Source organism: Lemur catta, chromosome 10, assembly GCF_020740605.2.
Source record: "Lemur catta isolate mLemCat1 chromosome 10, mLemCat1.pri, whole genome shotgun sequence".
Taxonomy (NCBI): domain Eukaryota; kingdom Metazoa; phylum Chordata; class Mammalia; order Primates; family Lemuridae; genus Lemur; species Lemur catta.
This window is the reverse complement of record NC_059137.1, coordinates 62,987,315-63,059,403: the sequence shown is the minus strand read 5'-3', so window position 1 is coordinate 63,059,403 and position 72,089 is coordinate 62,987,315. Positions and strand designations below refer to the sequence as shown.

The following is a 72,089-nucleotide window of genomic DNA, read 5'->3' as shown; positions in this document are numbered from 1 at the left end:
CAGAAGCTCATCTATGCTCAGAAATGCATTTCATAAAACAGGAAGTGTTAACTGCTTACTAAAATTCTATCTAACTTTCTACTGCTCTGTTTCAGTTTAAAATGCCAGGACCAATCTTTCAAAAGTCAGGAAAGAAATTTGGCCCTCTTGAAAAGCTTTGGGTCATGGAAAGGAATGTTCACATAACTTGTTCTTTTTTCTGAGAATTGCTCAGGTAACGGACAGCATTTCAATTCAGGCATGTTCTCTAAGGTCTGCTGCCCTACAGTTCCCATGCCACAGAATCCATAAAAATGTTTGACAGCTTCTGATCATCATTTTTCTCAGTGCTAATTTTCAAAGCAAATTACTCTATCTTGATCCTGCCCACCCCTGTGGGGTGGGTCATAGATAATGTATTAACAACAACACATGCATATGTTATGATTTACCTTTTCAAATAAAGAAGTAATTTAGATTCAAGATCATCCCTATGTAATCCAGAATTATGCTCATTATATTGGAGGGGAGGGATGGCAAAGTGCATTAACAAGCAACCTTCCTGGGAATTTTATAAAAGTTCTTGTTTTCAACTTTGGGTCATATCTTCTCATGTATGAAGAGTCCATAACGCAGTGGGGGCTCTGTCCCTGCTCACCTACCCAATAAACATAGATGCTTCCCTCTGGATCTTGTGGGCTTCCCCATGTGGCTGTCCTTCTCATGATCACAGTAGGAAAAAGCACTTCCTTTTGGATAGCTCTCTCTTCTCTTCTTGCCAAATCCACACAAGGGACTCAGATTTTTGTATTCCTTCTCTCTCCCCTTCAACCAGCATGGATCATCAGACATGTCCTTGTACCTACTTCCATTAAAGGGGTATGTGTGTTTGTGTATGTGTGTGAGACAGAGATTGGGCGGGTGACAGATTGGACCTTTGTGTAGAGCAGACATGCCACATGCCCAATCTGGGCCTCGTCTGTGTTATGCTTAAAGAGTCTCTGAATCTTCCTCAGCTTTGAGTTGCATCACCAAATGCTTCCTTTTGTTGCTCCTAGCTATGGGAAGCCCTGTCCCCCAAGAAGGCAGGATTCTGCCTGTCACATGGAAATTAACATTACTCTTCCTGGAATTCTAACATGCTTTTTGGAAAAGTGAGAGGGAAGTGGCAGAGTCTCAGGAATTTTGTCTGGGAACATCCATCTACCATGTATATTACAGAAAGAAAAGTTTAAGAACTCATATTCTACTACCCTATATTGAGATGGAAATGGTTCTTCCTTCCACACAGAGAGGAGCGATGCTTTGAAGGGCTCCAGTACTGAGATGGGGCACCTCATTCTTCCTCTGCACCACGCAATTCTTTCATCTTCTCTTCATAACTGCTGCTTCTCTTCTCCGCTCCCAGATAGCTCCTGCACTATACTCTGTTCTCATCACTGAATGTAATTTCTGTGCAACAGCTACCCTGACTGTAGCCTTTCATGTTGCTGTTGATTTTGCTTGCAGAAGTTCTCTATTTGCCTTGTTACCATTTTCTGCAACCTCCGAGCTCGGCAGACACCCTCCTCCAATCAGAGTGCTCCTTTCTTCTGTAGACAACACCCTCCAATCAGAGTGCCCCTTTGTTCTGCTCCGCTAACTGACCCAACAACAGTGTAATTGGGTCTCTGTCTTTTCTGGCTTTGTTTTTGTTTTGTTTTGTTTTTTGGTTTTGTTTTGTTTTTTTTTCTGTTGAAAAAGGATTGATTTTATTGGCCACCCAAAACATTTTCCTTTAAGCTGCTTCTGCGTCTGGAACAATTCCAAAAGCTTTAGGGTTACATTTTCTTTTCTTTTTTTTTTTTTGAGACAGAGTCTCACTCTGTTGCCCAGGCTAGAGTGAGTGCCGTGGCATCAGCCTAGCTCACAGCAACCTCAAACTCCTGGGCTTAAGCGATCCTCCTGCCTCAGCCTCCCAAGTAGCTGGGACTACAGGCATGCGCCACCATGCCCGGCTAATTTTTTCTATATATATTTTTTTAGTTGGCCAGATAATTTCTTTCTATTTTTAGTAGAGACGGGTTCTCACTCTTGCTCAGGCTGGTCTCGAACTCCTGACCTCGAGCGATCCACCCGCCTCGGCCTCCCAGAGTGCTAGGATTACAGGCGTGAGCCACCACGCCCGGCTAGGGTTACATTTTCATCTCCCAATCCAGAAATGCCTTTCTGTCTGAAAATTCAAAAATGTTAACTTTTTGAGTTCAGGTACTGAATTAGGATAACAATGCTGCTGGAGTCTTTATTGGCCATTGACATTGTATCCTTGATGAGCATATCATACCAGCCTGAACAAAGAGCTGACCACAGAGGAAACGTAAGATTTTTAGGGGGAAAATGTTAGTTGCCAGCACTCAAAAATATTATTAATTATATGAATAAATAAACAGACTATGGGAAGCATTTTAGAGTGGTATGAAATTGATCAAGAATTATAATGTCTCTATCAGAATAGTTTGCAAGCTACAAAAGAGTCACAATTCTTTTGTTATATAGTGACTGCAAATACAACTCTAAAAATATATAACTGCAGGCTAACAAGATTGTGAAAACAGTCCAAGATAAAATTTTAGATAAAGTGTGTGTTTATTTAACCATCTGTCTTTGTATCTTCCAGTCTTCATTTTTCTTACCATCATGGACTTGAGAAATGACCCCTGACGTCCCTTCAGATTTTAAGAGGTGGTGATGCCAGTGAAACATTTTTATCAGAGCTGCTCACAAGTTCCAAAGATCAGTAGTTACTGAACAAATAGAAGAATGGTCTGATCTGAGTTTAACCTCTCCTCTCTGCGCCTGATCAGTGCTCAATAGATGTGCTGAAGAGTAGTGAATGGCCAAAAGGAAGCCATCAGGAAAGAAGGGAAAAGAACGAAACCAGACATCCTTCAGGAGTAAAACTAGATCTACTCATAACATTTGCAGGGCCTTGGGAAAGAATAGAAACTCCTCCACAGCCTGACCCCACTTTTCTTCCTTCTCCCTCCCACCCTGTTCTACCTTGCGCTGTGCGCCCTCCCCACCATGTTCTGTCCTACACTGTGAGTGGCCTTTTGCAAGTATGTGTAGACAACCCAACCTGAACTTCCAAACTCTGTCTGCTGTCACACCTTCTACCCACCCCTCTCCTTGGTTACCCCTCAGGCCTAGGCATGTGCATGCGAGCAGCATTGTCTACCCTAGGGGAAAAGGACCTAGTGAAGAAAACCTAGCAAGAGGACTTCAAATGTTGGAACCATCTAGGCAGGGAACTCCAAGGTCCCAGGTCCCAAGCATGTGGTCTAAAAGAAGAGTCTAGGGCTCCAGTAGGCATTTCCCGTTAGCTCCTGAACTCCTCACCCCGGAGTGAGCAATGCAGATAGTGAAAAGCCAGAGATCTCCAAAATACAGGGCCCAGGGTAGGGCCCCTTCTTACCCAGGTCTTAGGTTGAGTCAGCTATATTCCTACTTGTAATAGAAAAGTAGGAATGTAATTGTTCAAACATCATTTTGGTCACATCATGTATTAAAAAATACAACAAAGGTAACAAACATATCAGAAATCTGAAAAATCTTAACAGCAGATAATATAGATTTTTTTTCACCCCAAAGTTAAACAGTGGTACGATCTATTAGCCAATGTTAATGACTTCCTAAACCATTATAGATTGGCTTTGGAATATGTTTATACGACTAGATATTATTATATTTGATTGTAGCTCTGAGTGTAGAATCTCCTTATTTGGAATTAAATTGTACAGTCAAATAATAACAATCTCACTTTGGAGCAACAGGGCAATGGCCCAAGTCTCTGTATCTTGTCCCTCAGTTTAAATTTCTTGTGGCTTCCAGCTCTATTTCTGATAAGGGATAGGCTAGATTATTCTGAATTCCTTTCTAATGTTATGATTTTCAGATTTAAAGAACATTCAAGTAGTATTTGCTGTTTGTGTCATGCCAGGTCATTTAATATACTCTGTTAATTTAACCATTATCTGTGAAATATCACTAACTCTGCTTAAAGGTGAGGAAGTGAAGACTTAGAAAAGTAAAGTGACTTGGCATAGATCTCACAGCTACGAATACACAGAGATAATTCTTGAACACAGATTTTTATCTCCAGCTTCGGAGGCCTTCCAAATACAGCATGGTGGTCTCCTGAGGTCACCGGTATATGATAGTCTACAGCAGACAGAACAAGCTCTTTAAGAATAAGGTCTTTGTTCATAGATGTGCCTAGAATAGGGCCTGGAACATTGTCAAAGCCCAAAAAACATTACTAGTTAAATGAACAAACAAATACAGGACTGCTGATACCTACCCACCCACTTAATAGAGAGAAATAATGAGATATTTTGACTTAAACACTTTCTTTCTAAATTTATCCTTATTTTTTTACAACATTCTTGGCAACTGTCAACGCAAACCCTGGCTTTGTGGAATGGATTCCTCTCCTGCATGAGGATCCATCTTTTGAGTTAATTTTTCTAAAGGACATTTTCTCCCAACCTTCCCCTGTCAATATCCATGTGATGCTGCTTTTGCCAATCTTGTACTGACTTAACAGTATCAGGCATTAACACATCTATCTGGTAGGGAAAACACTGTTAATCTAAAAAAAAAAATCATAGCTGCTTCTCTGCTCTACCATAGGTACAAATTTTGTCACAACCATCAGCTGCTTTTCTGCTTCTTTAATACCTACTTTACTTTCTTCCATAGGTTCATAGGTTTGGAGGAATTAATCTAGGCCATTTTTTCCCCAAATTGGTACACGTGTTAAATGTGGGACTTGAGATGACTTTTAGGTGGTGTACAAGTAAAGAGTATTCTTTTCCTAATAATTATATTTTTCCTTCAATGAGTAATCAAAAAATATGTATATATAAAACTAGCACACAAACATGAAATGTTATAGATATTATTGTTTAGGACCAGATTATAGTGGGCAGTACTTATCTACATTTGAAAGGTTCATTAATTTAACAAAATAAATAAAAATAAATGTTAAGTTAATAATAATATAGATGGTTTTGGGATATGGTGAAAACCATGAAGAGAGTGACTGAAGTTTGGAAAGGTCTTCTGATCCAACCATATCATGGCTCTAAGTCACAGCAAGGTGACATCATTTGCCTAAGGTCCCAGGGTTAATTAGTGAAAAAATGAGGACTAGACTGTAAGTCTCCAGGTTCCAGGTCATCTGTTTATCTTGGAAAGGCCGCACATTTAGGTTTTGAGCATCATTAACCTGCTCTTATATGATTCATGTTATGAATAAATTTTTATCCACCTCTGACAAATACATAAGATTCTAACTTTCATAATTGAAGTCTCAAAGACAGAAAAGCCCTCTGGCTCCCTCAGAGTAAAAAGTGCTCTCAGGTATAATTACAATCTGTGTTTATAATGTGCTTTACATTAGGGGACCTGAAAGAACTTTAGAAAATTGATCTGATGAGTGGTAGTATTCTTGTTTTACACAAGGGAAACCATGACCCAGACAGGTTAAGTGAATTGTCCAGGGTCAGCCAGGATGTCAATCACTGAGAAAGAGACAGGAGGGGATGGGTGACGTCACACCTAATGGGTACAGTGTACACTATCTGGGTGATGGACACACATAATTTTGACTCAAGCTGTACAAAAGCAATCCATGTAACCAAAACATTTGTACCCCCGTAATATTCTGGAAAAAAAGAGACAGAATTAAATCTCTAATCCCAACCTCATCTCTGTGGGTTTTGCCTTTCCCATTCAGCCCCTAATCCCTTGCCAGATTTGGGATTACAGGGATCTCCATTAAATGGGATTCTCATCTCACAGCTCCACTTTGAATCTTTCCAAAGTGCATGTAGCAGGTGTCCCATCTGCAGGCTTCCTATTTTAATAGCCTTGCTTGGTTTTGTTAATTGAGCCTATAACTGGGCTTAAATCTATCACTTATTGTTCTCTTTGGTTGTTTTAAAATTATTTCTGTACTTCCAGAGTTCTTCGTCCTGCCTGTTCTTACACAAATGGAGAAACAGCTATCACTGTGGCCAAGCAAGACAGGCCACACACTGAAATGTTTACGCTCTACCTGCCCAGAAGCCCTAACTCGACCATCTGACTAGCTACTGGACAAAAGAAACCAATTACTAAATTCATTGTTTGAGTCATTTATTTCCTACTTTCGCACAGTGGGTCATACAGGACATGTGGCCTTTGGTTGACCACAGGAGGTCAGCTCCGGTTGATCTGATGTCCTTCAAATGCCCTCTAGTGGTTGAAGGCCCACATGGGCTCCACTCTCCCTCATGTGAGATACCAGGGGCTCAGTGGAAGAGACAGAAGAGCTACCCACTGACAACTTGCATCTAAAGGATCTATGTGCATACTAAGGAACTCAGCCCTCTCCTTTGCTCCCTTGACCCAATAAGCTATCTCCCTACTGCAGATACAGGACATATTATTCACTGTTCTGCAGTCTTCAAAATAACTACCTTTGGACACCCGCTCTATGCCACACACTTATGATTGCATCATATTCATGATCTTTGCATTAGTTTCCTAGTACCACAAACTGAGTAGGTTAACAATGACAGAAATTCATTCTCTCACAGCTCTGGAGACTAAAACTTCAAAATCAAGGTGTTGGGAGGTCCATGCTCGCTCTCTGATGGTTCTAGAGGAGGATCCTCCTTGCCTCTTCCAGCTTCTGGTGGCCCAGCCAGTCCTTGACTTGTAGCAGCATCACTCCAATGTCTGCCTTCATTTTCATGCAGTTGTCTTCCCTCTGTGTCAGATACTATTGTCTTCATCTCAGATGCAGACAGGTTAACCTTGTGCCCCAAAGTGAAACAGCTGAGAAATGGTAGTGCAGTGCTGTTGACACCAAAGGCCAGCTCACCTCCGTTGCCCATCAAAGCTAGGAAAAGACCTGCTCTAACAGCAAGCAGGGGCCTGGTGACTAAGGGTGCCACTCTGAATCTAGTGAGAGCCCTATGAAGGAAATCACGAGGACTGGAAAGAACATTCACACGCTGCAGAATTACAGACAAAATACCAAGGGCTACCATTCACCAAGTTCTGAGTCCTGTTTTACATCCTTTAACTTCCACAGTGACACTGACAGATATACTCTTATTATACCCATTTCACAAATGAGAAAACTGAGGCAGAGTGGTTGTATAAACTTCTCCAGATTGCACTGCTGATAAGTGGTTTAGCCAGGATTCAAATCCAGGCAGTCTGATACCAGAGACTGACCATCTATCATAATGCCTGGGTTGGAGTTTCCTGACATTCTCCTCGCCTGGTCCTCTAGAGTGTTTGTTTCATATGTATTAGCTTTGTGTCTTGTTCGAAAATGTAAGCTTGAAATACAACCTTGTAGAGAGCAGAATTGATGCCTTATTCTACTACATACCCTTCACAACTCTGGGTGCTGATCATACCTGTAGCTTTTGGAAGAAACAGCTCTGGGGTACAACCAGGGCCACCTCATCTGTACTGCTAAAATGGATTAGCCTAAGTGCTGGGTCCTCAGCTGAGTGTCCTGGCAAAAGGCCCTTCCCACTTCATAATCTAACAATGAACATTTCTATACACCCTAGAAATAAGTACAAACCCAAGAGTGGAAGAAAGTCACAGCAGCGCCCCTTTAAGGTGTGGTTAAACTTGACACCTCTGAACGAATCTGCCTCTGGAAAGCGCTTTCCTCCCCAGTGAAATCCTCTGAAGAAATGTTTAGCTGTTCTGCTCCCAGGTTTGTGTCCTGGGGGCAGGGGTCAACTGCCTTACTTAATACCATCTCTTACACAAAGATGCAAATCCTAGGTCTAGTTACCACTAGCTCCTACAAGGGCCTGAAACTCATTTGAAAAAAGTGAATAAAGGGGTGAGATGCCACAGATATAGGTTTTGCATCTTCTCTGTGAAAACTCTAACTAATCTAGGAAGAAATTCTGCCAGTCTCATTTTGGAGGTCTTAGAAATCACACTGTTCAAATCTTCCACTGGGCTGCCTTGGGCCTTGGAAAACAGCCAGCTTCTCTCGGCTAAAGTGTGTTTGCAACTTCAACCCTGGGTGCCCGTGGAAGAAGAGAATGGCCTGCTCAGTGCTATATGTGGATGTGTAAATTACAGCAGATGATGCACTTAGCAATTATGTTCTTTGCATACATAAGCAGGAACAACAGCTCCCAAACTGCCAATATCCTTCTCAATTCTCACAGAATGACTATGTGTCACACGGTCACGCAGCAGGGGGCCTGGAAATGAGATGAAGGAATGGCACAGTATGAAGTTTCAATTTTGGAGAAGCACCCCTCCTGCGGTCGCGAACAAGCAAACAAGAAAAGCCTTGGAAGGTGTGGTGGCCTGGCTGCGTGCCCCGGCCCTCCAGAGCGTGGACACTGCATGTAGAGGAAATGGAGGAAGGGGAACGGGGCAGTGGCTTGGGAACGGCCACCCCTGAAGCAGCTGCAAGGCTATCTGGACCAGCCAGGGTATGCTGCTAACTAGTTGAGAACTTAGTGGAAGGTTTCAATGAAACAGCCGAAGCTACATCACAAATCCAAAAACCTGGATGGGACAGGCAGACGGTGTAAACAAGGAAAGCGGGCCTGGTAGGGGTGCTGGGAACTCTAAAGAGTGTGTGCACCATGTCACCACATCTGAAAAGTGGCGCTCCTCCATCTCCGGCAAGTGTGGCTGTTCTACTTCAGGAAAAGCTGAAAATCCTTGTGTATGGGGGGGAGTACGTGTGGGGGTGTGTGAGAGACCTCTCCTAGTCTATAACTATTGGCAACAAATTATTTTAAAACATTGTCTTTTAAAACAAGATTTATTAGTTATCTGTGTAACAAAGGACCCCGAAACCAGTGGCTTAGAACAGCCATTTTATTCTGTTCATGACTTGTGGTTCAGAAATTTGAAAAGAGTTTGGCTGAGCGACTCACTTCTGCCCCACCTGCCGTCAGCTGGGTGGATCCACTTCCAAACTGGATTATTTTTACCGCATAGCTGGCATCTCTATACCTACGCTCCTTGGTGACCTCCCCCTACCCCCTTGTCTATGCATGCTGTCTCAGCCTCCACACTTTCTCCTTGCTCTAGGCCACTTTGTAGCATGGTGTTCTCAAGAAGTTGTACATTTTATATGGCAACTGGCTTCCAAGAGACAGAAAGTAGAAGCTTCCAGGTCAGTTAAGGACCATGCTCGGACTGGTCACGGCATCACTTTCATCCTATTCTACTGGTCAAACGGTCACAGTGCCCACCTCGTCTTATGGAGGCAGAGAAATCAACTCAATCCTTTGATTGGGAATGGCAGGGGCACACACACAGCACGTGGGGTAAGATGTGGTTGCATGCACCTCTGGAAAATACATTCTGCCCCAAGGTCAAAGAGAATAGATATGCACTGTGAATGTGACCTGAGTCCAGCAGTTTGTAATCTTTGCGTTAAAGGGCATTTACTGGGGTAGCATTGCAGTTAAGAGTGTGTGTTCTGAGCCAGACTGCCTAGTTTCCAATCCTGACTCTGCTACTTACTATCTGAGGCATCTCAGGCAATTTACTTAACTTCTCTGCGTCTCAGTCTCTTCTTCTGGGGTAATGATATTATTGTACCTATCTCAGAGAGATGTTATTAGATTAAAGGAGTTAATACTTGTAAAGTGATTAGAACAGAGCCTCGCACAGAGTAAGTGCTCTGTAAGTAAAAGACCATGTATTTCTTTGCTAAGGCTGCCATAAGAAAGTACCATGAACTGGGTGGCTTAAACAACAGAAATGCATTTTCTCACAGTTCTGAAAGCCAGAAGTCCAAAATTAAGGTGCTGGCAGAATTGGTTCTTTCTGAGGCCCACAGCAAGAGGAGGATGTGCTCTGGGCCTTCTCCCCGAGACTCTTCTCCACCATCCTCCCTTCTGTGTGTGTCTGTCTCTGTGTCCAAATTTCCCAGGACACCAGTCACACTGGATGAGAGCTCACCGTAATAACCTCATTTTAACTTGATGACCTCTGTAAAGAGCCTATCTACAAAGAAGATTACATTCTGAAGCACTGGGGGTTAGAATTCCAGGATACTTTTTTTTTGAGGGACAAAATCCAACCCATAATAGACAGGATGGCTGGGATTCATTCATGCAGTAGATATTTCTGGTGTTGACTATCAGATGTATACAGAATAACCATATGCACTACAGAGATGCATATATGTGTGTGTGTATCTTTTAGGTTCTCAAGGAGCTTAGAGAGACAGTACACACAACATTTACTAGCAGTACAAAAGTATAAATGATCAAATACCATGAGAATGATGATGACAGTAAATATGTACACTAGTGAAATCTGAAGGAGAGAGATCCTGTGTCCGATGCCCCCAAGGTGAGGCCTATAACTGGGGTACAGCTAGGCTTACCAGATTTCTCCTGATGCCCTGCTCTTGTTGACCCCGCTTGGCTGTTTGACCTTTTGGCTGTAACATGGGTATCACTTGAGGGACTTCGCCAGAATTCAAGCTCAGCTCCGGCAAGGACGACTCTCAAGGCCTTCTCACCAACTGCGGTTACTGAGCCCACAGTCTGACTCGGACACCATCCTCTAGACCAAAGATGAGCCTTCGTGCCTAATCACACATCCCCAGATGTGAACCTCAACCCTGTTCTGCTGAGGGTCCATCTGTGAACAGTCTTAGAAATAGGAGTGCTCAGGCAAGACAATACAGATGAGATGGAATTCTAAGTAGGTCCTAAAGATTGTGGGAGACTCCCGCAGAAACAGGATGGGAATGGGATCCCCAGTTGAGGGGGGCATGTAAGTGTTCAGAAGCAGGACAATGTGCACTCAGGGGTATGGGAAAGTGTGCTTGGCTGACCAAAAGGAAGGCTTTGTCTGGGAGCAGAGGAAAGGGGTAAGAATAGAAAGGTCTGCCCGGCTCCTGAAGGGCAAATTCTCCCCTAACTTTTTCTTAATATCTCTTATACTAATTCTCTGCCTCACTATTCTTCCTCCTCTACCTGCTCCCTACATACACCCCAGCACTGGCTACTATAAAGACATGCTTTGCGTATGGTCAGTCCTTAAGAAGAAGAACCAGAGCTAAAGGCTGAGCAGCTCAAGGTGAGTACTATGGTCTGAATGTTTGTGTCTCCCCCAAATTCATATGTTGAAGCCCTAATCCCTGATATTTGGAGGTGAGGCCTTTGGGAGGTAGTTACATCATGAAGGTGGAGCTCTCATGATAGGATTAGTGCCCTCACAAACAGCCGTGAGAGAGCTTGCTTCCTTTCTCTCTGCTTTCTGCCATGTGAGAATATATATTAATGGCAAGGTGACAGCCAACTGCAAACCAAGAAGTGGCCCTCACCAGAACCTGACCATGCTGACCTTGGACTTCCCAGCCCCCAGAATTGTAAGGAATAAATTTCTATTGTTTAAGCCACTCAGTCTATGGTAATTTTGACAGCGACCTCAACCATTTGAGCGTAACCACTCTATGCATGACTCACCTCTGGGTGACAGGGAAGGGGTTTCCAGAATCACAGGAAAAGTGCTTACTGTTTTTCTGTTAGATGTTGTGATGTCTGTGTAGTAGAATGCTAAGATTATTCTACCCCCGCCTTAGTTGCAACTGAGCCACCAGTACGGTACTGAGCAGATACACAGTGAGAGTGAGCTAAACACTGCATGCTGTCTTTTCTCCAATTCCATGGCTTCTCATTTATTATGCATTCAGATAGTGTCTATCTCTCCTATTTCCCCCTTTACCTCTGAAGGCAAAGTGAGAACACAATGGCAGAGTGGCTGAGTTCAGACCCCAAACCAGACTGCCTGAGTCTAAATTCTGAGTCCATGTCTTATCAGCTGTGGGACTTTCAGTAAGTTATTTAACCTTCTATGTCTCTGTTCCCACATCTATAAAGCAGAGACAATGCTTGTATGTACCTTATGAATTAACAGATGGAAATCCCAGAGAACAGTATATAAGCACAGAGAAAGCACCGTGTAAATATTATAATAGTTCTTGTTAATATTGGTTGTAGGAATATGTAAACTACATACAGTTTAAAGCAAGTTTGAAAACCCCAAGAGTCTGAGAATTCTTTAGGGAGAGTAGCCTCCAACCATGCAGAAAACCAGGACTAACAACACATAGTAATCAGCTTCTCATTTAATTTCCTCAAAGGAATACACTTTGGGGTATACAAAGATGAAATAATACCTGCCCTGCTCTCCAACAAAGAAAAGAATCAGGATTTAGTAGGGGAATAGATAGCCACGATAAGGATCCCAACTTTAAAATCCCAGGTATAAATCAGTGAGCAGCAGGCTCCTCTAGTCATCAAATCCCATTTCCCCCTCCCTCCACCTCTGAGTCCACCCCCACCCTTTCCAAAAAAAAGTAACATCATCAGGGATTATACAAATAGGCTCAAGGAATGCAGCTGTGAAGACTTCTAGCACCTGAGCATTACCTTCCTACTGTTGCCTCTCCACCTTGAATTAGCTGTAGCATATATCTATAGACATAAAATATTTATCTCTGTGTATTATATTTAAATATATAAAAGTATATACTGGCACACATGTACATGGGTATACTATGTTGGGTGTGTTTCTTAACACCTTCCTTATTTGTCCGGACTGTAAGTCTTGCCCTCTCAAATGATACTTTAAAAAAAAAAAACAAAACTGTAATTCAGCAGCAAACTTGGCATAGTCTAGAATTACAGATAACCTAGATCTTAAATCAAGTCATGGAAGGAAGATACCGAGATAATGTACATCACATTCAAGATAAAGCAAATAGAAACCACCAATAAAACTTTATTTTCCAAATCCCTAAAATGGAGGTGGGAGTATCTTAGAGACTGCTATCTAGGGAACAAAGGAAATCAGAGCTAGACAGGGCAGTGCAATGGCCTAGCCCTGCGGAGTTTGTGGAAAAGGGCACAGTTTTAACCTCCTATACCACTTCTTTGGCCCTTGGCATCCCATTTCTTTTCAACACCACTGCAGACCTGAGAAAAAGATCTTGGCTTAAGTTGCATGTGTAAATGAATTTGTAGGTCTCAACCCGGCTCTTGTGGCTGAGTGTAGCACTGCATAATTTGACACGATTCAGCCTGATTGACAGTGGGAAGCAGACTGCAAGATCTCACGGGTCAGGACAGAAAAGGGGCTTGGCAGAAGGGCCCAAGAGCATGCTGGGTAGCAGCCTGTACTCGATTGAGCCCCCGCTGCCCTCCCCCCCAGATGAAAGGGAGCAAGAGTCTAATAAGCTCATTCGAGAGGCGTTGGGCTGTCCACAGAGCAACCAAGGGAAAAGCTCACCCCAGCAGGTCAAGTGAGGTCTTCAGTGGCTGACCAAACCTGAGCAGGGGAGCATCCCCCAGAGAGGAAGAGCCCACAGAGAGATGGGCCTTCACTGACGTCTGCTCACAGACAGGAAACCATGAGAGTTCTGACAGCCCCAAAGATCCCATTTCACAAGCACCTTTCACCGCCAGCCCATTTTCATTCTGATTGGAGCCATCTGTGCAGCCCCAGCCATACTTTCTCCAACCCTGTCATTCGCCTCCAAAAGCCTAATGATTTTTAGGGTAGATTGAATTTATTGGCAGACATCCTTGCCACTGAGCTTTCCAAAGTCATTATCATTTGACAGATACTGCATGCTCAATTAGCAGATGTCATTGGGTACCTGTTCTCTGAATATGGTCACACATCACCTTTCTCCACCATGATCATGTACTCTGGAAGGTAACCTTATCTCTGGCTCGAGAATAAATATTTGCTAGTCTAAGGCACTCCTGTGATTTGCCATTCTCCTGGCAAGCTATTTATTTAGGGGAGGACCTGGCACCCAGGCCTGACCAGTGGGATATGAGAGGAAGTATTCTGGAGTGATTGGAAAGAGGTTTCCAGACATATAGGAAGAGTGTCTCTTGCTCTTCTGTTGGATGTGGCCATGTCTGTGTAACTGGATGTTGAGAGGAGACTACCCCTGTCTCATTCACGACTGAGATGCCAGGATGCTACAGAGTAGACACGTAGCAAAGGTGGCCTGATGTCCCCCTTATGCCATACTTCCCAAGGGCCTTGCAAAAAACCAGCTCCGCAACTCTTGGGATAAGATGTGAAGGGAAAGGAGTATTTTTGAGATAATATTAATATTTCTTTAGAGAGAGTTGTTACCACGCCGTGCTTCCCCCTCCCTCCAGAGGAAACAGGGAGGGGTAGAAACTGCTGCACCTTAAGCCTGGAGAGGCTGGACCCTGTGCACAGTCCCTGCATCTGGGAGAAGCTGCAGAGTTGGGTTTGCCTCTTGCCTCTAGGCAGTGGTCCCCAACCTTTTTGGCACCAGGGACCAGTTTCATGGAAGACAATTTTTCCATGGACCAGAGGTGGGAGGAGTGTGGAGGGGATGGTTTCGGGATGCTTCAAGGGCATTACATTTATTGTGCACTTTATTATTATTACATTGTAATATGTAATGAAATAATGATACCACTCACCATAATGCCATCGCTGATCTCACAGGAGGTGGAGCTCGGGTGGTGAGGGGAGCCATGGAGAGCGGCTGTAAATACAGATGAAGCTTTGCTTGCTTGCCCACTGCTGCTCACCTCCTGCTGTGCAGCCTGGTTCCTAACAGGCCACAGACCGCTACTGGCCTGCAGCCTGGGGGTTGAGGACCGCAGCTCTAGAGGATATGAAAGGGCTAACAGGCCCAGTGGAGCCAGGACAGAGCTGGCATTTTGAGGTTGTCCTGCACTCCCAGAGTGTCTCAGGGTAAATGAGATGTGATTCCCAAGTACTAGCCATGGGCCACACAGAGGAGAGACAACATGGGGTCATCACAGGCCACCTTGAGGGGCAGAGAGAGCCCAATAGCAACACCCCAGAGGTGAACTTTAGTCTCCTAGGGCTGAAGAAGAGGTCGTGACTGACCATCCAAACAAGGGCTGCATCTACCACATTAAGAAAACCGTGGGTGAGTGGCCCCATGGATGGAAATGCCCTGTCAGCCCACAAAAGTGCCCCAGGTGAGTCAGTTTTAGATAACACTAAGAAATAAATAAAAGTAATAGATACATAAGCAAATAGATACAAGACCTTTCCTAACCCCCTACCACTCCTCTAGGACCTACTCCCCTACCACCCCTCTAGCAAGTAGGGAGGTCGGCCACCACCGCCTCCCAGTGTGCCAAGAGGGGGCCGAGAGGACAGCCCACCACAGGGGCAAGCAAAGGAGGGCAACACCACCGGTCTTTGGAGAATTTAGAAAAATAGCAATGCTGACTAAAAGTCAGTCTGCTTTTCATTATTACCATACATCAATGCCAGTGATAAAATACCCTCCCCAGGGGGCAGGCCACACACCACAGCCACCTGCCCGCCCCACAACTTTCATCCTCACTGCAGGCTCCTGGCCCAAAGCTGGCATGGGTGGGGCAGTGGGGGGAGAAAATCTTATGCTACATCAAAGTCAGAGTTTGGGATGATATCCTCTACTCGCCATTCTCACTATCAAATCAAGATTGTGTTTGCAGGCCCAGGAGTTAGAGTCTGCTGGGAGCTAGGCTGATGCCACGGCACTCTAGCCCCGGGCAACAGAGTGAAACTCTGTCTCAAAAAAAAAAAGAAAGAAAGAAAGAAAAAGAAAAGATTGTGTTTGCAGCTTAGCATGATTGTAGGCTTATCTATTAACTAAGAGTGAGTAGAAGTTTATGAACCTGCTGGGGGTTTCATCTAGAGACTAGCAAAAATTACCCACTCTGAATAAGGTTTGAAGGGGCAGAGGGTGATAAAGACAAAACAGTTGCATTTTGATTGGCCATGAGTTGTGCTTGTTCAACATAGCACCTGTTCAACAAAGCACACACAAGCTTCCTGCAACTAACAGGGTGATCAGACTAAGGACAAGCCGACAAGCTGAGGATGGCCAAGGAGAGAGAAAGAAGGGCTTGAGTCCTTGGTAATGTTGTATCAACCCCAAAGCTTCCATATCACAGGCATCTTAAGTGAGAGTGAATTGTTTAAGCCATTTGAGGTTGTTTTTATTTCTGTTACTTGACATAAAAGACACTAACATAGACACGAGGCAAAGTAAGTTGTTTGCCATCAAGAAGTTTAAAATTTCATTAAGTCAGGTATGGGCAGACAGAAGTTTTCTAAGGTGAATTTCACGTTTAATTCAAGTACTGATACCAGTCAATCATTTACTATACAGACAGGGGGAAAAAAAAAAACGGAACTGAACAGAAGCTCTTTGGAGAAGGGCAAGAAAGCTTGCTTCCCATGTACAAGCTCATGGTAGTTGTTCTAACCAGCTATCTCAGTGTAGGAAATAAAAATCAAAATTTCCAACTCAAAGCCACCTTAAAATAAGTCAGAAAACAAGGCAAAGGCAGGAGTCACCACGTCCTTGGACACATAATTGCTTTTCACCTTTTCCTCGTCCCTCTCCCAACACCTCAGACCAATCCTGTTTATGCTCAAGTGAGTTGTCAATCATTCCACAAACTCCTGTGGAGAATCTTGGACTTTTGTCACTGTGCTAACCATGGGTCAGATATCTGGATACAACAGTTTCTCAGAAGCGCCTGCAGAGGAGGAAGTTGAGCTTTAAAATGACTAAGTGAAATTCCAAACAAGCTCAGTTCAACTTGAAAGTTTACAATCTTTCCACTTTGCTACTCAGCTTCTTAGAAGATAGAAACATAAGAAACATGGTCCCTCCTTAAATGAACTCATAGTCAACTTATATTTAATACAATATGGGGAAAAATGAGGGAAGATAGAGGAATTTATAAGTGATGAGTATTGCTAGATGTGCTGGGAGATAAAGAAACCAGACGCCCATACGGGAAAGGTAAGCATCAGTGATACTAGAAAAACTTGTTTAGTTCCCCGGGCAAATGCTTCTGGATTTCAGCTTCTATAAACTAATTCATTATCAGAACTAAATTTTAGCAAAATAGCAATATATATGTCTTTGACTTCCCAACGGGTCTGTTTTCAAGGGCCATTAATTTTTTTCCTTCCAGTGACATTTCTGGTTTGATAGGAGTAAGTTCTCATGGAAGAATTTGTAGGCAGTAGATGAGATGAACCACTTTCAAGCAGGGGCCTTTCCTGGTATCTCCCAATATGGATATAGACTTAGCTTATTTATTCCCAAGCTTCTTTATTAGGGAAAGAAAATGTGTTAAAGAACATAGTGAACCATTTTGATGTTTTTCTGGAGACAGTAGAGTAAAATGGAAATGGTGTAACTGCTTACATTTACTTTCGATCCATTTTTAGGCTAATTATCAGAATGTGGATTACCCAGGATTTTATTTTATTTTATTGTATGTTATTTTACCTTTCTGGGTATATTTTCTACCAATGACCTTTTTGTGCATATGTATTTACGATAAGAATACTTTAGATCTACTGCTATAGTTTAGATATTTGACCCTCCAAACTTCATGTTGAAATGTGATCCCCAGTATTGGAAGTGGGGCCTAGTGGGAGGTGTTTTGGTCAAGGGAGTGGGCCCCTAGTGAATGGCTTGGTGCCCTCCTCCAGGTAATGAGTTCTCACTCTCTTAGTTCATGAGAGAGCAGGTTGTTTAAAAAACAAAAAACAAAAAAATGTGGCTTCTCTCTCTTGCTTCCTTCTCTCTCTCTCTCTCTCTCCCTCGCTTCTGCTCTCGCCATGTGATCTGCCATGCCTGCTCCCCTTCCCCCTCTGCCAGTGGAAGCAACATGAGGCCCTCTCCAAAGCAGATGCAGGCATCTTGCTTCTTTGTCTTGTGAGCCAAACAAACCTCATTTCTTTATAAATTAGCCAGCCTCAGGTATTCCTTTATAGGAATGCAAATGGACAAAGACATCTACCTTCTTAACAAATGTTAAAGTATCCAAATGGCATTGTTAATTATAGGCACTATGCTGTAGAGCAGATCTGCAAGACTTTTTCATCTTGTACAATACCTAGGATTCTTAGCTGTTCTTTCTCTTGCCTGAGAGCATTTGTACTAAGAGAAAAACATGGTAGGAATTTGACATTCTTATTATTTCATTGCCTAGCATATAAATATAAATAAAGATTTGGTAGAAAGACAGAAGAAGCCATTTTCTATTATCTAGGCTACCTTCTAGTTATTCTTTTTCCATGTTTTCATCATATATATGTTCAAGAGTTGTCTGTGCTTAGAACAATCTCAATCCATTCTACTCAAAAGACAGACATGTATTGACCTGTGTTTTCCTTCACAGAATCAAAGAATCTCAGAGTTTAGAAGGACCATAGGAAATTTTCCCAAACTGCAAATAAGTACCTAGGTACCTTCTACAAATACCCCTGATCTTTGCTTGAAAACTTCCAGTTACTAAGGCAGCCATATTTTTGTTGGTGGTAGAAAGGAGAATTACTCTAATAATGAGAAATAACAAAATGTTTCCTTTTCCATTTCTGTTTGTACTTTAGCAATTGGACCCATGCTACTTCCTTCTTTTCCATGACAAGCTTTCAGATACTTAAAAGATAAATATCGTGTCTTCTTCTAAATCTTCTATTTCCCAAGATAAACATATTCTATCAGGAAAACCATTTTATCCTTTTGCCATGTTTCTGCCCTGGCCCATAAAATAGGAATTTTCACCTTCTAGAAGTATTGGGAAGGAATGTTTCACTTGTGCCTGGTCTCCTCTCCTCATTCTTCCCAAGGGCCGAGGACCACCTTTTCTAACTGGGAGATTGATAAATTCGTTAGCGTGTGAGGCTGAGCCCCTGACCAGCTGTCTTTCCATCTGCAGAGAGAGAAATGTATTCTCCCCTGCTCCTGCTTTCAGGTGGTGAGAAGACGGGGCCAGGGCCCCATGCTGCCCTCTAGAGGCATGGCTGCGTGCCTTCTCTGTGCTTGCTCTTGGAGTTCCACAGATACAAGGCAGACCACAGATATTCCAGTAGATGGGCCAGGTCAATGACTCCTATAGGTTTCATCCTGGCAAGCATAGCTCCCAGAATCTAGATACTTCAGATCCAAGACATATACATAAATCCAGGTTTCTGACAATAAAGGTGATGGTTTTAGCTGTTTATATTTCTCAATTATTTCCAAACTTGAATGGGGAAGGATTGCAATTATTACCCATAGAGGAACACTCCCCCAAACATATTGCTATATATCACATATATCATGGTTCTTAATCTTTTGAGCATTTTCCAGTGGTCAAAGTCCCATCCAAATGTGTTTCCCAGAACCAAAGAGAACTAACAAAATGTAGACAAAACAAAGTTCTCTGTGTTCTGGATACTAAAGCTTAATAACTAAACTCCTGAGTCATAGATACCTTAACCATACAGAGCCCAGATATTTTATAAAGGTGTCATATTTCACTTGGCTAGAGTCTCCCACAGAAAACTGGGAAAATGGCTCCTTTGGAAACCCAATGGGCTACCACCAGCTTCCTCCCTGCCTAGCCCCTCTTTCACTTCTGAAAGCCAGAAACCAACAGGGCTTTTGGTCTCCACTGTAGGGACCTATGCACAGGAGAGCCATGAATAAGATCATACATGAATGAGACCCACACAAGGGAAGGAGCAGAACATGGCATTCTGTCATCTCCATTTCTTGGGAGCTGGCTCTAGGGTTCTTCCTGATTCCAGAGAGTTGGAGGAAGGCGTTTCATTTAGTTTCCAAAATACAGGGAACTGAAATTTGGATGTGATCTTGTGGGCTGTCAATCCCATTCTGTTTTCTGGGCTCACTGTTCCATGAAGCAAGGGCAGCCATCTATGCTCAAGAAACTGTCTTTTCTGTTACTCACTTGATTAAAATACGTTTTGTGGAATCCCTTCAGCCTCAGAATGGATTCCTTTAATAAGACAGAAAAAAATGCCTGGGGTCAAAGGAAAGGATGGTTCCCTTTAATAACAGAAAACACCATAATTTCTAAAATCTCCAAGGTGTAGGTGGAGAATCCTCAGGTGCAGAGGGGACTCTCACCTGATTTAGATTCTCCTCCCCTACCACCTGTTTTCCCTTCTCCTGGGGAGTCTTCCACATTGAGCCTCCCTGCTCCCTCCACAGTCAACACCACAGGTACATGTGCCCCCTTTTCAAAGTTATCCTAGTTTCATTTCTTTCAAGAAAAGAATCTGGGGCAAGAACTTGGGTGTAGTTAAGTTTATCTTGAAGGCAACCCCAGAAAACATATATGAGGGAATAGGAAGTGAGACACAGAAGAGAGAGAACCCAATAAAGGATGTGTTCATGATGAAAGTTACCTTGGGCTCACTCCCACTGGATATCCTCTAGAAAACTCTGAAACTTACCTCTGAATTCACCCATGAATCAGAAGAGACTAGAGCATTTACCCAGTAACTCCCATCCTCACTGGTTGTCCAGGGTGACCCCTGGAGGAATTAAATCCCCTGGTCATCCAGGTTTTACTTAGTTAGGTGTACCTTCGATATTATAAAACACCCCACCAGAGAAGAAGGGAGAAGCAGGTAGCTGTGATGGGAAGCTGTGATGGGACGCCAGACACCATCTGCTCTGGTAGCAGGTACACTCAGATGGGTCTAGCAGCTGTGGGGTTGAGTATCCATGGTGTCTGCTATGAAACCCCAGGAGTCCATGTATAGGGGGTGAAAAAAAACCTTTTTTTTTTTTTGCTTTCCATTAACCCAGATGAAAGAGGCTGCTATTTGAAAACCTACTTCTCCAAAATATTAAGATTAAATAAGAAAGAAAGGAAATAAAAATAGATAATACAAAGAAACATAGCAGACTAGGCCCTAAAATTCAGGTTGCTGATCCCTGGTAACTGCACACTACCTTCAAGAACAGTCCATTTTTATAGAACCTTGCCACACTGCCTACTTCTCTCTAAGCAGTGTTCATCTCCCCATGGTGAACACATCCTACCTCTTGCCACACAGGAATGGTCCACAGATTCTTGTCATCTTTATCATCAATATCAAATGGACCATATCAATTTCCTTTCCATCTTAGCTGGTTTTCCTGTCTGAGAATAACTTTCGCATATTTTTCCTGCAATAGTTTATAATAGTGAGTTACTTGCACAATGGTCTCCTGAGCTAGACTATCTCAGTTGGAATTCTAGCTCTTTACATGTCGTGTGACCTTTGGCAAGTTACTTAATTGCTTTGTGCCTCCATTTCTTCATCTGTAAAACAGAGAATAATAGAAGAATTCCATTATTAGGATTGTGAGGGTTTAATGAGTTAGTATAGAAACAATGCCTGGCACAGAAACACACAATATCAATACTGGATGTTCTTATTAGTCTTATTAGACTGGAGTTTATACACAGGTAATTATCTCCCTTTCAGCTTAGCAAAATGAAGTGGACTTCCATTTCAGAGCCACTGTATAATGCCACGACTACTCAACAGGCACAACCTGAGATAAGAATCAGTACATACCAGTAATATGAAGGTCTTTTAATGATAAGAACATTACCCAGGCTAGAGTGAGTTGCTAGAGTCCCATCTCTTTCTTTAATGTGTGTGAATTTAGCCAATTCCAGCACAATCTTCTCTTGCCTTTCCTAACACTCTTAAATTAGAAGATACATTTGCAAACCCAGGACTAAAGCTACTTGCCATAGGCAGAAATTCTCATCTTTGAACATGATTGTCTCCTCCACGGCTCCAGATAGGCCAAACTGAAGCTTTTCCTTGAAGCTTGTCAAAGAGAGTAGCTGACTATAGGCGTCCAACACTCACCTCCGCCATAAAGCAGGAACAAAAACAGCAAATAGATAACCGTATGTCAAATAAAGTATCTAATGGAGAACATGGAATTCAGCAAGGAAGTAACAAAGCCCCTCTGAGGCATGTCAAGTTGGGATAGTAGTAGCATTGAGAGGGAAATGAAGTACCCAGCTGGGATTGATTGACTTGGAGCTAAGAGGAAGTCACCATTGTGGGAAAAGGTAAGCAGGAGGTCCCCAGCAGTGCACATTCCCACCACAGATGCCTGCATTCATAGCTATAGGTGAGTCCTACAGCCCTCACCTGTCCTGAGCCCAGCATAGGGAACTGCCTGGATTCCATATGATTACATTATTCCAGAGAGAAAATTCATGCTGGGTGCCCCCAACTCCCTGGGGCCCAGGCTGCTGCAGCATGGCACAATTTTGAGAGAGGGGCCAGCACCAGAGTACATCCTGCCCAGCGGCCCAATTGCCCTTGCATCTTCACATTCCAGGGGGGCCACCAAAATCCCACTGCATCAATGCAGAGGGCTGAAGCATCATAACACCAGCTAGACCCAATGGTGCAGCTGTGACCCCAGCACCTGAGCCCACAAAGTGTTGTATACATAGGAGAACAGCCATTCCAGCACAATAGAGAGGCTGCACCCAAGACAGAGGGAACTGACATATGTGCTCCCCAGAGCCTACAAACTGCCCACGTGGGGCCCACTACTGGTATTGGCAGCCCCATCTCCTCCAGCAACAGAGCTACCACACACTCATGTATGCCACCCAGAGGTCCAAAGATAAGCCCTCTTGGGTCCTGCTGCTGGACACTCTCAATGACACACCTTTCCAGCAGCAGAGCCACTGCATGTATGTGCACCCCACCCTGAGGCCCGATTCAAAATAATGATCTTAAGGAAACTCACTGAGATGCAAGAGAAAACAGATAGATAATTCAACAAAATCAAGAAAATAATTCATGATCTAAATAAGAAATTCAACAGAGAGATGTATATTATAAAAAAGAACCAACTAAAAATCTTGGAACTGAAGAATTTAATAAATAAAAGCTAAAATTGAGAGGTTCAACAGTAGACTAGATAAAGCATAAGAAAGAATTTCTAAAGTTGAAGACCAGTTTTTTTTTTAATAAAAACCAGTCAAACAAAATAAAAGGAAGGAAGGGAGGGGAGAGAGGGAGGAAGGAAGACAGACTTTGTTCTTTAAAAAAAACAATGAAGCCTTCAGAACACATGGGGACAATATTAAGAGAAAAAATGTTCATATTATGGGAGTTTCAGAAAAAGAATAAATGGAAAAAGGCATAGAAAATCTATTCAATGAAATAATAGCTGAAAACATCTCAAGTCTTGGGAGAAACATGAACATCCAGATACAGGAAGCTCAAAAATCCCCAAATAGATTCAACCAAAAAAGGACCTCTCCAAAGCACATTATAATCAAACTGTCAAAAGTCAAAGATAAAGAGAGAACTCTAAAAACAACAAAATAAAAGCACCAAGTCACATATAAGGGAATCCACATCAGAATAACAGTAGATTTCTCAGCAGAAACATTATAGGCCAGGAAGAAAATATGATATATTAAAAAAGCTGAAAGAAAAACAATGTCAGACAGGAATACTGTAGCCAGCATAACTATCCTTCAGAAATAAAGGAGAAATTCCCAGGCAAGAAAAGACTGAGGGAATTCACCACGACTAGACTGGCCATATAAAAAATACTTCAAAGAGTCATACATTTGGAATTAAAAGAATAATATCTACTATCATGAAAACACACAAAAGTATCAAACTAACCAGGAGAGTAGATACACCGGAGAGAAAGAGAAAGAAATCAAATGTTATCACTACAAAAATCCACCAAACCCCAAAGATAAACAATAAAAGAGGAAGAAAGGAACAAAGGATATACAAGACAAACAGAAAACAATTAACAAAATGACAGGAGCAAATCCTCATCTATTAATAACAACCTTGAATGTAAACGGCTTAAATTTACAATGAAAAGATATAGACTAGCTGAATGGATTTTTTAAAAAAGACTCAACTATATGCTGACAACAAGAAACTCACTTCACCTGTAAAAACACACATAGACTAAAAGTTAAGGGATGGAAAAAGATATTCCATGCAAATGGAAACCAAAAGTAAGCAGAAGTATCTATACTTTTATCATAGAAAATAGATTTTTAGTCAAAAAACATTAAAAGAAACAAGGTCATTATATAATGAAAAAGGGATTAATTCAACAATAGGATATAATGATTGTAAATATTTATGCATCCAACACCAGAGCACCCAGATATATAAAGCAAATATTATTAGAGCTGGAGATAGACCACAGTACAATAGCACTTGGGAATGTCAATACCCCACTTCTAGCATTAGACAGATCATCTAGACAGAAAACCAACATAGAAACATCAGACTTAAACTGCACTATAAACCAAATGAACCCAACAAATATTTATAGCATATTTCATCTAACAGCTGCAGAGTACACATTTTTTCTCAACAGCACATGAGCTTTCTCCAGGATAAATTATATGTTAGGCCACAAAATAAGTCTCAACAAATTTTAAATAATCAAAATCATATCAAGTATCTTTTTAGACTACAGTGTAATAAAACTAGAAATCAATAACAAGAAGAACTTTGGAAGCTGTACAAATATGTAAAAATTAAGCAACAAGCTTCTGAATAGTCAATAAAATTCAACATTTCTATATGATAAAAACTCACAAGAAATTAGGTGGAGAAGGAACGTACCTCAACACCATAAAGGCCATGTATAACAAATCCACAGCTAACATCATACTGAATGGAGAAAAGCTGAAAGCTCTTCCTCTAAGAACTGGAAAAAGACAAGGATGCCCACTTTTACCATTCTTATTCAACATAGTACTGGAAGTCCTAGCCAGAGCAATTAGGCAAGAGAAAGATATAAAGGGCATCCAAATTGTCCCTCTTTGCAGATGACATGATCTTATACACAGAAAAACCTAAAGATTCTAGCAAAAAAAAAAAAAACTCTTAGAACTGAAAAATGAATTCAGTAAAATTGCAGGATACAAAATAAACATAGAAAAATCAGTAGCATTTCTATCCACCAATAACAAACTACCTGAAAAAGAAATCTAGACAGGAACCCCATTGGCAATAGCTACAAAATAAATAAGTAAATAAAATACCTAGAAATAAATTTAACCAAAGAGGTGAAAGACCTCTACAATAAAAACTCTAAAACAGAAATTGAATTTCAATTTCTAGAAATTGAAAATGACACCAAGAAATGGAAAGATTCCCATGTTCATGAATTGGAAAAATTAAAATCATTACCACCCAAAGCAATGTACAGATTTAATACAATCCCTACCAATGACATTCTTCACAGAAATAGAAAAAACAATTCTGAAATTCATATGGAACCACAAAATACCCTGAATAGCCAAAGAAATCCTGAGCAAAAAGAAAAAGCTGGAAGCATCATACTACCAGTTTTCAAAATACACTACAAAGCTGTAGTAATCAAAACAGCATGATTCTGGCACAAAAGCAGACATATAGGCCAATGGAACAGTACAGAGTAGCCAGAAATAAATCCCTGTATTTACAGCCAACTGATTGTTGACAAAGTCACCAAGAACACAGGTTGGGGAAAGGATAACCTCTTCAATAAATGATACTAGGGAAACTGGATGTATACATGCAGAAGAATAAAACTATATCTCTTATCATATATAAACATCAACTCAAAATGGATTAAAGACTTAAATGTAATACCCAAAAACTATAAAACTACCAAAAGAGAACAAAAGGCAAATGCTTCAGGACACTGATCTAGGAAATATTTTATGGACAAGATTTTAAAGGTACAGGCAACAAAAGCAAAAATAGACAAATGGAATTATATCAAACTAAAAAGCCTCTCTCTGCACAGAAAAGGAAACAACTAACAGAGTGAAGAGACAACCTGTAGAATGGGAGAAAATATTTTCAAACTATTCATCCCACAAAGGATTAATATCCAGAATGTACAAAGAACTCAAACAACTCAACAGCAAAAACAAATAATCTAATTTTAAAATGGGCAAAGGATCTGAATAAACATTACTCAAATGAAGATACTATGCTACTGACCAACAAGTATATGAAAAATGCTCAACATCATTAATCAGGGAAATACAAATTAAAACCACAGTGAGATATCATCTCACCCCAGTTAGAATGGGGTTATTATCAAAAACACAAAGTATCAATAACATGCTGGTGAGGATGCAGAAAAAGAGAACTTTTATACACTGTTGGTAGGAATGCAAATTTGCTTAGCCACTATGAAGAACATATGGAGGTTCCCCAAAAAACTAAAAATAGAGTTACCACATGATCCAGCAATCCACTGCTGGATATTTATGCAAACGAAAGGAAATCAGCATATTCAAAAGATATTTGCATCCTCATATTTATTGCAGCAATATTCTCAATAGGCAAGATATGGAATCAACATAAGTGTCCAACAACATAAGAATAGGTAAAGAAAATATGGTATCTATACACAATGGAATACTCTGGTCATAATAAAAAAAGAAATCCTGTCATTTATGGCAATATGGAGGTGCCTGGGAAGATTATTAATATGTTAAGTGAAATAAGCCACAGAAGGATAAATACTACATGCTCTCACTCATGTGGGAGCTAAAAAAGTTGCGCTCATATAATAGGAGAGTAGAATTGTGGATATTAGAGGCTTGGAAGGGTGGGGGAGATGGGAGGATAGAAAGAGGTTGGTTAATGGGTACAAATTTGCAGCTAGGTAGGAGGAGTAAGTTCCAGGGTTCTATAGCACTGTAGGTTGACTACAGACAACAACGATTTATTGCATATTTTCAAAAAGCTAGGAGAGAAGATTTTGAATGCTCTCAACACAAGTAAATGATAAATGTTTAAGGTGATGCATGTGCTAATTGCCCTGATTTGATCATTACACATTGTATACATGTATTGAAATATCACTCAATATCCCATAAATATATATAATTATTACTTGTCAATTTTTAAAAAGAGACTGCTACGAGATCATTATTATACACTTTTCTTATTAGACTACATATTTTTCATTTTGTCCATTTTTATGAAAGTTTATGAGCATCTGCATTAGAAAAAGGATAATTGCAACCAACTTCATCAGATGAGCTACTTGCTGTAACAAAAGTCTGGATGGTACAGTTTCTGGCTGGTTGAAGTGCTTCATCTGTTTCTGTGTCCCTTGCTATGGATAAATGGATATGTAAATTATCTATAGCCAAATAGCCATACTGTATCATCCTTTCTAGACATCTATTTCTGGCATCTTACCACAAAGGCCTAAGGTTGCCAGGAGTTGCTTCAGGTTCACAGTGAAAACTCAAAGTTTGAGTCATTCTATGTAAATGCCACTGATATGGAAGATACTGTAAGAATAGGACACCTCAAATTTGCATTGGCCTAAGCCTTGCCTCCTCTCTCCTACATCCCCTTAATTACAAACACAAATCACTCCACCTCCTCTGGTGCAAAGCAAATTGACCTCTACTCCCCCCTGGTGGTTCATTACAGAATGCTGGGCAAGTCACTTCTGAAATTGCCACGTGGGCCCTTAAGACTTATTAAATCAAGGGCCACCTCTCACGAGCCTTACATGTTCTAATCCAACGTACCTAATTATCGAGGGCTGAAAAATAATTTACCCCCACATGGTGCTAGTAGTTTTTGCCGGTGTCTTCCAAGTTGTTCCCCTATTCTTCAAATGTAGCATTCTCTATTTTAATTGCCTGGTTGTTTGTCTGTCTGTCTCCCCAAATACACTGTAAACAGCAGAAATCTTATAATGTTAAGTGATTTTCTTGAGGCCTCATAATCAGGAGAGAATCTCAATATAGAAATCAGGTTTCTCTGTTCATTAGCAGCAATGTTCTGTGTTCTGAAATCTCTCTTTCTCAGAAAAAGCATTGAGGTAGCAACACACCAGGGCTCAGAGGACCAAGATTCTGCTCTCAGGTCAGTCTCTCATCTCACCAAGACCCTAGTGTTTCTCATGTGAACACTGGTGGCAGTTTTTTCAGATGATTGCTAAGGTCCAGTCCAACTCTAAATGTCTAGGATTAACTTGAAAGGACTGTCATTCATTTTACAGTTCCAAGAGAGAGAGAGAGTACATTCATCTGTTAATTCAACAAATATGTATTCATTTAACAATTATTTATTCAGCGTCTACGATGTTCCAGACTGCATGCCAAGTACACTGGTGAACAAAAAATGCAATGACCTTGCCCACTGAGAACTTATGTCTTGATCCTTGTAGAATCATAGGAGTATCTCTCATTGATGATCTTGGATAGAGTGACAGGCCTTTCATCAGCATGCTATTTTGAAGAATTCTCTCATGGATGTGTGTGTGTATGCATGTGCACGTGTGTGTTGGGGCTTGGGAGAATGCTAGTGAAAACTGCCACACTCAAAATTAGCATGTCTCAAATTCTTGAAACCAACAAAGGCAAATAAACAATAACAACAGAACAGACTGGGTCTGTCCAGCACAGGTGTCCCCTTCCTGCTAATGTGCAGTTTCCCCAGATCAAGCCATTGTTGCTCTCGCCTGCCAAGATGCCAACAGGAGTGCCCAATTAGTGCCAATTTGTTTCTTATAATATGGACACCTGTCACCAAAGAGCTTGACAAAAATAACGATCTCAGTCACCGCAGATCCAAACTGGGCTCAAACTAATCACCTAGAGGTAAATAGGAAGCCTTCAAATCCCATTGCAAATTCTCCAAGGGTCCCAGTCCCTCTGCCTGTGGACAAATTTATGGTGTATTTCTGACTGATGGCAAGACACCAACTGGCAGCTGATATTTTTTTCTCTTTAAATGCAAGTTATCAGCCTTTCCTTCCAGTCAGCTGCAGGCTTCCCCCTGGCAGTCCGAGACTCATACTGATAATGGATTATCTTTTCTTTTAATAGCAAACCACCTTCCACTGAGATGGAATGGAAGTTGCCAGAGAAGGAGAACAGATTTCACCAAGAAGTCCTTTAACTCTCTTCAGGAAACACCTCTAGTTCAAGCATTTAAAAAAAATAACCTTTAAAAACTAACCAGGTTTCTGCTGCGTGGTTGAGCCAGCCACGACGATTGTGCTGGTTACATCTGAATTAGCTCTGCTTGACAATCACTTTCAAACCCTATTCTACTTCGTGCCAGCAGTTTCACTCCCTGGGTGTGCAATGGTATGGGGGCAGACGCCTTCGAAGGAGCTATCGGACCCAGATTAAGAACACATAATATACAATAAGCAAATGAGCAGGCAAGACATTTTTACAAAATCACCCAGGCAGGAAAATCAGCACGTCCTGCTCTTCAATAGTGGGCCCATCTAGCCTACTGCTTTATGGGGAGCAGAAATGCCTGGAATCTAAATCTGCCACAGGAGGGGTTTCTTTGCCTCCTCCCGATGCTGTGAGCTGAATGGTAGATTGCATCACCTCCATTGTAAGGCAGCTCTCATTATGAGAAACCAAACATAGAGCCTGGCTCCTAACTAGAGTATTAATAATGAAAATGGATTATGTGCATCCTGTTTGCTAAGCAATTATCCCAAGGCAGGGATTGAGTCCAGATTTTTTGCCTCGCTGCCTGAGTGGCAGAATGTGAATAGATAGACAGGTATTTGCATGCAGTGTCTCTGACCTGGAGAAAATGTCAGGAGCTTTAGAGGCTACAGGGAGAGCTGCAGATGTGTATTCTTTTCAAACACGGCTGGGTTTTGCAGTCTGTTCTTGGAAAAGGCAAAGAAAGGGGGAAAGAGTTTGGATTTGCTGTCAGTGTTTAAAGATATCCCCCTGCATCGAGGGGAGACCATTTTACTTTGCCCACCTTAAGTTTTTCATTAACTGGAAGTGACTCCAGCTCCTACCTTCTTAAGGAGATGAAATGAGTTTATTTAGTTGACAGTGAGTGGTGCTTTCCTGAAATGTTTTATAGACCTAGATCTGATCTGTTTAACGTAGGCACTTTTTAATGAGAGGAGGCATTTCTCTGAAGCCTCGGATGTAAGTTTTCTTTTTTCCTCCTCTCCCACTTGCTGCACTCCCGCAAGGTCCCAGCTGACTTCCTCTCTCTAATGCCCATGCGCTATTTCAGGGCTACACTTCCAGGCTGAAATGAATCCTGCACTAAGCATATGCAGTACTTTGGGATCCTTCAGAGCAAACCACTGCCACCATCTGTGCCACCTCCAGTCTCCCCCCACCCGTCCCCTCCTCCATCCTGCACTAACATGTTAAGATGCCAGATGGAGAGACGGTAGTGGAAGTTCATACAGACAAGACTCATGACTTTCACAGGACCAGAGAGAGTAGTCCTAGGACACAGAGGGGGAGAGCAGCACCAGCACGTACCTATTCCCGTGGCGGGGTCACTCAAACCCTAACAACAGCTTTCACACTAAGTTAAAATTGCCTGGGGAAAGGACAAAGAACTGTGATACATCCGTACGGTAGAATACTACTCAGCAAGAAAAAGGAACAAATTACTTGCATACACAACACCATGAAAAAAATCTCTAACTCATTATTCTATGTGAACGAAGTCAGACTCGAAAGATTCCATACTGGACAGGTAAAAACTACTGGGAACAAAACCAGGTTAACAGCACCCAGGGCTGAGGGTAGAGGGAAAGGTTGACTCCACAGGGTGACCAAACCTTCTTGGTTTGCTTGTAGTTGTTCCATTTTTAGCCCAGAAATTCTCCATCGTTGGAAAACCACTCAGTCTCAGGCAAATTGTGACAGTTGGTCACCCTGTAACTTGACCACAAAGGGTCACAGAAAACTTTTTGCAGGGGATGAAACTGTTTCTCAAAAGGGTAAATCTTACTTCATATAAATTATAATTTAATAAATGGCTAGAAAAAGTTGCCTAGTTTCTTTTTTGTCCCTCCACTGGATGGTGAGGTCTCGGTGTGCAGGGATTTTATGTGCCCCATGCCACTGCCCCCCAGCACCTAGCCCTGTGCCGGGCATGGCAGGATTTGCTAAAAGGCTGCATCATGCTTTTTCCCCTCAGATGCTACCCATTGTATCATCACCATGATGATCTTTAAACAACCTGATAGTCTCTAAATATGGCATTTTCTCCCTGGAAATGCTTGAAATAAGGTTTTTTCTTTCTTTTAGATTGTGAGTCAATAGACGTGTTCTTGAGATGACACAACTATACTAATCATTGTTTCTAAACAAACTGTACATAACAAATTCCTGGAGTACTTGTTAACAAAAATACAAATTCCTGGAACCCTACTCAGATCTGTCAAATCTAAACTTGCACGGGAATAACCTGGGACTGTGTATATCTAAAAAATGTCTCAGATGATTCTTATGATCAAGTAAGGAAAGTGGAAAGAAAGAAAACCTGGTGTCAAGAGAGACCTCGGTACCAGCCTTCAGGGCTTGTCAACTCATCTAAAACATGACCCCTCTATCAGAGTCTTTCTCTTGATGAATCATTCATTCATGGAGTCCACGTGAGAGATACTTATCGAACACCTACTTCACACAAGGGCTACAGCCATGGAAACAAGACAAACAAATGAACAGGATAAGTTCAACCACAGATAGGTGATGTGAAGGGAGTAGGACGGCGCTAGGTGTTACTTAAATAGAACAGTCAGGAAGGATGCAGTCCTCGTTGATTTCTGACCCTACGCTCATGCAGGTTTCCCATGGGGAGGACAGTTGGGAAGCCACAGACACAGGTCCCCATCCCGGCATTGCCATAAACAGCTGCCACGGACTAGCCTTGGTGTCTGCATCTGGAACATGAGGGGCTAAGACCTAGACATTGATCCCCAAGGTCCCCTTCTAGGCCTGACACTGTATGTTTCTGGAGTTTATTATTGTAATCAAATAAAACTAATCTGATACATATTTAATGATATACATAATTGTTGTGCTGCATGATAATTAGCTATCAATGGTAAGCAGTTCACATAAATGACTGTAATTAGTATTTCTTATACACAGTCAACCCAAGCTTTGGGTTTTTTCTCTCTTTTCACTTTGTTATTCTGTAATTAGCATCAGGGTCCTCTGTTCTTCTGTACTATGTATCCATACATGGGTTCATGATAATCCGTGTCCTTGTCTCCCAGACACTCATGTAGTGATATCCACACTTTAAAATATCAGGGTCCAGTAGATATTTTCTCAGGCTAACCAGTCCTGAGAGTGTTGTATTCCTGCATTCCCTGCTACCATCGAGAGGCTTTTCAGATATTGCCTTCTCTCGGCTTCTTCACCTGCTGTCTCAGGTGCTGGAAGAACCCAAAGGAACTGCAAAAAGTGTAGACCATTAGAATTTTCTGGAAGGGAGGGGAAAACCAACAAGGGAGACAATACATGAAGATGGACCTGATATGTTTGGTTTCTGAGACTCTGGTAGCAGAAGGGAAGGTGTATTAGTTAGCTAGGGCTGCCATAACAAAATACCACAGGTTGGGTGGCTTCAACAACAGAAGTCCAAGATCAAGATGTCCATAGGTTTGGTTTCTTCTGAGGCTTCTCTCCTTGGCATCCAAATAGCTGCCTTGTTGCTGTATCCTCACATGGTCTTTCCTCTATGCATGTATATATCTGGTATATGTGTCTCTCTGTATGTCCCAATGTCCTCATGTCCTCTTCTTGTAAGGACACTGGTCATATGGGATTAGGACCCACCCTAAAGACCTCCTTTTAATGCAATCATCTCGTTGAAGACTTTATTTCCAAATATGGTTACCTTCTGAGGTACTAAAGCTTAGGACTTCAACATACGAATTGGGCGGAGGATGGGAGGAGCATAACTCAGCCCTAACAAAAGGGAAAGTGTGAGGAAGAACTAACTCTCCAAATATACAAAAACCAGTCTCTCCTCCAGGTCTAGCAATTTCCAGAACTCCCTTTCTGAGATTCCTCAGCCACCAAGGAGGGGCTAATGACTAGCACCTAGTACACCTTGAACAAAATGCCCCTTTCCGCAAACAAGAATGAAAGTCTTAAAAGATGTAACTACCTGGGAAAGTGAGCCTTTTGGTGAGAGAATTTCTGGCAACTTGTCAAAGTCCTTCCCTGTTGTGATAGTGAGAGGGCAGGGCAGGGGCTGAGGGTGAATTTTGTGAACTTGGCAGTTGCAGGGCGGTCCCATTGGTCTTCTGTGCCAGCCCGTTTGTGGGTAGGCAGACAGGATGTGGGGTCGTAGTGGGCCGAGGGAGTAGGCACACAGCAGCCCCCGTGGGCACCCAGCTCCTGCTCCCTCTATACTCTCCAGACTCGCGCCAGCCACTCCCCCGAGCTCCCCAGGCCCTGAGAGCCGAATTATGATTCTAATTGTGAGATCTGAAAACAGAAACTTCCAGAATGAAAGGGACTTGCTAGCAAAGCATTAGTAATAACAGAAGCACTGTGAGAAAGCTGCCAAACCTCCCAAGATAGTTTTCAAAGGGCCAAGCGCAGCAACCTGTGCTCTTAACATGCCCAATGGATTTTCCCTCATTCTGCCCAGCCCTTCACACAGCATGATAGGCATAACACCACTTGGTCATGGATAAAAATAGAAACAGAAGCAAAGAAAAGCAGACCCAGGGACAGAATTGAAAAAGTACGAATACGTAATTCTGAAAAAGGATTTTACTTTAATTTGGTGTTTTAATATTATAGGCTTTTCCCAGTCTTCTTTTTTATTTTTATTTTTTTAATAAATCCCTGATCTAAGAACAGGAGACTTGAGTTTCCATATTCCTGCTCTGTTACTATGCCAATGAACTGGTCACGTAGCCTCCCTGGGTGTGGTTTCTTAACTTGAAGGGATTAGAAAACACCATCTCTGAGATCCTGCTCAGATATCTTCTTCTACAAATATATTTTAACAAAATAAGAACTGATCCAAATAATTAAAAGGGCAAGACTTAGTTTACTGTTGTACTTCTTTGGTTAATGTCTCAGCTAACTTAACATGTATTAAAGTCTCATATTCTGTTTCTATGAAACTCATAATTACTCATCTATAAAATGGGAATAATATCTGTCTCACTGGGTTTTCTGAGGATTAAATTATATACCGGATGTAAGTGAGACGGTGGCTGCTACATACTGCTGAGCAAGTGTTAGTACTTATTTTATGAACTCTGGTAACCCCCTTTGTGCCTGGCTTGGTTGATCTGCAGTAAATATTTGACAGCTTTTGGAGGTAGGATAGAGATTTTGGGAAGGACCTACCACAAATACAAACCAAAGAGACTAAAGAGGGTCAAAAAAGGTAGAGATGGAGTTGTCCACCCTCTGTCTCTCAATGGCACAATGCCCGGTACCTACACACACATACCCAGGATTTCCATAAACTTACATTTCTATTTGTCATATTTCAACATACTTTTGGCATAACCTCATGTACCACAATGAGACAGGAAGGCCTGGGAAGGGCCAAGGCCTAGAACAAGCAGCCCAGGTGATTATCAGTAATATTGGGAATACAACTGTGTTCAAAGAGGCAGGCAGAGCAATGGGAGTGGTGGCAGCAGCATAGTTATTATGGAGTCCTTAAGTGCTGTACTAGTTATTCACTTTATCATCACAACTCTTAGACATGGTATTGACATTTCCATTTTTTCTGATAAAGAAATTGTAGCCATAAGAGGGTATGAATCTTATCCAAGGCCACAGAGGTAGTGAATGGCAGATCCTGGATTTGAAAGCAAGACTCCTTTCCTCCAAAGCCCTTGTACGCTACACTTCAGTGCTTCCAGGGGCAGGCCTTCTTCAGAATTAGAGACTTGCAGAAGGGACCTAGGTCAGGTGGTAACCCGGGGACTAAGGCACTAATCTAGGGGCAAGGCAAAACTTCAGAATGAGGTGAGGACAAGGCAAACACAAGGAGAGTCTGACAGATTACCGAGCTGGGTCTCAGGCACAGAGAGCAAGGTGGGGTTTCCGAGTGCAGAACAACGGGGTGTAGGGAGAACCCAGGGACAGAGCAGAAACTTCATCTTAAGAATTTATTTGTCTGAGGCAAGTAAGCAGCCGAAATGACTCACTGGTCCAGCATATTGGGCAGGTGCTCTTCATATTCCGGCAGCCTAAAGCTGTGATTTCTCCTAGAACTTAGGGTGGGACAAATCTACACAAGGATGGGAGAAGAAGGAATGTTCCAGAAGAATCCAGTCCTGGTTGACTGGAAGTTTTGGTGATTGGACCAGACGTGTCTCCCAGAAGATTCAAGAGACCAGCTTTGGTGCCCTCTGTTGTCATCGACTTTACCCACAAGACTCAGAAAACTTGTGCACGTGGCAGACAACCCCCAAAACAAAGGCCGCATCTTATTCCTTGTATTAAAAAAACCTTTCTAAGCAGCCTCATAGAGACCTCTGTTTTCCGGTATTACACATAACTAAAGCTCAGCCTTCTAAATGCCCATCTCAGCACAGTATCCTACAAAAAATAAAAACTGACAGTCAAATAAGCATTGAAAAGTAATTTAAATATTTACCAAAATTTCTCAGAGGCAACAAAGAAGCATATTGCATTTTATGACACAAAAAAAATCCTAGTGATCCTCTTCACCTTTCTCCCCTAAGTTCCACTCAGTACTGTTGTTGCTTGCCCCTTCTCCAATATTTCTTCTAGCTTCCTCCTTAACTATCTAAAAAATCCCCACCCATGACAGAAGGCAGAAGGAGGAAAAGCTATAAATAACATGCACCTTTAATATTCTGTCCCTCTAACAGACTTCCTGGGTGAATTGTAAACAGGGAGCAAACCAGCCTTAGGAGCACTGTTGGCTACTGTTTATTGCCTGGCTTTGCTCCAGGAACCATTCCTGCTTTCAAAGTGTCACTCGCCCATTGCCACCAGTGAGATACACTCATTCATTCCATGAACCAGACTTCAAGTAAAGTCTTGATTTTGCAAAGTATGTAGGGGAGTGAGAGACATACAGAATACAAGCCCTGTCCTCAAAGAACCTAGAAATTGAATAAGGGCAATAGAACATACACCTAAATTACTATAATATTAGAGTAATAGTATTAAGTGACTAATCCATAAAATATGGATTAAGATCCAAGATATTCTGGGGGATCCACCAACACAAATCACACAGTGTACTTACTGCTCACTTCTTCCTCTCCAAGACACATACACACAACTCCCTTGACCCCTCTCTATTCACATGCTCCAGATGTATTTCTCCAGTAATATCAGCTTAAAAGAAAAATGAAGTCAGATCAAACATGGGCATAAGTCCAGACTGGAAGGAAAGAATGCACTAAAAGGGAAAGCTGAGTGTCGAAAGAAAGAACGATCCAATGGATGGCTTTGTGAGGAATACTCAAGAACCCTGAGGAATTTTGTTATCAGTAGATCTTACTGATCTAGTCTCTACAGTGACTATCACCAAAATAATCTCTAAAAACGATCTGATCATGTCTCATTTAAAATGTCTCATCACTTTCAAAATTTCTCCTTGTCTTCTGATTATGACTCATAAGTTCACTTTTGAGTAGATGTCTACCCATCTCTCTAGCCACATATTGTACGACGCCTTACTGCCTGCACATTCTCTGCTTCAATCCTACTTAACCATTTGCAGTAATGGGTAACCTCTGCATTCCAAGCCTACCCCATTCATGACCTTATCACATTGCTCTGTAATTGCATTTTCCCAAGTTATTCACCTACCAGACAATAAGCCCCACACAGACAGGGACCAGGTCTACCATAGCCAGCAGTGATCCCCTACAGCCTATTTCAATGGCAAGCAAATAGTAAATATTTAATGAATATTGCTTGAATGACTGACTAAAATCACAAGGAAATCATCACCTGTTCTGGATTGGGTTCCCTGGAAACATACTCTGAGATGGAGCTTTGCACACAGGAGGTTTACTGGGCAATAATCAAAGTAGGAAAGTGCAGCAGGATGAAGTTGGACTGTACCGTGGATTTCTTAAGGAGTTTAGAAGCCAAGGTGACCCTTTAGAGTTGTCCCTAATTGAGGCACAGGGTCAGGCCTTTCAATCCTGGGATCAACTAATTATCAAATGCTAGTTGCTCCGAGACAAGAGGTGTCACCTTGCGTGATTCAGCTCCCTTTCAACAAGGGCAAGTCCTGGAAAAGGACTCAGCTGTGAGTCTTAGCATCCAGTCCTGCTGGCAACTTGAAGAATTCGTGTCTTGACCCTGAAGATGAATCTGAGCAATGCACTCCAGTGTCTACAGTATTTCCCTTTAAAGCAAAAGCACACAGCATGCATGCTTCAATTTGCTAAATTCTAGCAATATATCCCTGCCCTGAAATCCATCCAAAAACAGCCTCCAGTGCTCAATTACTGATGGAGTGAGCACCAATACCACCACCACTACATTCAAGTATCAATTCAGTGAGTATTTGTGAAGCACCTACTATGCGCTGGGCATTATTCTAAGTATGGGGGCTTTAGTAGTACCTAAAACAGATGGAAAGTCCTGTCTTCATTGAGCTTTCATTCTTAGAAGGGAGAGAATTAGAAAAGCAAAAACTGGAATGCATGGTGATATGTGCTATGAAAACAGTAAAGAATAGGTAGGAAATAGAGAGTGCTGGGATTTGGGGGAAGATGGGTAGAGTAGTCAGGGAAGGCCTTGCTAAGAAGTGATTTGAGCAAGGCCATTTAGATATCTGGGGGAAGAGCTTTTCAGGCAGAGAGAAGAACATTCACAAAGGCCTTGGGTGGGAGGAAGCCTGGATGTTAGAAGACAGCCTGGAGGCAAAAGTGCCTGGAAAGGGTGTGAGGACAGGAGAGACTAGTGGGAGACTGGGTTGGGGGGCAGACTGTAGGCCATGATAATGTGATAATGACTTGGTCCTATACTGTCAGCAAGCTGTGAGGCCATGGAAAATTTAACAAGAAGAACAGTAAGGTCTGACTTACATTCTAAAGACCACTCTGAATGCTACTGAAAATAGGTATTGGGGAAAGAACAGATGAAGGAAGTCTGGTTAAGAGGATATTCATATACCCCAGGCACCAAATGATGGGGACTCAGGTCAAAGTCATAGTGGCGGAGATGTTGGGAAGTGGTTCGATTCTGAAAATATGTTTAGGACAGAGCTGCCAGCATTTGCTGGTGGGCCAGATATAGGTTATGAGAAGAAGAGTGAAGTCAAGGGTTTGAGTCTGAGTAATTGAAAGGGTAAAGTTGCCATTTACTGAAATGAAGAAAAGCATCTCAGTGAGGGAAGCAGCTTTTGGGGAAGAAGATTAGGAGTTCAGTTTGGGCCATGGTAAGCTATAGACGCCTATTGGACATCCAAGCGGAAATGCTGAGTATATGTGAAGTGCAGGGGAGCAGTTTAGGCTAGAGACATAAATGACAACAGCCATCCACACACACATGATATTTCAAGTCATGGGATTAGATGAGATCACCAAGGGAGTGAGAAGAGAGGAGGGGAGGGCAGGGGAGAGGAGAAGAGAGTTTTAGAGATTGAGCCCTGGCACATTGCACATATGGCCTTTCAATGCCTCACACAGCCTCTACATCATTCCCCTTCTGTACCAGGAGAACTTGCATTGGGCAGAAATGCCTCCTTTGCCACACTTGGCATGGCCAAAAGAACCTGGGCTTGAGAATTTGAGACACACCTATGTTAGAATGCAGTCTCTGGTTCTAAGTCTTCACTTTCCCTGTTAGTGCTATATATCCACTTCCTTGTCATGGCCCTGTAATGGAAAACAGGTACTTCCCCACTCGCCTGGGCTCAGCCATGTGACTTGCTTTGTCCAGTGAGATTTTAGTAGTCACGATACAAGCAGAAGCTTGAAATGTGCTTGTGTGACTGGGTTTGCCTGCTTATACTTTCTCCATTGCCGTGAGAAGAGATAGTTTTGGTAGCATACACCTCCAGCCTGGGATTCAGAGTGTGATACATGGAACAAAGCCACCCCAGCCCCCTCACAGATAAGTAAGAGAGAAATAAATGTTTATTATTGTATGCTACTGTGATTCTGTAGCTGCTGGTTATGCAGAAGTAGCTGATTGATACAATACTGACTTAATAGCTGTGTAGCTTTGTAGCCTTAGTTTCTTCATCTACCCAAAGAGATTTAAATGTGCCCTCTCTCTCTGAATTGTAATGAAGATGAAGTAATATACTATACACAAAATTCTTGTTACACTGCCTGGCACAATGTAGGTACATGTTAAAATTTAATCAACATCCTCAGATTCCTCCCCTAGAGTTGATGGTCAACAATGACTTCCCATACACACTAGCATAGGTTCCAACAGTAATAATATCTTTGTCAAAAAAGGGTCACCCCTGCCAAAGAGAAGGAGTAGGTGTCCAGGTTGCTTTGCCAATTGCCTTCATCATTCAGAATTTTAACACAAGCTACAGCAAAGTAATTTCTTAGGTTTCTTGATAAACAACTAGAGCCAGAAAAGCCAGCAAATCCAGTTTCATCATTTCTTCATGGGACCCACTATCTTTAGAAATATAAGCCTATTTCAACAGTGCACTTTAGGATACCTTATGTCCCTTGAGAAATAACTGGCTTTTGTTTATGGCGAGCCTGAATGCAAGCACATGTGCACACGCTACATCATACATACTGCCCTTCATCATCCCAGGCTTTTGTTCATCAAAATAATAGCAAGTGGTGGCATAAAGCCATTCTCTGAGAAATAATTCATTACAAACAAAATCATCCAAATGCCAGTTCTTCTGCCCAGAATGACCTTCAATGGGATAGCTTCTGAAGACTCACCTGCAGCAGTCGGTGGCGGTAACACAACATTAACTCCAACAATGCTTATTGCCTCGCTGGGATGTCACTGGCTTTGGCTAATTCTTTTTATACCTTCACTTTTTGAAACTGACCTTTAATCCTTACAATCAGAATGCAAACCGTTCAACAGCTCAGGTGGCTTTCTTTGAGGCTGTAGTGATGAGCTGAATAACACCTTCCTAAATGCCCCCAGCTTTTTTGGTAAAGTGAGAAGGAAAAGTCTAAGCAAGGCTGTGGGGGTGCCTTTGAATAGGCCCGCGGCAGCTAGTCCACAGAAAAATATAATCAACTACAGAGGAAAAAAAAAGAAAAGGCATTTACAGGTACGAATCCCAGTCTGCAAAAACAGGATGAGTGATGAATCTTCATTTCTTTATCTTCTTAAATCCACACAGTGTGGCAAGAAATTTAGTCCAGTCAATATTGAGATTTAACCCAGGCTACGTTCTTAGGGTCTTATATAAGGCCAATACATCAGGAAGGCTCTCCCTGGTATGGGTCCATGCTGGGTACACCAGGATGCCCATTGTACCAGTGTTCATTCCCTTGAAGCAGTGGGTCTCAGTAGCTGTGCATACATGATGTCTGAGCGTCTTTGCCGAGGCTGGCACCCAGTGCCTGGGGACCAGCCTTCCAAAGCATATTGTAAGGATACTCCTCAGAGGCATAGCCTGCTCTGTGGTTGGCCACAAAGACGTCATGAGTCCCAGGCTCCTCTCATGTCACTCCTACAATTGTTTGTTAATCTGACCTCTGGTCTTTCTTTTATTGTCTCAGCAAAGTTTGCCCTCTCTTCTGCTAATTGTTCCCAAAGACCGGCCTCTCTCTTCTAGCTACCCTAAGGGTTCTTAGCACCTCTTTCAAAACGTTTTGACTTTTGAAAAGAAATGATAGAAAAGGAAAGCTCACACAGTAGGAATTGCCTTCATCTGAATTTCCCAAAAAGTAGAGCCTGAGGCACAGACTTGTGCAGATAATTTGCTAGGAAGTCACCATGCAGGGAGTTAGAGCAAGGGGCAGGGGGAGTGGAGCAGAGAAGGAGGGAGAACCAGTGTGAGCCCATTTTGAGCTGGCCAGCTCTGAGTGGTGACTGATCGCTCAGTCTCACTGGACCATCCTCTAAGAGGCTGAAAAACTTCCATCTCAGTACCATCCATCTTACTGGGGAGGAAGGAGGGGAAATATCCACCACTTCCCATGTCTCACTGATCAAAACTCATCCCATAAGGTTGCTGTGGTCCAAATGTTTGTGTTTTCTCAAAATTCATATGTTAAAACCTATTCCCTGATGTAATGGTTTTAGGTGGGACCTCTGGGAGGTGATTAGGTCATGAGGGCTCATAAGGGATTTGGCCTTATAAAGGAGATTCCGGGGAGTTGCCTTATCCCTTCTGCTATGTGAGGACATAGAAGGCATGATCTATGAACCAGACAGTGGGCCCTCGTCAGACACCAGATCTGCCAGCACCTTGATCTCGGACTTCCCAGCCTCTAGAACTATGAGAAATTAATTTCTATTGTTTATAAGCAACACGGTCTATGTTATTTTGTTATAATAGCTTGAGTGGATTAAGACTCAAGCTGTAATCCCTCCACAATTTCAGTTGTACATATCTAGGGGCCAAGCACAGTACTACACGGGTCCACACCTTGATGTCAGCCAAGAAGCCCTCAGGTGGAACCAAGAGGCTCTCAGGTAGCACCTATGTAAAGTTGGTTGGAGCCACACAGCTGGTCATCTCAGAGACGTCTGTAACCTGAAACAGATGAGACCAGGATCATACGAAGGGTCGCTGAAGAGGTGTGTGATATAGCAATGCGTGACTGTGTACTTAAAGGAACTGTGAATGAGGTTTTACTAAACATACTAGCATTGTTAAATATATACATATATTGTATAAATTATATACACAATATATAACATAATAATGTATATAAATATATGTAGAAGTATAATATATATACAATATATTTATTTATATTAAATATATATTACATTCCAAATCCAAATTATCATTGTCTCTATCAAGTTTGCCATTCATTCATTCACTCATGTATTTGTTGGGTTCCCAGGCTAGAAGTGACCAAAACACGTCAAGTCCCTGTCCAAGGATGATACTATTTGAAAAAATATTTGTGAAACTTTTTTTGCCTTAAAAGTCAGCACTGAATTCTTTTAATATCTTTAGCATCTCAAATCATTCTTTTTATGGACCGATTTGACTTTTTGGGATTACCAACAGCCAAAACATTCAGATCAAGAAATGGTCAATCTGAGTAATAAAGTTATTAATCAAAACAGAAATGTTAACATGCAAAAACAGACTCAATTTCTTATAGAGTATTCTAGAAAATGCAAAAATTAGTAGATCGAGAATGTACATTTTAAAAAGTAGAGTTTACTTACATTTTCTGAGACTTACCTCTTTTTAATGGGAGAGTATTACTTTGGAAGAGACAGCAAGATAAGTGCTAAGTTGCTTCTTCGTAATCTTCCCTCTTATTCTATGACATTTCAGGAAGATATGACAATCCTTAGAATGCTGACACTTTTCTCACTTAAGAATGATGATAGAAATAAAAGAGCTTTCTTCTCTTTGTGCAGAAAGTATACAAGCAACTCTATAGTCTCCTTCTTAAAATGGAGATCACTTGAATTGGAGACTCCAGATGAATGTTTATTATCTTTACAAAAAAAATTAACAGAGGTAATCCACCACTTATTCCACAAAAAACTATAAAATTTGACATGGAAAATCATATCAGCCTTAAAAATCATATCCTGTTTATATTATTTGTTCATCAATTGTTCTGTTTGTCTTTTCCACAAATATCAATATGTGCTTTAAACAATATATCTGAGAATCTCTAAAACTGCATGCTCCTATTCTACAAATGAGGAAGCTGAGGCCCAGAAAGAAGAAGAATCTTAGCCAAAGTCACTCCATTAATTATTGACTTGTGTAAGGGTTCAACTCCTGGTGCAGAAATTTTTCCTATATACAAACCCTCATAGAGGGGATATTAAAAGTAACTTAAATTCCTTTTACCTATTTCCTCCTTTGTCATACAAGGCCAGCTTATTATGCAAAGAAATTCAACTCAGCCTCAAAGTTTGCTTATGCTAATCATTTCATCGCTCAGCCAAACAAAAATCCATCTGGGTAACCAGGGCTCCTTCAAAAACAGCCATTGATCATACATTTTCACTTAGACATACTACTAGGGGCCTCAGCTCCCACCCTTATGCCACTGCCACCCCAACAGCTTCCAAATGTGGTTTTCTCCATCTCATTACACGTGACTATATGGATAAGTTAATATTTTTATATTAAAAATAGATTATACTCTTCCAGACCTTCATTCATCATTCATCCACTTATTCAAAAAATTTTAAGTAAGACCCTACTTAATGTGTCAGGCTTTGTTCTAATAAAAATATCATAAACATCTGAAGTCACAAAATATAGTTCTGCAACATTGTTTCAAATGGCTGCTTGATATTTCATTGTGTAATTTTACCAAAGTGTACCTGGTGAGTAATGATCCTGATGGTCTACCCTTCCATGGATCTATCCTTTGTCCTCTGCGAAGATAATGACATCTCCAAGCTTCTTGTCTGCTAGGACAAAGCGCTGTAGCCCCTTTTATCATATATCCTCTAACCTCATTTGATTAAATCTTAAAGAAGAATGTGCAACAACAACGAGCTCTCACCTTTTTCTAACTGATGGGGCAGAAGTGTTCATTATTTCTTCAGTCAGTCATTCAACCAGAATTCATCAAGTCCCTCTTTAGGACAAGTGAGGTGATGGAGCTAGCAATATAGAGAAAATAAAGCACGAACACTTTACTAAAAAGTGTCACAATCAGACGACAGACTTTTCCTGAAGTTAGGTGATTATTCTCCAGCTGAACCAGAGAAAGGACTGAGTCAGCTTGACCAATTTTTGATCCAAAATGTAACTCCAATTTGTATCTCTTATTCCTGCACAGGTCTTTCATTCAGTTTTAGGATTCGTATGTGTTATCCATGGTTACATAACAAAGTACCCCAAAATTTAGCAGCTTACAATGTCAAACACTTACTATCTCACGGTTCCTGTGGGTCAGACACTTGGAGTGGCTTAGCTGGTAGTTCAGGCTCAGAGTCTCTACAGCTGGGGCTGCATCATCTGAAGGATTGGCTGGGGCTGAACAACCCCCTTCCAAGAGGGCTCAGTCACGTGTCTGTTTGCAGGAAGTCTCATTCCTTTCTGGTTGTTGGCAGGAGACCTCCCTTCCTTGCCATGTGGACTTCTCCACAGGGCTGCTTGAGTGTCCTCATGTCATGGCGGCTGCCTTCCCCTTGAGTAAGTGATCTAAGAGAGAGAAAGGTGGAATCCATAAAGCCCTTTAAGACCTGGCCTTGGAACTACCATCACTTCTGCTCTATGCTGCTAGTCACCCAGACCAACCCCTGTACGATATGGGAGGGAACTACACGAGGGTGCGTGTACCAGGAGGCAGGGATCACTGGGACCCATCTTGGAGGCTGGCTTAGAATGTTTAGCAATTTAAAAATCTCTTGTAGCCTAAAAGTGCAGAAAAATTTTAATAATATATTTACTTTAGTAGAAGATTTCAATATGAAGATCACAGAATAATTAAAAAATGCTCCTAGTTTCATGAGAGATAATAGAATAAACACTAGAAAGAAGGAAAGGAGCTTTAAGATTATTTTTCTAGTCTCCTAATTTGATCTGTATTTCAGGGTACCCGATGCGGTGAATGAAACTTTAAAAAAAGAAATTGTATCAACCACTTCTCTGAATAGGGATAGAGACAGACTATTGCTTTAAAAAAGATTTTCTTTATTACAATAAAAGATTTCTGAGAGGTATACCTTGTTTCATAAATGTAAGGCAAGCAGGCACCCAAAGCCCTGGAGAAAACGTGTAATAGGACCACTTATTTTTTGTGTGTTCTCCTAAACTGCCTGTCCCAATATCCCTTCCTGTGCAGAGCTCTGGGGAGGGTGACACTCATACTGCCTAGAGATTCCAGGAACCTTCTGGGAAAAAGCTTTCAAAATTCTAATCCCTGTCCCCAAAAGTGAAGGAAACCTGTCTGGATAGACCAGATGATTCTGACAAAGACCCACAAGGAGAAAAGGCAATGAGGCTGTAGAAATGCATGGACCATGAGCGCAGGCCCTGGTCCCAGGTTGGCAAGAAGCAGTGTGGGCACCGAGTCTCTGTAGGCTGGCGGCACTGGACGTCACCTGCACAATGTAACGGACAGGGAACATGCAGTGCTCCGGGGGACTGGCACTTACCTTGGGAAAATAAATGAGGAGTGAATCTGCAGAGAACGCTGAGCAGTCCGTTGAGTGAGTCTAACCCTAGGGAGTAAAGTTGCCTCCTGTGGAGACAACCCACAGGTGTGTCCAGGCAAGCACCGCTGGGGCCCAACCACACGGGACCTGGGAAGTAAGGCAGAAAGCCGAGATAAGAGATAGCAAGAGACTGACTCTTATCAGAGCTTGGAGCTCTGGATCCAGTCATGCCTGAAGCCTAGGACTTATCCTCCTGAGTGAGTGTCTGAGGTGGTTTTCTTTCTTGGTTTTTTTTTTTTTTTTTCCTGCCTTTATGGAACCCAGGTCCACAGAATTGTATTAATCATAGTCCTTGGTTCATGACAGCTGTTAGTCTAAACACAAACCTTTTAAATTTATTTTAACAGTGTAATGAATACCCATAACTCTTTACCCCAACCAGGAATTATAACCTAATAGCAATGTTGAATGTGTCCTCCTCATTTTCCGATGCTGAAGTCCTAGCCCCTAGCGCCTCAGAGTGTGACCTTATTTAGAAATAGAATCATTACAGATATAATTAGTTAAGAAGAGGTCATTAGGGTGGGCAGTAATCCAATGTGACTGGTATCCTAATAAAAAGGGGAAATCTGAACACAGGGACAAACGCACAGAAGCAAAATGGCATAAGGAGACGCAGGGAGAAGACAGCCGTCTACAACTGAGGAGAGGCCTGGAAGAGATCCTGTCCTCACCGCCCTCACAGGAACCAACCTTGATTTTGGACTTCTGGCTTCCAGAATTGTGAGACCATAAATTTCTGTTGCTTAAGCCACCCAGTTTGTGGTGCTTTTCATGGCATCCCCAGAAAGCCAGTATGAGCAGTAATTTACATTTCCCAGCATGCTCCTCCCATCCCATCCCACCTTCCTGCCTGCCTTTTAGAGTTAACATGTGCTGAATTTTGCATTTATCATTATTTATCACTGACTTCCTTTAAGACTATTTTGTGTATAGATATACATGCACACACACTGTGTTATTTAAGTGTATTTGATTTTTGAATTCTATAAAAAGGGCAAAAGGGCATCATAATATATGTTATCTTCTGGGATTTGTTTTTTTTTTTTTTTTTGAGACAGAGTCTCACTTTGTTGCCCGGGCTAGAGGGGAGTGAGTGCCATAGCATCAGCCTAGATCACAGCAACCTCAGACTCCTTGGCTCAAGCAATCCTCCTGCCTCAGCCTCCTGAGTAGCTGGGACTACAGGCACTCATCACCATACCTGGCTAAATTTGTTTCTATTTCTAGTTACCTGGTTAATATTTTCTATTTTTAGTAGAGATAAGGTCTCACTCTTGTTCAGGCTGGTCTCGAACTCCTGACCTCAAGCGATCCTCCCACCTCAGCCTCCCAGAGTGCTAGGATTACAGGCATGAGCCACTGTGCCTGGCCAAAGGGACTTGCTTTTGTGATTCACAATTATTTACAAAGATTTATCTATATGTTGTGTGTGGCTGTAGTTTATTCATTTTACTGCTGATTAATATTCCACAATTTTGGAATATTGGTGAGGGTATGATGGTACCTAAATTTACTCATTAGGTGGCTTCAGAGAGTAGCAGAAAATGCAAAACCCTCCCAAACACACCTCTGAAAAGCTGTCCCATGGACTAACACCATGGAGTCCTATCCCAAAGCAATCCATTTCTGATGGCAGTTGTGGCAACTTCATGCTTAAGAAGTTGGGTTCTGTAGTTCTGTGGTTGGGTTTCTAATTTAAACCCCACAAGACAAAAGAAGCAACAGGGATTCCTGGAAAAAAGGGGGGGAACTTAAAGAATTACAGAAGACACTGTGGATAAGATAACCTAGTATCCCTTCCTTTCTCCCTTAGCTTACCTCCAAGGTAAAGCTCAACACTAGAATAAAATCCTGTAGTACCACAATGCACTCAACAATAACATAATCACAATCCAGGTCCCATTTAAGGGTTGAACTTCTTTTCGTCTTCAGAAGGGGTGTGTGGCTAGGAAGTGACTTTGAAACTTTCTCAGTTCAGTGGAGGATCAGCTGAATACAGTAACTGTTTCACTATTATTACATAATGATACATATGGACTAAAAAATATTATTTTTGTTGACTTTGAAGCAATACAACCCTGCATGTATGCAATTACATTTTTGGACCCCACTAAAGATATTATGGCACAGTTTCACTGTGCTTACTTTCCCACAAATTTAGGATTGGCCATGTGACACAGTTTGGACCAATCAGACCTGAGCATGAGTCTGTTAGGGAGGTTGGGAGAAAGTTTTGGGTTCTTCTCCTTAAAAAAAAAAAAAGGCATTAAAAAAGCATTCACAGCTGCTGCCACATTCTTCCTCCCTCACCCCTTTTATAGCAGCCTTGAAAGAGGATTTGCTGCCTATAGCTATGGTGGCCAACTCACTACCAAAGGCGAGCAGATAAGAAAACTGCAGAGGCAGCAGTCCTGACATAATCGAGCCACTGAACTAAAGCCAGCAGCTGCCTACCCCCAGAATTCACATTATGCAAGAAAAATAAACATTTATATATTTAAGTCACTGTTAGTCAGAGTTTCTGTTACTTGCGGCCAAAAACATTACTGATTAACACAGAGATGGACTAGATTTCCTGCTGCCGTGGGTGTAAAAGGGTCTGAGAACAGCATTTTGGAACTCTACTTGTGAAGGAGAAAATATTTGAATATTCAAGTCACTAAATGTAAAGTCAAACAACTCAACTACTTATAGATGGGTAAACTGAGGCTCAAGGAAGGAAAGTGATTGGCTGTGTGGTTTCATAAGCATGGCAGGGACAAGGCTCTGCAAAGAACAAATATGGTGCACATCTTTAAAATGCAACGGAGGCTGAGCATGGCAGATACAGACTTCTCCCAATTCCCAGCCCTATAACTTCAGTTGTTTTATTTTCAACTTAACTTTCAATTCACTAAACTTAGTTTTATGTCCATTTGCCTCCCACTTAGCCAAAAGCATCTCCCACAGCCAAAAGTTGTATATCAGTTTCATGACTCTTTCCTTTTATGAAACAGTACTGACATTCCTGGACCCACAACCCACAGCTGTTTCAGTTAAGTTAAATCTCAGGTTTTTGCAGAAAATTCTAAGTGTCAGTGATGGTTGGATGCTGTATGAGGTCTGAGTTCCCCGTACTTTCTTTTTCTTTTCTTTTCCAAATACCCTTCACCCCACAAGCAAGTTCATGCGATTCTGCAGAGTGTATTCTTGGAAGGTAATCTGCTGAGGAAGACAACCAAGAAATGGCACTCGGTAAAAAGTGATCTAATCACTAAAGGAACAAATCTGGAACACTTGGCTTTGACAGTAGGAGGAAAAAGTGTCATCCCTCTCCTCTCTGCATAGAATATAGCTTTATGTTTTTCTAATTAAGTTCCCATTGCATGGCCTGCACAAAGCTACATTCTTTGTCTCTTAACTCAGTCTCCAAAGTGCTGGAGAAAACTTTATGCTACTAAATTACCACAGCAAAAATAATGGGAATCATTAATAGCACTGATAACATAGACATTAAGGTTTAGATTACTGCTTTGGGACATTGTTTCTAATGAAACAATGGTGTGCTAAACTACAACCATTCACCACCTCACAAAAAACAAATTTCTTCATGTGGACACTGCCGTCGGTATCTGCATTGGAGGTAAAGTTGGCAATAATGAGTTATGCCTCTAGAATTTGGGAGTAATGAAATTGTATCAGAGCACAAAGTCCACACTAATGGATGAGTGCCAAAGGCACTTCAAAGGGAGAATGATTCCAAGCCAATGAGACTAAACTGTTTAGGAGACTAAGGATATTAAGAAATCCTCAGAAATGATGTCAACCAGGATAGAAGATGGTCTAGAATGGAAGTATAGACAAAAAGAGTTACAATGACAATTGTTGAATTGCCCAACTGTATTTGACCAGGGGAGAGAAGTCTTGTCAGGTGGATTTTCAATATTAATATTTTACTGGCATATTCCTGTCTAGAGATAAAGACATCAAATAATTTAGCCTGATGCCATTTAATGTTAAAATCATCTACCTGCCCTTTTTCTGATTCAACGCTCAAGCACCAAATTCTTGCTAATGGGGCTGCCCATGGAGAGCTTCAAATGGAGGGAAGATGTGCCAACATAAATATTTCAGTCCACAAGACAGGGATATTTCCAAATATAAATTAATAAAAAAAGGATTCTGATCTTCTGGTCTTACAAATCAATATTTACTACATTGGTTAAGATGAATCTGCCCCTGAAAATGCATCCACTTTTACTGGATGAAAACCCAGTTTTATAGGCCTGTGAGACTGAGAACTGGTCCTGCACTGTGGCAAACTCAACATGGTACCATCACTGTGTGAGGCATCCTCATGTGGCTGTGCCCAATCCTTGCCAGCTCTCTTTTAATTCGATCTTCAGTAGATATGGAGTGAGAGAACCAAGTTCATGGAGAGGGATTCTAGAGCTCTTGTATTTCCAGCTTACATCTTGCAAGATGCTATCATTCTTGTCACGAAAGGCAAGCTCTCATATCAGAAGGACACATTTGCAAATGTTATGCTTAGACTAGAGCTTGAATGAGCATCTATCTCATCTTCTTGCTTTAAGTTAAATAATCAGCCTGTTTTCTTCTAATCCCTACAGAAAGGAAAGATGTCTATCAAGAACTCCATGAAGGCAGATGCCATTTTTTTCATTTTAATTTTAAGTGGCAAAATCAGAAGACGTTTATGGAAGTACAGAAGTAGCAGCTTGAGATTCTTTGGCTGAAGCCACCTATCCCACCTTAAACTGCCAAAAATAGAGGATAGGTAAACATTTGAAAATGGATTATTTATTGCTCAGGCACTGAGGGATGGGAAACAACAGTGAAAGAGGCGAGGTGGTATGGAGCTAGGGCTGCAGTCAAGGTCAGGGAGTTATATGCCTGAGATGAGTTCCGGTGCAGTGATTACAGGGGAGCATAACTCCCAGCACATCACTTCACCTTATTCCCTTCTTCTGTCAAAGGACAACACTCAATTCTATGAGATCTAAAGTCCCTTCCTGTGCTGACATTCTGTGATATCAGGAGAAAAGGGAGGAAAATGCTGCACTTGGCTTTGGCCCTTTCTGCAACACAATTCCTCAAACCCCCAGGAACTTTGCAAATGAGTACTGAGGTGGTTGAACATCTGATTGGCCCTGACCTCCCTAATTAATATCCAGCCTTTCTTTCCTGCCAAAGTAATGTTTTCACTCCCATTGCAAAATTTGTGGGTAGGGAAGGTGATGACTAATTTGTATCATTTGGGAACTGCAAATCTTTTCACCTGACACTTGCTGAGGGAGTCTCACCTCTAGCCGAAGATGTCTGCAGGGTTGTCATTCTCAGATGTTGCTATTTATGCAGGTCACCCACTGAGGACTCAGAGACTTCAACTGACTGCATGATCACTAAACAGCAAGGATCTATCGATGCTGATGACAGCTAGGAAAGGACCTGAAACAACAGCAGAGGTGCTATGAAAGGGAAACACAATGGAGATGTATGGTGAATGTAGGAGGTTAGGGTGGACCAAGAAGGTTCAACGGGGATCTGGAGCAGAGATTCTTCACTGACAGGACCTGTGGAGCTAAGTACCTATTCCCCGAGTTGCCCCTGTGGGGTTCACCTGCAAAGCTAATAGCAACATTTTCTATAGCAATCTTGTTATAAGAAACACACCAACCCCAAATAGCAGATGTGACACCCAAGCAAGCTTTGTTGGCAAAGAAATACCCACCATTTACTAACTTACCTTGCTCCATGTAGACAAATGAAAAATTAAACCAAGTCCAAGAATCAGCTAATCTTTGAGTAGAAACACACATAGGAATTCTTTCTCTTCCCAGCACTTAGAAGATAAAAAAGGGTATTGAAAAGGTGGCCGTGTATGGGACAGGCATGACCCAGAAATACAATGAACTTGATGGAGACAAATGCTGCTCTGAATTTAAAGAGTGACACCACATGATGATGTGCTTAAAGATACACAAACATATATGCATACACATGTGTATATGAAGAGGATAATGTGCTTAAAGAACAAGGAATTTTTCTAGCATGGAAAGAAAGAAATTCTCAGCGTGAAAAGCAAACGAGGCTACAGCAGGAGTCCCTTGCAGAAACAAAGCTGTTATTCTCACAGGGGTCAGATAATAGGTACAACCACCTACTATTAATATATTTTAAGTCAAAAATGACTAAGATTATTGGAGTTTTGGGGGGATAATGCAAGCAAGCATTCGATGGGCCATCTGGTCAGTGGATGCCTTCTGGCCCAAGCTGACTGCACCTAAGTTGATGGGAAATCCTTTTATAGACTTTGCTGCTGCTCCATGTCATGTCGTTCAAGGACCTGCAATGGCAAAAGCATAATATTATGGAATGAGACATAATGATGACCTACAGATTGAAGGGGGGTGGCTTCCATTTTGGAATGGATGTTTACTCCCCACAATATTTAAAGTGAATGTGGCAGATGGAAGACAAGGAAATAGGTTCCTTGCCTGCAGGATTCAATGAATGGACAAAGCTGCTCTGCCAACAGGCTGAATGACTCCAGATCACTTGGCAAGCCTCTACCAGAATAATCTATAAAAGGACATAAAAAATAATAGAGTGCGGATTTTAATTTTGGGGAAAATTTTATGTCTAACGAACCTGAAAAAATGATAAGTGACTGGGTTGTGGACATCAGCCCTTTTCAGTATTTTATACAAGCATCACTTTTTTAAAAAATACACAATTAAACCTTATTAATGTTTTCTACCCAGGCACTTTAGAGGGGGAAATGTTTCCTTCTGTCACCCTGAATGTCAAGAAAGAAAACTTCTCTCAAGATACTTTGTTTGTTTTAATTACGGCGATGTCAGTATATGAACTTGCTCGTTTTAAAGTACATACTGGGCTTTATCTATCTCAATTACATGGTATGAATCACTAAAATGCTTACTTGGATTTTTTCTAATTTAATAAATTGACAACTCTGGAACCTAGTACTCTCAGAGGTCTATCATAAATATCTGCTACTTTAACTATATAATCTTCTTGCATGCCCATGATTAAAACACTGTATTTTGAATGTCTATCTCTAACTGTGATCCTCTGGGAAGAAAAAAGACATAAGGAATGTAAAGGCACATTCAGAAGTCTGTTTCTAGGAGGAATGCATTCCATTCTTCAAAGATACTCAGTATTTTACAGCCGGAAGCATCTCAAAGTATCTAATCCAACTCCTCCATTTTACAGATGAAGATTAAGCTGGGTTATGAGATTCATAAATAGGAACATCATCAGGCCACTCTCCTTCCCTGATGCAGTGGATTCTTTAAAAAAGGTCTTTTATCAAAGTAAGATTTAAACATTAAAGTAGTATAGAAGTGTTAATAATAAAAAACAGTAGTTCCAACATTCCACCCCTGCGCAACCCTAATTCTGCTACTTAGGAGATCATTGCCCTAAATACTTAACTCTAAATAACATGACAATAACTGTATGCCTTGATTTCAGAAATCCATTTATTGACTCCTCACTAAGAAAGATAAGGATTTAGTTCACTTTAACTACCCTTTTGTTCTTCAAAATTTTATAGTATTGTACTATTATTACTTCTAATAGTAGTTTTTAGTATTAAATAATATTTTCAGAATACCTTGTATTTTATTTCATTGTATTCTAGTTATTCTTGACTCTTTACTCGTAAGATGACAATGTCTCTGCCTAATTCTTCTCTGTCCTCCCAAACCTCAATTCCTGTCCTCGGGTCCTTACGTTTATGTTATATTCTAAAATCATAATTATATATGGGCCTTTCTTGTTCTTAATGGGTTGATTTTTAGAGATGAAATGAACAAGTAATAGTGTTTATTTGCTCACAAAGAGTCAAGTACGTTCTAGTATTACATTTGCTTTCTATGCACATGTAAGGAGATGGCCACTGTACCGTACAAAGAGGAATGATCCTAGAATCAAGGTCAAATTGAATCTCTTATACGTGCATCAGGGTCTCAAAATCATGCCACATTTTAGTTTGCTTCATATTTTGACCATTATTTTCCTATATAGATTTTTGTTTTTCCTGGAGTTGGTAATCATATTTTCTTTTTCAAGAGAAGAATTGGATGACTTCTTTATTATATTCCTTAGACTTGACTTTCTAGTGCTTAGAGATTATTTTATTTTTCTTCTTGAAGATATTCTTGGGGCTCATTGCCTTCCTATATAAAATAGATCAATTGCTTTTCAAGGTCTACTGAAATGTGTCTCAGCCTGTGATTTCACTTCACTGGATTCCATATCATTCTGTGCACAGTCAAGAAAACAGAAACCACTCTAGGTAATTAAAGCAGGGAAGGATTTAATACAGATAATTTATTACAAAAGTATTGAAAGGAGTTGAGGAGCAAAAGGTGGTAGGTGGTATCACCCAGGGACAATAACTGCAGTGAGCCACCACCACCCTTGCAGAAATGCGTGAGCCCACCCACCCCTTCCCCACACAGAAGCACAGCAGCCTTCAACCTGCTTGATGCTACAGGGACACGTGCTCCCAGGGATGCTGCTAGAAGTCCTGCCAATGTGGCTGGTACAGTTGTGCTAAAGCTACTGAAGCCACTGCCAAAATCAGGTCTTCTACTTCCTTCTACCTTCTAATTTCATTCTAAATCCTCCCTCTGGATGAAACAAACCAGAATCCAGCTGGCAATGGGGTCTCAGAAAGGTAGTTTTCAGGCTGCCAGCCCCAGTAGTCAGAGAAGAGTACAAGATCAGTGTGGGGGCTGAGCACCAACAGAAAATATGTGGACTAGACTCTTAAATTAGTTCCACTATTTTTTTTTTACTTATATCTTCCTCTTTTTTTCTTTTCTTTTTTGATTGGATTTAAGAACTTCTAATTCCTCAACTAATTCCTCAGAAAGTATGCCTGGAAGGTAAACATTGTGAGTCTTTGCATGTTTGTATTTTATCCTCACATTTGATTGATAGTTTGGCTAAGTACAGAATTGTAGGTTCAAAATTATTTCCACTTAAAATTGGAAGGCATGACTCTGTTGTCTTCTAGAAACACTTCTTGACAAGTCTGTTACCAGTCTGGTTGTCATTCCAGGGTTAACTGTTTTCCTCTCTGAAAAAAAATTAAAAAAAAAAATCTCTCAAAACCAATTCTTCCTCAAACCATATCTTCAGTGCACTCAATTCTTCCTCAAATCATGTCTTAAGTGTACTCAGTTCTCTCACCCTAGAGTGATCTGCCACCACCCTGGGACAGACCCACTAAATCCCTCAGTTGGTTTATTGCAATAGCTTCCTAAATCCCCTCTTTTTCCACTCCTGGTCCTACCTCTCAAGAATATATTTCCACAGAGGAGCCAAAGTTATTTTTATTTAAATGTTGGTCAGCGAATGTCATCCTCCTAAATTAAAATGATTCAGTGGCTGTATCAAATAGCTTTTGCTGCACAACAAACAAATCACCCCAAACTCAGTGGCCTGAAAGAACAAATATTTCTCACAATTTTGTGGGCCAATGGGAAGTTCTTCTGGACTGGTTGAGTTTTTTTGGACCTGAGTGGTCTAAGATGGTCTTACTCACATGTCTGGCAGTTGGCAGACCAGTTGGTCTGAGAGGGCAGTGGTGGCATCTAAGTTGAAGTGACTCATCATTGCTCCCAGAGGCACTAAGTCCTCTAGTAAGGAGTCTGTCTTCACATGACAGTCTCAGGGTTCCCAAGGCATATAAAGAGAACAAGCCCCAAAGTACAAGTGCTCTGCTGGCATCACATTTACTAATGTCCCATCAGCTATAGCAAGTCACCTGGACAAAGTTTCGCTGGTTAAAGAAATACACAATTATGGTTCATGCAGATCTAAGAAATGATGTGGAAATCAAATGCAGTAAAACATCATTCTATCAATGATGGATACCTCATTTACTAGAGATTTTTTCCAGACAATTCTAGTCTTCATTTACTTCAATAACCCATCATTATGTGTCTACTATGTGCCAAGTGCTAAAGATATAAACATGGCTAAGACATGGTCTCTGAATTTATGAGGCCCCTGGGTGAGGCAGTCATACACAAGTAATCTGTGATTAAGATAATTGAAGGAATCTACCTGAATTGAGAAAGACACAAACGTGCAAATTGAAAGAGCTCACCACATCACATTTTAGGAAAATCCGTGAATCCACACTTAGACAAACTCTGGTAAAATTTTTGAATTTCAGATATGAAGGAAAAAAAATACCTTTAAGTATAAGAAAAATTAAAGGCAGGAATCATCAAAGGAGAAAGATACCAGGCTTACCTCACATTTCTTTGAAACATTATATGCAAGAATTCATAAGAGTAGAATCAATAGTTTTGAAAAGGTGGTGTCCTAAGAATTTTTTCCCAAATTATTTCTGTCTTTAAAGAGAATATGTCCTCAGATTTACAAGGGCCTTCCTTTGAAAAAAAATTATTTGTGTACACACTCTAGTTAATGGAAAAATGAATTCATATTAGGAATTCTAGAATGAAGAATTGGAGTTATAAAAAGGCTTGAAGGTCATACTTTCCTGTTTAGCCTATAAACTCAAGAATCCAGTTTATGATAATGATATATAAATATCTGATATTTATGTATTGTCAGGTGGATACTATAGCCTAGGACAAGGGTTGGCCCTGGAGTCAGCTATTCTCCTTTTTCAGCTATTCTTTATGTCTTTTTTCTGCTTTTTTCCAAGAAGGAAAAAAAAGGAAAGAAAAAGAAATATTTTCATAAACCATATTCTTCCCTCCATCCTTCAGAGGGCATATCCTCGCATGTTTGAAGTATGCTTAAAACAACTGGTATAACCTGCCCAAAATGGCTAAACTATTTACATAATTTAGACAATGCTGAGATGATTAATTAACAAGTTTTCCCTTGTTACACTAAAGTAGAATTGCATTCATTCATTTATTAATCCATCCATTCATGTATCAATTTATTCAACAGATATTAAGTTCCTCTCTTTGCCAGGCTCTATTACACAGTGAAATCGTAAAAGTAACAGAGAATCATTTGCTTCATAAGATTTGAGCATATGAATAGGATAAAAAAAAATCTTAAAGTCCATTTTTATTGCTAATGATTTTAAGCAACTATAGAGTTTATAGTTTTAAACACCTGTTGAATAACCTGTGCAATTAGAGATTTTGATTGGTAAATATTTTCTGTCATCAAAACTCTCTTTATAATATCTTCTACCTAAGACCTATGAATGTTCTTTTGCAAAAATAAATGCATATAAAAAATGGCACTAAAATATTAAAAGTGGTTACCTCTGGGAAGTAGAAAAACAGGTGGTTTTTTCCTTCTTTTACTTTCTGAATTTACTGAATTATCTATAATTAGCACATATTTTTATAATAGTATATCAGTGGAGGTAACTGTAGTTCCCGTATAGGAGAACAAAGTCAGTGGCTTGTCACAACAAAAGTTGTTTATTGCTCATATCACAGTCCACTGAGGTTGTTCTTGATTGGGTACCTTTCCTTCAAGTGTGATTCAGGAACTGAGAGCTCTGCAATCTTCAACAAGTCACTCCCAAGTTTTCCTTGGGAGTTGTGCCCATTCCTGAATTCCAGGAGAAAAGATGTCCCCCTGGAACATGGGTCATGCCTGGAAGTCACGCACACCACTTGTGCCCGTGTCCCCATTGGCCAAATCTTTATCACTTGGCTGCAAGGAAAGCTGGAAAACAGTCTGGTTGTGTGTCCAGTGTGAAGAAAAACAAGTGCTAGTGAACACATCCAAGGTCTTGACCATAATCTGCTCTTCTGCTCACTAAACAACCATTTACTCTCATTCCCACAGATAGAACACACTTGCTCTTCCCCAGAGACAACTGGCAGAGACCATTCAAAGTCCCAACCAACCGCTGCACCCATCTCAAAGCTCTGAATCTCCGGAATATGCATAGCCCATACCATCTGTCCAGGTGTGACTTCTTGTGGTCCAGCAGCTTCTAAATTAAAAAGACAAATTATGTGCCTCTGCCTCTCACCCCAACACGTCCACTCAGTGGGCCAGGGAGAGGATAACAGCAACAAATACTCCCAAGCAGACAGCAGATGAATGGAGACACACCACAGACTGATGTCTGGTGACAACACAATCCTGCCAGTGCCTGGCAGGGAGGGTCAGTCCTTGCTTCTTCTCCCTAGAGAAAACTCTCCTTGGAGGCTATACAGTTTTCACAACACACTTCCAGCTGGTACAAATTTGGGGGCCCAAAGGTTGTTTTAAGCCTCAAATAATTAGAGTTTTTTTTTTTTTTTCCAATTCAGACTTGTGGTTTTGTTGGCAATCACCATGCCCTGAAAGACATAGTCAACTTCTGATATATTTGCTTCCATTCAGTTTGATGTACCAGTATCCAGACCCAAAGTTATTTCCTAAACATGATTTTCAGACTTAAAGTATTTGTTTTATCACCACCCCCCATGCCTCTCTTACATCAATGGTGACTTTCTTGAAGCTATCCAAGGATTATGGTAGGAGTGAGAAGGCCATGCCTTCCATCTGGTGCGTGCCACAAGACTGAATCCTATTGGGCCTTTGTTGCACGAATTCATTCCTTGCTTATCTCTTACTATTCAAGGCCTAAAGCAGACAACTTTTCCAATCTCTTGGTGCCCCAGGTTTCTGGACTCTCTAATCCCTTTAATCCTGCTTACAAACTGGTCAGTTCCATTCTGAGGTTATCTCTTCTTAAAAAATTATTATTACTGTAGTTAAATATTCATAACTTAAAATTTACCATCTTATTCACTTTTAAACATATAGTTCAGTGGCCTTAAGTACATTCACAGTGCTGTGCAGCCGTCACCCACTATCCACCCACAGAACTCTTTCCATCAACCCAAACTGGAATTCTGTGCTCATTAAACAATGATTCCCCATTTTCCCCTCCCTTTAACCCCTGGCAGCCACTGTGCTACCTTCTGTCTCTAAGAATTTGACTACTTTAGGTACCGCATATAAGTGGATAATAATACAGTGTTTGTCCTTTTATTTCTGGCCTATTTCACTTAGCATAATGTCTTTAAGTTTCATCCATGTTGTAGCATGTATCAGAATGTTTTTCCTTTTAAAGGCTGAATAATATTTCACTGTATGCATATACCACTTTTTGTTTATAAATTCATCCGTGGTTATCTTTTTTTAGCAATAATTTGCAAAAGTCAACATACTCCATTACTCTGATTTCTACCAGTCACTTCCCCCAGAGCCACAGTGTCAATAACACATTCTCTATCTTCCTGGCCATCATACACAACAGTTTTATCAACAGTTTTATCACTGTATAATATGTGGGGCTTTTTTTTTTTTCCAGACAGATTCTCACCTATCACCCAGGCTAGAGTGCCGTGGTGTCAGCCTAGCTTGCAACCTCAAACTCCCAGGCTCAAGCAATCCTCCTGCCTCAGCCTCTAGAGTAGCTGGGACTACAGGCACACACCACCATGCCTGGCTAACTTTTTTCTATTTTTAGTAGAGACAGGGTCTCACTCTTGCTCAGGTTGGTCTCAAACTCCTAACCTCAAGGGATCCTCCCGCCTCAGCCTCCCAGAGTGCTAGGATTACAGGCATGAGCCACTCTGCCCGGCCTTTTTCAGGTTTCAACATCAGTTTTCTCACTGCTGCTCCTTGACTTTTACATCAATGTCCCACATTTTAAATTTTATTATGAATTAGCATCCCACTTACAGCTATTTGCAGTGGTAGTATCATAGCCAATGAGGTTTATCTGAGGTGTGATTATTGCTAATCACAATGATAGCAATGATGAATGATACCCTTTATTTTTTAAGATAACTCCAGGAGTTGTAATGGATAAATCCTAAAATATCAATGGCTGTTTAGATTGTGGTCCCCAAAGAGCAGAAGCTGTCAAGGACAAGAGAGAGCACTGGTGGTTCATTTGGGAAGTGATCCCAGGAGACAAGAATGAAAGAACGAGGAGACAGAGACAGGGAAGAGGAAGACGCAACATAAAATTGTGTGAGGTCGCTGCTGTAGGTTCAACTCTGCAGGGATTCCTGAGAAGTATGCAGAATGCCTTCCAGAATTATGTACCTGAAGGGGGAAGATTGGAGCATTTATCCACTTTCTCCTGTCCCCACTGGTTGAAGGTTGTCCCTGGGATGTTGATTCTTTTGCTTGTCCGTGATACATTTGGTCGTGAGCAGGCCAAGCAGATTCCTGCAGGGGTAGAGAAGACCCCAGTGCAAAATGGAGGGGATTCTCTGTGCATATTTGAGGTGAGATACTGTCAACACAAAATCTGTCCAAGGTATTACAGAACTCTTCACCTCAGCTGCAGCTGAAATAAGAGGTAGGCCGATGGGATGCAAGAATGTGACATATGGTACAAGAAGTGTCTGCCACCATAAATTTAGTGCTCACTAATGTCACAGTCAAATGCGTGTGTCCCTCCACACAGCAGGACCCAAGTTATCTGCCATCTTATGGCTCTGCCATCTTTACCACATGATTGCCAAAGTCATCATGGTTTTTTTTTTTTAATTCAACTGAGACAGGAAGGAAAAGGACCATAAGGGATTGTCCATGGGAAGTGTTTATGATCTAGAGCTAGAATGGGCCTGTATCTTTCCCACTCACAACCCACTGGCCAGAACTTGGGCCCATGACTAGATGTCACTGCAAGGGAGGCTGGGAAATGTCATCTATTCTGTGTGTGGAGAGTGGGGTGAGGGACAGAGGAAATAGCTTTGGGGGAACACAAAGCAGTTTCTAACATAGATGTTAAGATTGCATTTTTTAAATAAAGAACAAGATGGAAGGCAATATATATATTAAACGTTTTAAATCTAAACATACCCTTTGACCTAAAAATTCCACTTCTAGAAGCCTTCTCTGGTGGGTATTCTCCCTGAGGTCTTCCAGATCCATCCCCCACCCTTCTTCCTCCCTGCACTTTGGGCTCCCTGGTCCTCTGACTTCTGGCTGAGCTGGGCCAGTGGAAGGCACCAGCAGGATCAGGGGACTGGAGAAGGGGGGAGTATACAGTTCCCTGGCTCCCCCAGCGAGGCCTGGATATGGCAATGGCTGGAGTCTGCTAGCACAGATGGAAGCTCTATTGGGAGGCCATCGCCTGCAGCGACAGTGGAGGCCACAGCTTGGTCTCCACTTCCCTCTTGGTTCCCAGCACTGCACCCTCTCTCTGCTGCTTTGGCCCGCTGGTCTCCCGTAATGCAGCCTATGTGTTTGTAAACAGTCCTCAGTTACCCCATTTGGGTGTGTTTTCTGTTTCCTGCATGAACCCTAACTAATATACCACCCTGGAGAAATAATCAGAATCGGGTGAAACTAACACACAAAGATGTTCAGGATAGCAGTATTTAGAACAGCAAAAACTCTGAAACTAAGAGGATAATTATTGGGAATAATTAAACACATTACACTGAATCCATGATAGAAAAAAGTACACTAATACGTGAGTGTTCGCTTGTCTCTTTCTGTCTCTTACCCCAATAACCCTGCCTGTAACCCAGGAAAAGTCTGGTCAAGTCTCTCCCTTGACCGTCCTGCCCTCACACATGCTTCTCAGGATGAATTGGCTGAGTTGAAGGGGCAGGGGCAAGGTTACAACTAGAGGATTGAAAGAAATAGCTTGATTTACACTGAAAACAGACAAGTGTGCCTGGAAAAAGAGAAAATATTATGTTATTAAGGGGAATATGAAGACCAAAAAAGGGGGAAAGAAGATGTGAGGAGGTAAATGGGTATAGCAGAATGTTGCCCTAGGTATTTCTTTTTGCAAACTCACCCCTCCAAGGAAACTTAGAATAAGTACTTGCATGATTTACAGTACACTCCCTGAAACTTCTGAGAAGGGATTCCCGTTGCTTTGACTTTGACTGAGTCCTCGCTATGTCCGACTGTGCTGAGTGAGCTACCTGCGTTGTTTCATTCAATGCTCTTCCAGCCCTCTCCACAGTCAAGACGAGGAAACTGAAACACAGAAAGGCTGGCTGTTTTTTTATGTCCCACTGCTCAGATGACACATTCATGTGATAAAATATCATATAGAAATTGTGGTTTAAGAATTTTAAAATCATTTTCAGATGGAGTTTTGTCTTTTTAAATTATGTTTTATTTCCTACTTGTAAATCTAAAATACCTAAAAATCTGTGTAGAGGAAAGAAAAGAGAAAGAGAGAGAGAAAGAATGGAAGGGAATAAAATCAATAGATGTAGCATTTATGCAACAAATATTTATTGAGCTGGGGATAGAGCAGTGAACAAAACAAAGTCCCTGCATGTTCAGCACCAGCTTTCTAGTAGGAGAGAGACAGACAATTGGACAAAAAGTAAAAGGTAATGAGATGATACACCTGAAGCACAGGGGTTGTAGGTGAAGGGAGCTATTTAGACAGATATTCGAGGAGGCACCTCTGCGGAGTGACATTTGAACAGAGACCTGGGGACGCCGGGTTGGGGAGATGAACGTAGCAGTTCAGCAAAGAAACCAGCAAATCCAAGACCCAGGCAGGAGCACATGAGACTTACTTTGATGAGCACAAGAAGCCACACTTAGTGCAGCTCGATGAGCGAGCAGAAGTGCAGATCCTCTGTGGCCACAAGGACAGCAGGGGTCACCTTGGCCTTGTATTATATTCCAAACATAATGGGGTATCACTGGGTGGTGTTGAATGGGGGAGTGGCATGATCTGATTCACATTGTAAATAGCGCCCTTCATCTATTATTAGGAGAATATTGGAAACCTCTTAGTTACAAATTTTGGGGTATTTTTGTTTTGTTTTTTTGTTTCCACAATAAGCATATTTTAGTTTTACCAGCATAAAATAAAACATAAAAAGACCAAAGGGCAACTATATTAATTATTTATTGCTGCATAACAAATCACCCCAAACTCAGCAGCTGAAAAACACAAACATTTATTAACACACAGTTTCTGTGGCTCAGAAATGCAGAAGTGGCTTAACTGAGTGGCCGTGGCTCAGGGTCTCACAGAAGGCTGCAGTCAGGGTGGCAGATGGGGCTGCAGGCATCTCGGGGCTCCACTGGGGGAACCCCTGCTTCTGAGCTCTCTTGGGTGGCTGTTGGCTGGAGGTAGCAGTTCTTTGCCAAATGGGCAACTTCTCTCCCCCAGAGTGAGAGTATCTAAGAGGGAAAAAGAATGAGAGTCCCTAAACTACAAGCCACAGTCTTTTTATAACCTGAACTTGGAAGTGACATCCCATCACTTCTGCCGTATTTCATTCTTTGGGCATCACTAGACATAGTCCATGCTCAAGGGGAGGAATTGCTCAAGGCCATGCACACAAGGCAGTAGGGAACATTGGGGCACTTCTTGAAGATGCTACCACAGCAGTCATTTCCCATGCCCTTTAATTTACAGAAGCAGAAACAATTTGAATATAAACCCAGTCTTACCCCCTGCCTTCAGACCCTCCTCACAAGATGGTTGTGATGATGCCTCTGAAAGGGCTTTGAAAACTGCCCAGCACAGACAACTGTACAGGCTTCTTTTGCTTTTCTCATTGACCCATTCCCTTGGTCCTATTCCAGATCTGGCCTGTGTTCTTCTTCATCCCCTATATTAAGGATGTATTTTTCATACATAGGTTATACCTTTTTTTTTTTTATTTTACTAGAATGAAAACCTTCCAGTCTGAACAGAAACAGAGAGGCAGAACAGGGTGCCAGCTCCTCCAGATTCAAGGAGAACTTTTTTAACTGTTTCCCTCGTAGTCTCAGACATTCTGATAAACCCAATCCCAAAAGACCCACACATCCAGCAGAGGCAAGGCCAACAGGATGCATGTGTTAGGGGAGGGCAATGAGGAGCAGGATGTTATAAATATTTACATTTCATAGTTGTCTTATCTTGTTCCATAGTTATTCAAATTTGATTATAAACTCTTTGAAGGCAGAGACCGTATTAGTCTCTTAAGCTCTGTACTCAGGCCCCACCATTAAATAATTTCCCAGAGAAAATTCTCCTCTATTGGAGGCAACTCAGTTTTAAAAAACAGCAGCAACAAAAACAACCTTAAATTCAAACTTACCTAAATTGTATCATGCCATTCCACAAAGAACATTCCTCAGAACCCAGCTTTCATCTCAAGATGTGATGCTCTGACTCTGGGAAATTTTATAAATCCTCCTACTTTCCTTTTGCACCCTTGGCTTTCCTTTCTTGACCCTTGTCCCACCCCCAAGTGACTTCTCCTTCATTTTCAGCATCCTCTGCAAGTATTTCAAGTACTCCTGTGTCTATTTTTTACCTGATTTCTCTGAGACAGAAATTAAGTCATACTTTTCATGCTACTTTAGCCAAGTATTTGCACAGACACCATTTCTCCTTTTGTCTAATTGCAGTCTGGAAGGCTTTTTCCACCAGTTAGAGGAATTCTTAGATAGCCAGCAGGTGGCCATAGGGCATAGGGAGTGGGAAAGAAAGGAAGCTCCTGAAATCACAGATCAACTTGTTTGAGCCTAAAATTAAGAAAGATTCAGTCTCTTTAGGGTGAATGAATTAGGAGAGAGGTGTCAGAACGTACTGCCCATTATCCGAGCTGCTTATGAATACATTAGCATTAATTAATACATACATGAATATGTTTTACATTAATTTGTGTTGTTGAAATATATGTGTACTGCCCATCTGCCTAAGGGCATGCAGGAAATGTTCCCAGAATTCTCTCAGCAGCCGTGAACTACACAGTTCGCCCCTATGTTCTCTGTCCATGTTTGGACAAGGGATGTTTCAGCTATTCAAACAATTAGGTAAAGACTTGTTTACAGGGAAAAAGGCTAAGACAGGAAAACGATGGTGACGGCAGCTGTTCTATTTAAATCAGGAGTGAATGATCTATGTTAAATGTTCGGTGCCTACTCTATGCCAGGTGTTTTACAATAATGACCTTCTTTAATGAAGCCGGACGGGAGAAGAAGCTACAGTTTATTGATTGTTTATGTAGTCTCAGGTACTTGACACACATGATTTCATTTAGCCTCTGCAATGGCTCCCAAGGTAAGTACCTGAGACCCATCCGACAGAGGGGAAACAAAAGGTCCAGAGAACTTAGTATGTCCAAAGTCACAGAACCAGGATGTGTGTTCAGACATGTTTCACTCCAGAAACTCTGCCTTCGGAGAATACGTATCAGCTTTTACGTGAAGATACCCTGAGGTCGAAAAGGCCAAGTCCTCAGAAGGCCTTTCCAAAAGTGAGAGGAGGAGGAAAAGTAAGCAGAGGCTGGGGAGAAGGAAGGAAAGGAGACAAAGGGAAGAGGCTATTGGAAAAGAATGAGAAGGTAGAAAACGGCGAATGGAGAGAGAGGGGGAAATAAGCTTCAGGAAAGGAACAGGAAAAATAAATGACCACACAGCCAAGGAGAAATTGACTACTTTTCAAGAGAGAAGCAGCACAAATGAACAATGTTCCTTAGGAGTTCCATTGCCGAACAACATAAAATTCATTTGCTTTTATCTTCTAACCATCCAAAGAAGTAATGACTATACTACTAGGAAGAAAGCAATATTTGTAAAATGTCCTCTATCAGGGCCTTGGCTAGCCTATGGGTTTGGGGAAATTAGAAATAAATATCCTCTCTTGTTGGACGCAGCTCCACAAACACAGAGCTTAGTGGAGGGACTGTGCCTTCAATCTTCCTCATTCCCTCATCTGAGAATCAACCTGCAGAAATGTGCGAGACAGCTGTGCCTGCTGTGTTCTAGGGCCTTGACGTATATCATCTCGTTATGATAATACAACAGCAATTATTGCCATATCCTGGATTGGGAATCTCAGGAGGCTGTGGTGCAAAGAAATCAATTACTACACACACACCCCAACATCCCTAAGTCACACAGAGAGGGAATACGCTAAAATAGTATTAATTGCAAGTAATGTAAACCCAATAAACAATAAAGGTAATTTATTAACTGACTTGACTAAAAACCCCAGAAACAGACTGGGCTTCAGGTTAGGATTGATCAGGAAATGCTGTGATGTTCCTACAATTCTCACACATATGTCCTCCTCCGTGTGCCAGCTTCACCCTCACATAGTGGCAGCTGCAAAAGGCACAGCTACACACTACTCAGATCTCTTCCAGCAGTTCTCACAGCATAGGAAGAACACTTATTTTTCCAGAGGTCCTAGCAAATGTCTCCTCCATTCTCACTGGTTCAAACCAGACTTCATGTTTATCCTCGAAGCAGTAACTGTAGCTGGGGGATAGGATTTTGCTGGTAACGTAAGTCTGATCTAAATTTCCAATCTCTAGAACCAGGTAGAGCAACTGTTTCCCCAAAAGGTATAACTACTAAGGAATTGTGGGTACCAGAATGAAAATCAAGGTAATTACCAAAAGAAGGAATGAGTACTTGGGTGGGTACCCATAGCAGGTGGGGTGGTTTTTATGTTTTCATTTAATTATTTTTAACCTCTCCATACTTCCATGGAGGAAGTATACTTTCTGACCCCCATTGAACCTGGGTAGAAGCATGTGGCTTACCCTTCCCTGGCCTTAATTTCAGGTTTGGGTGTGTGACTTGCTTTGGCCAGTGGAATGTTAGCAGATATGACACAAACAGCATTGGATTTACTCTCTCCCACTTCCGCCATCTCCATAAGAACATAGCTAGGTAGCCCACTCCCACTCGTCCCAGAGGATGAGAGACACGTGGAGCACAGTGGACCTATCTGCAGCTTGGAGACAAGCCCAGCTATGCCCAGCCTAGGTCAGCCAACTCCCAGCTGACCCGCACACCTATGAGCAAGAGTGAATACTGTTGTGCAAAGCTGCTGAATCTCCAAGTGTTTTTGCCACGTAGCACTCTTGCGGCAAGACTTGACTGGTAGAGCAACTAAGTGAATTCTACGTGTGTATTATTTTCTTGCATGACAGTGCAGAGCATTGCTCTGTCTGTGTTTCTCTTCTCCTTGGCTGCAATCTAGCCTGGGTCTCAGCTGAAAATGAAGGCTGCAGCTTTATTCTCCATTTTTAGTCTTACAAAAACATCTGATACTGTCGGCAGCCGCTTTTGAAGGTCCTTCAAGCGGGCTAGCTATCACACCACGTGAGCTGGTCAGCCCCATCAGGCAAAACCACACAGCCACGGCGTCCAGGCCCTGCCAAGCGAAAGCTTGCAACACTGAAATGGCTGCACCTCAAAACTGTCATGTGATTTCTGTATCATAGGAATTTTAGAAACAGATGGTGAGCACAGACGACAGTGATGGTTGTACTAGGCATGTGGGGCAAAGGGGAATGAGAGAGCAAGAGGACCAGAACGGAGCAAATTCTGGAGGAGCACTGCGAGGAGAGAGGATTGCTGAAAGCCGCCTGCTGTCAGAAAACGCAACCACAGGTTGCAAGTTGGGGAATGAAAACACCTGACAGGCAGTTTTGGGTGGGGAGAGGAGAAGAGGTTTTGCTTCTAAAGCAAGGAGGACTATATGTTGAAACAGTTTTAGGTTTTTATATTAATCACACCAGAAAAATAGGCAGCAAAATGTATCAATTCACCTGAGCTTGACCTTTAGGCAAATGTTTTTGTTGCTTGAGGAAACACACAGTGTCAGAAGAGTTGAAGAGGGAGCGCATGCTTGGGAACCAGATTCCGATAAATGACCCTGGATGCCCGACTTTCACTGCCACCAGCGCCCTGTTCCCCAGAAGCCCCCTTGCGTTTTGAGGGGGGCGTGATTTCTGTGGACGTCTCAGATGGCTGCTCTCCTAATTCTATCATGAAATGTATTTCCCCTGGAGCTGGCATTTATCGCTGAATTCTGGCACGGCTCCTGAAATGTTGCATCTGCACCACTAAACTGAGGTTACTTGTAGTTCATTAATATGCAAGAGGGGCCGTGAAATCATTCCTGTTTCTGACAGGAGTTTGTACATGCCTTTCTGGAATGCTTCATTTCTGAAGTGGTCTGGCACTGAGACTTTCCTTGTCTTCTTTTAATCAGCTCCATCTTGTCATTACATAAAGAGTTAAAAAGAAAAAAAAAAACAAAAAGCATGCTTTCTGAAATCTCAAGGAAGATGCAGTGCATCTTTCTCTTTTCTTTCCTTTCTCTCTCTCTTTTTTTTATTTTCCATCCCCCACCCGCTTCCATGAACACATCAAAGTAGGAAGTGACATGCAGTGCCCTGGAGCTCTTAGCAACATGCTTTTAGGTTTGGAAAATTTCATTTTCTACCTTATGATGATTACATGAGGAAAGATGAAATGCTCGCTTTGAGGTTTATTTGAGAAAGGGATGTAATAAATGTTGTGGCTTCCCACTGAATGGAACAAATTCACTCCGGTCATGTGAAGATATTAAAAATTACACACGTGTGTGCATGGACAGAGCCTGTGTGACTTAGATGGTATTTGTGGTCCCAGATACTGAGGAAAGAGACCGTGGGTGGCTTCTTTCAGAAAATGCTGAATAAAGTTTTTCATTTTACCCAGCTCTAAATGCATTTGATTCCAAACGAAAATGAGTTCCCGCCCTGTCTGAGCTACAGCAATCCCCTTCAAACCAGTCCCCCACCCCCATGAGCATGCATCCATTCGTGCACGTGAGCACACACACACACACACACAGACACACAAAGGACCATATGATTCACGCAGACTGACACAGAGCCCCCTTAGCTGAGACCCACAGGTGCGCCAGCCTATTGAAGAATTAATCCAACGTCCCTTTTCCAGAAAGTTCCTTTTTCCAAACACTGGAGCAAGGAAGAGGACATTTGTGTTTTGTTCTGGGTATCGTGATTTTTTTTTTGTTGCTATTGTTCACGCGTTTTTGTTTTTTGCCCAGGGAACTTCTCCATTAGCTGGGAGCTGAATGGAAAATGATAAGCTCACCTTGCTCAGGAAACAGAGCCAGCAAGGTGGAGAAATAGCCTCACGGTTTCAGTCCTATGCTCCCTAGCAGGAAAGGATGCTAGAAATGAGATCTAGTATTCAACCGAGTAAACCATTTTCCCGCACACAGAAACATGCAATCTCGGGCTCTATTCAAAGCTCTCCCATCACATATGCCGCTCTTTGTTCAGCCCACAGCTGGACCACACAGGTCGGGAGACGCAGGATTTGCACAGGCTTTGCCCACCAGCCCTGGCAGGCCACCCTCCGCTGAGAGTGTATCATCAACCCCCCTCAGGTTCAGTGCCTCAGCCTCCTGTGATCACACTGATCATTCGAGTTTGGAGCCGAACTATGACATTTTTGCTTTGGCTGCAGGAATAGAAGAGATCCTGATCCTCTTTCATAAATAACCTAAACTCCAGCTATTCAATGATGAGTAATCTCTGTTTACTCTCCCTCTAAGGCAATAAGAAATCGCTTTGATTGAATGCTTTCTATGTGCTCTCAGATAGAATTCCTGCCCTTATCCCACGCAGCTCTATATTTAAAGGAAGGTGACGACTTGTAAATATTTTTAAATATTTAAAGTTTCAAAAGTTTTCTCATTTAAGCCCCACACTCCCGCTGAGGCGGATGCTATTATGATTCCTACTGTAGAGCAGAGGACACCAATGCCCTTGAGTTTGTCCAATTACCCCAAGGGCACACATGGACAGAGAAGCTGAGTTTAAATTGGGGGGATCTGACTCCAGAGCCCATGCTGTCAACCACCATGCTATACTGCCTCCTGCTGGTGGGAGGTGCCTGCCGTCCCTGGTCCTCTGTTCCCCCTTGAGCACAAAGTACTGTAGTTTAGGTCTCCATAAATGTAGTTCATTTCCTCCATAGATTGTGAGCTCCTGGAGTTATCTTAAGCATTCCTTCCTCAGTATCTGACACCTCAGAAGGGCTCAATGAATGTTTGTTGAGTGAATTAAAAAACTAACTATTGAAGCACAGAATGTTAGATTAAGGGAGGGTGAGTAAAGAATAAGATTGGTTTTGGACTGAGGTGGGGGGTGGGGGGAGGGGATGGGGGTATACCTACATGATGAGTGCATTGCACACTCTCTGGGGAATGGACATGCTTGAAGCTCTGACTTGGGGGGATGGGCGGGACATGGGCACTATATATAATCTGAACTTTTGTACCCCCATGATAAGCTAAAATAAATAAATAAACAAACAAAAAGAAACTGAAAAATGAAGTACACCTCAGAGTCAATGTAATGTAAGGTTATTTTAAATCTCTATGTGCCTATATTCCTTTTGTTCATTCCTAATGCTGTTTAGTACATGTGTGCAGTAAAAAATAATAATAAAAATAAAAATAAAAAAAAATTGAAAAAAAATAAGATTCTGGGAAGAAAAAAATTAAGCCTCTGGTATGAAAAAAGAGGTAAAAAGAGGCAGGGAGATAGACTCAAATGAGGAAAGAAAGATCTGATGCTGGTGTGACCCTTTCTTTGTGCATTATGCCACCATTGTTGGGGAAGTCACTGTAAAGGAGGTGGCAGGGACAGCCTGCACACCAAGCTGGAATGTTTGCTGCTAGTCCTGATTGAATAGAAAGGGCCATGGAACGGGAATCAAGAAACTAGGTTATAGTTCCATGCTTACTATTCACTAGTTGGCTAATTTAGGGCAAGTTATTTACCTTCTTTGGGCTTTGGGTTTTTAGTCTGTAGTCTGAGAAAACTGGATTAAAGTTTCCCTGTAGCATTATAGAAAAGCAGAGGGAGGTAATTATATTATAAACTGGTTGCAAGCATTTTACAAACATAGCATATAAATAATTACTATTGATAATAAAAAATAATGTATCATTGAGTGCATTTTATAAATCAGGTACATACACACACACACTCACGAAGGCTATCCAGAAAGTATCCAGCCATGTAACTATTCTCGTTATATTAACAATGGCTGGATACTTTCCAACAGCCCTTTTTTATATATATAAAACATAAATATATATAAAAAATATCTGCCCAAGAAGATGTTAGACTCCTGACTTTTATGAAGGCAGAGACTGTGGTTTGAAGAAATTGCATAACATGCTCAAGCTCACGTAGCTGCAAGTGGCTGAGCTGGGATTTGAATTCAGGTCATTCTGTCTCTGAAGTCCACACTCAGACACATCAGAGGCCCAAGGCCACTGCATTCCTTAGCAAATGTCCCTCAGCGGAACCTGTCATCATTTTGACTCAAAAAACCCTTGTGACTGCCCAACGCTCGTGTGCCATCCCAGCCTGCCCGGAGATGACAGTCCCTGGAGAGACGCTCCTCGGGGTCCCCTTGGACCATTAGAAAACACTTACCGATGCTACTACTGCTGCTGCCTTCCCAGCGGCAGCTCTGCCCACTGGTGTTAGAAGACCAGTAGCAAACTGACTCAGGATCACACTGTTCCCTAGAAACCGACCCTTCCTGCTCTGTCCCTTGTAGACCTTGAAGCAAAATCCCCTTGTTAATTCAGGGGGAAGCATCATGTGACTTCACAGTATCCAAAGCTGTCACTTGCCCATTCACTCAGTACTTATTTTCAAAAATTCTTCTGTCTGGATACCATCAAATCCTTTTTCTTCAGTGTCTCTACCTACTCCCTTCCAAATTTAAAATTTGCTTCCATTATTGTATCAAAGACATCAATAGAAAGTCAATACAGAACATAGGAGCTTTTAAATGAGTCATCCTTTGGCTTTGATCATTACATTCTAAATGTCTTTAAATAAACACTTTATAGACTATTAATATAACCATAGTCTTTTAAATATAATTAAATCCCCTACATATGTGAATTTATAAATGTCATATGTAAGCAAGTATACATACCCATATGCAAGATACGTGTCAATATCTACATGAAGATTATCTTAATCAAACACATATGAAAGTTTATCTTGTTTTTTGAGGAGCAGAACCTGGGCCAGTAACTTGCTTGTTTGCTCTCAGATAATTCCCCTGCCCTCATCCTGCTCTGACATGTTTTTAAAGGAGATGAGAACTTGAAAATATTTATTTTCAAAATATTTACTTGTGCCACCCTATTGTATCTGTTGGGCCTAGAGCAAAACCAGGGGTGTGATCTTGAGATATGAGATTTAAAGGAACTTAACCACACTGTCTAAAGCATTCATAGCCAACCCTGGTGAATGGACTGTTGGAGCAAGGATTGCTTAAGGTACTGGGCAAGTTTGAGAAGGGTAACTAATTTGTAGAACAGAATAGAGTCTGTATTACACAGTCCAGTCAGGGAATAGAACCCACGCGGGTCACTCAATAGAGGGGGTTTAATATGGAGAACTGTTTACAAAGGCAATAAAAGAGCTAAAAGATCAAACAGTGAGGCAGCTGGAGACTTAGACACTGTAGGAAGCCACTGTCATTCCCAGGTAAGACACACCAAGAGGAGGAGACCAGGAGCGGGAGCTGCTCTAAGGCAACTGGGACCAACAAGGATGGTGGCCTGGTGGCTGCTGGAGCTGTGGAGGGGACACGGCCACAGCCATAGCTGCTACCAGAAGCAGAGAAAGAAGGGAGAAATACCCTGGCTTCTCCTTTCCTCACATCCTCTAGCCTCCTGCCAGAGTCTACCACTGAAGAAACCTAAACAAAATCAAAGAAGCTTGGGGAACCTATTTTGCAAGAGTCAGCACTCTGAAACACAGAGAAGGGCTGGCACGCTGAGGGAAGGTAGCCAAGAGCAAATGGAAAAGGACTGGCCTTGATTTCATCACTCAAAAACTAGTTAAGACCTTTTATAATCACTGAGATACATGTGCGGATGTATATACTAGCATACATATTGCATAAGCCTACAGACTGTCTAAATATAGGCTGCTTCTCCATGTGACCTCCATGGCCCCCTCAGGAGGGGACATATTAAACTCAAGATGGTGTATGACTTGCTTTGTCCAATGGAATATGAGCAGAATTGATGCATTCTTTGTCTGAACAGCAGCAGTGGGCCCTACCCTCGCCCCACCATGGTCTCTTTCCCTTGGTCACAAGATCTGCGATATCTCGGATTAAATAACATGACCATGTAATTTATTGTCCAACCTAAGACACTGTATTCAGCACATTTTATACAAATTCACAATTGAACCCATTGTTTTAAATGTAGAGGTGCTTCACCTGAAAAGTTGTCTGGAGTTTGAACGAAAATATTGTGCATATTATTTGAAAATATAACTA

General features: G+C 41.6%; 1 non-coding gene across 1 annotated transcript; it reads left to right on the top strand.

The window, feature by feature from the left end:
* Positions 1-58,688: 58,688 nt before the first annotated feature.
* On the top strand, positions 58,689-58,822 carry LOC123646839. The gene has a single exon (XR_006738071.1). It is a non-coding gene; the product is annotated as a U4 spliceosomal RNA (small nuclear RNA).
* The last annotated feature ends 13,267 nt before the right edge of the window (positions 58,823-72,089 follow it).